Source organism: Acinonyx jubatus, chromosome E4 (genome assembly GCF_027475565.1).
Source record: "Acinonyx jubatus isolate Ajub_Pintada_27869175 chromosome E4, VMU_Ajub_asm_v1.0, whole genome shotgun sequence".
Classification (NCBI taxonomy): Eukaryota; Metazoa; Chordata; class Mammalia; order Carnivora; family Felidae; genus Acinonyx; species Acinonyx jubatus.
Window position 1 is genome coordinate 20082581 of NC_069395.1, and position 72089 is coordinate 20154669.

General features: G+C 34.5%; 1 long non-coding RNA gene across 1 annotated transcript; it reads left to right on the top strand.

The window, feature by feature from the left end:
* Positions 1-27304: 27304 nt before the first annotated feature.
* LOC128313069 (uncharacterized) lies at positions 27305-52886 on the top strand. Its single transcript, XR_008293233.1, has 3 exons — positions 27305-27501; positions 30502-30620; positions 51849-52886. It is a non-coding gene; the product is annotated as an uncharacterized LOC128313069 (long non-coding RNA).
* The last annotated feature ends 19203 nt before the right edge of the window (positions 52887-72089 follow it).

Sequence of the window (72089 nt, forward strand, 5' to 3'; positions counted from 1 at the left end):
ATGGGGAGGGGTCAGTAGGATAGATGGGTAGTGTTACATAATGGCACCTGGAAGCCAAATGTCTCTAAAAGTTATTCTATAATACCTGGGATACGACTATGTCTACAAAGCAGATCAGATTCAGAGTTTATTGAAAAATGGTCTCAAGCCACTACCTCAGTTACTGGGAATGTGGTACATGAGGAAAGAAAGAGTATGATTTTAGCCAAAGTATGTTACAACAAACATTAATCTTTCCACCACAGCTATTTGGTATAACAAAGGATTTACAGGTCTATTGATAGAATTAAAAGAAAACCAGGCTCATATAAATGATTATCTTCAAGAGGAGAAAACTCGGGATTTCGGTTTAAGCCCCAAATTGTTCGAATACATATGGAAAATGTGCTAAAAAGGAAGTAAATTTGACTTTAGAAAAATGATTGATTTAAATGCCTTCAGCACCATACATAGAGAAGTTCAAATGACTCTGGATCAAGGAGATATCTAGAGTAATTGAGCTGGTAAACATTAAAATACCTATACCTGACTGAACAGTGGTTATGAGTCTGATATTAAGTAGAAAATATAAGTAAATAATAAACTTAATCCTGAGGATATTTTTCACACAAAAGACGACAGGCGAAGAAATAGCCAAAGAATACTGGGTTAAGGAAAGGAAATGGAAAATTACATGAATTTATATTTTCAGTAGTCAATAAAACTTAGTTTTTAAGAATTCCATTCTATTATCAATTTACTTTTTGACAATGAACAGGTGCCTGTATTTATATAATCTATTTTGTACCAAATATCACATTGAACTACTTAAATTTCACGGTATATGATCTTACAAAACATGCAAAACTGACATATTTAGGTGGCAGATATCTTTAGCTCCTTTTCAAGATTTTTATAACATGAACCTGACTTTAAAAAATACCCCTATTTTTAGTCTACTCATGATGTTTAAAGCACTCAATCTCTTTTATGTTGAACTTGACCATTTCTGATGAAAATATGTCTTGCCAACAAAGCTAGTTCTCTACCAGTGTTAACCCATCAAAAATAACAAGAGCAAATTTAATTAGAAAGGCAAAATAAGTTAATTAAAATTACAAAGTAAATTTAGCAACGTAGCTCTTCAAATATCTGCTGCATTGGTGATTAAGCAATTATAAGCTAGGAATCTGTTTACAGTAATTTAATGGAATAGCGCTCCTTCCAGAACATGAAGGATTTTAATTTTTTAAATGCTGAATGCACATAATGCTCAATGGCAAGTGGATCTGATTTCTTAGGTATTTATATGAAGACAAACTAAAATATTTAAGTTCGTTTTATTGAGTATATTTTCCAAATGGAAATTACAGTTTGTTTATTTTAAAACATAAATACAAATTTCCACAGTCATTAGGAACACTTAATGTGGGCATTTTTCTTTGAAAATTTCAAATATGTTCTACTGCAAAAAGGTTTTGTCTATGGTTACTCACTTCCTTAAAAATTACACTTTGGGGCCTGGGTGGCTCAGTCAGTTAAGCGTCTGACTTTGGCTCAGGTCATGCTCTCACATCTCTGCACTCTCAGCGTGGAGCCTGCTTTGAACCCTCTGTCTCCCTCTTGCTGTCCCTCCCTCCCTCGCCTCCATATTCTCTCTCTCTCTCTCTCTCTCTCTCTCTCTCTCTCTCAAAAATAAACATTTAAAAATGGAAGGGGCGTCTGGGTGGCTCAGGCGGTTAAGCATCTGACTTCGGCTCAGGTCATGATCTCACAGCTCGTGAGTTCGAGCCCCACATCGGGCTCCGTGCTAGCAGCTTGGAGCCTGGAGCCTGCTTTGGATTCTCTGTCTCCCTCTCTCTGCCCCTCCCCCACTCACACTGTCTCTCTCTCTCTCTCTCTCTCTCTCAAAAAATAATAAATATATAAAATAAAAATAAAAATTAGAACTTCTGAGGGATTACTGTATTGGCTTGAAGTGGAACATACTTAGAGCCCATCAATTGTTAATTCTATGGTTTAGGACAAATTACTTGAATTTTCTGAGCATGAATTTGCTCAGTTAAAATAGGTAAAAAGTCAATAAGTAGGACATGTATGTTTAATTGTTGTTCTTAAGGATTAGATATAATGAGTATCAAATGCATAAAACATAATAGGAACTCAATCCTCTCCTTTTAATTATTTTTAATGTTTATTTATTTTTAGAGAGAGACAGAGCGTAAGCAGGGGAGGGGCAGAGAGAGAGGTAGACACAGAATCCAAAGCAGGTTCCAGGCTCTGAGCTGTCAGTACAGAGCCCGACATGGGGTTCAAACCCAGGAACCAGGAGATCATGACCTGAGCTGAAGTCAGACACTTAACCAACGAGCCACCCAGGTGCCCCAGAACTTAATCATTTCTATCTTTCAGATTTGGTTTAATGGGCTATACAAAATTAAATGAATTTAGATATATGTGATTTTTTTAAAACTTAACTAGCTCTCTTTTTATTAGAACCAGAGATTATAGCTGCCCAAATTATAAGTGAGAATAGTATGGTGTTTTAGAAAAAAGTTAAAATGTTAAAAGAACCAAGTAAAGCTCCCATATGGCCAAACTGACAAGCTAACTAACTCCCTTTTATGTATTTTAAAGTAACTTTTTTAATATCTCAGAGATTATGACCAAATTAATGGAAGACATTTGATAAAGTAAAGCAAAATCAAGGTTGGAGATCCTGAACTGAGATGAATAATTATTTGGATATATATTTAGTCCACATAATACGCTGCAAGCCAAACATCTACTTCTTCTTAGGGACAACATTTTGGGGGGATGCAGCAGTTTGTTTCCATTGGATGGTGTGAGTGAGGCCCAAAGGTGAGCTAAATGTCAATATCTAACCAGAACTGGACAGAATAAACAGATCTTTGTGCCTCAACTAAACATAGTGACTACTGGCTCAAATAAGAAAATTAAAAAAAAATAGTATTCTGAATCTAACAACTCAATACTCTAAATGCTTAATAATAATAATAATAATAATAATAATTAAAAAACGCATCAGATTAAGAATCTGGACAATGACTTGAATGAGAAAACACAATCGAAAAGATGCCAATACTTAGATAATTCACATGGAATTATCTGATAAAATTTAAAGCAATTAAGATATGATAAAGAATCAAAGGGGACTTTTAGAACTAAAGTAAAAATTAAAAAAAAAAAACTCATTGGATATTTGGAGATGACTGAGAAGAGAATTACTCAATTTCAAGACAAATTGACAGATATTACCCAATCTGAACAGAATAGAAAATTGAGTAACAATAAATTCAGTCATCTGTCACAACAAAAATGTAACTTTATGTATTCTAAGAGTCTCAGTAGGGGTGAAAAGTGCAAGAGTTAAAATATACAGATATATATTTGAAGAAATACTGGCTAAAAAATGTTTTGATATTTCACTGTACTTCAGTCAGATCTCACCACCAAGGTAAAAAAAAAAATACACAGAAATTCATATTTTTGAAAATTCCTTTGAGTCTATAATTACTGAAAAGTTGATGTTTTAAACTCACAATTACAATGCTACAGTACACATGAATAGGCATGTGATTTTCTGAAAGAATGAACTCCCATGTAAATAGCACTACACTTTTGTGTGTATTTAACATTTATAAATTTGTTAAACATGACAAGCAAAAAGGAGAAAATTTTTAATACTAGGGTTCCCAAGATAATGGCCTATGTTAAAAAATGTCAATAGTAGTTTGTTAAAATGTTTTTGTTGCCTCCCCAGAGAATTAGAAGTGTCCAAACCCCAGTCGAATAAATTTCTTCTACGAGTTCCTAATAACTTCCACTGGAAATAGTTTTTCCAAAAATAGTTTTGTAAATGCTGCCTTAATAAATGAAAGTTACTTTTAAATGAATATGAACAGAACTAAATCTGAAATGAAAAAATGGGTGGAGCTTACAAATAGAGAAGCAAAAATAACTAACACTCTTATTGGTGGCTAAAGGATTCTATTAGGATGATTAACTATATTGAAATATTTTCATACACCAAAATAAATTCTGAAAAAATTAACATTTAAAACATAGTATAACCAAATATCATACTTCATTTGCATAACTTTAATGTTGTTAAGTACAAAACAAAAAGCTATCATAGAAATACAAAATATGATTTTATTTCAATGAGCAATAATTATGTCCCACAAGAAAAAAATATTTCATTTGGGTGATAATGGAAATACTGAAGGAAGTTAGCTCTAACCTAGGTGTGACTGCAAGAGGCAGGATCAGCTCAATCAAAAATGACAGGTGTTTACAAAACACTACCTGGGTGTCTCAACTTCAACACAGAAGAAACCAACCTCATTTGAAAGGTATGGACTTCTAAAAGCAATTAAGGAGTCTAATGTAGTGGCACAAGATTCATCTGGCTTTTATGCCTTCCTCAAGGAACGTTCAGGTCATCTCTATTGAGACAGTAATCCCATCTCTTTAGATGATGCTTCTTAGTTTGAGATGTTTAGAAATATAATGATGAAAACGTTTGGACTCAAAAATAATAATGCAGTGATTTAAAGTAAACTTCTTTGCTTGTTTCCTGTTCTGTTTTTTCCCCATTTTAAATGTTTTTAACTGATAAAATATTTTTTTATGAAAAGAGTATATGAAAATGATATTGAAAATAAAAAATGAAGTTCATTCAATTTCATTATTTAAAGTTAGATGGAGACTGAAAACCTTTACTCCCAAATAGAAGTTAAGGTAAGGGGGGGAAAAAAACTTTAATAGTCAAAAAGTCACTATGTATTGAAAATGTAATTTAGGAGGAAAATAAAGATTCTAAATGCATTCACCTAATATTAACTTCTCTCTATATAAATATGCAAATATACAGAATTATAGGTAGAGATAGAAGCAGTGTTAAAATAAAAATTAAAAAACAAACAGAAGTTTATGATAAGATAAACATGATCTGGAGGCTTTAGGGAACACTTCACCCTGTAATGAAAGGTCACTCACTGTGAATGGATGATGGTAATGGCTGCACAATATATATATATATATCATTGAACTGTATATTTAAAAATGGTTATGTGTGTTTCACAATAAAATTTAAAACAACTGCTGCAAAACAAAAAGATCATTTGTTTCAATATTTGACATTTTTCACAAACAGAAACCCGAGATAATTTTAGCATGTATGAGATATTTGATAAAAATTCCCATGTATCAAGAATTGTAGTCAAGAAAGAGGAAAAAGGGAACAGATAGCAACCCATTGTATGAAGCTAAAATACTCTTATCTCTAAAACCAGACAATAATCATTCAAGGGGTGGGGGTAGGGTGGGGAGGCTGATCTCACATATCAAAGTAGATACAAAATTTCTTAAGATTTAGTAAGGTGAGTCCTTCTATACATTTAGTTTCTTTGAAGAATTCATGAATAATATTAGAAAATCTAAATTTACCACAAAACAGCTTAATGAAAAAAATCTTATGATCTCATTGCATGAATATGGATTATAAAAATACTTCAGTAACAGAGGAGACTGTACAGTTTACATGGAAAAGTATGTTGTCAAAAATGTATTTAAAAAATTATTGTAGATGGGAGACACTGGAAGCATTCCCTTTACAATCAAGATGAAGTACAGAATGTCTACTGCTATCAATTTATGGGGAAACTTGCCAGAGAAATAAAAAACTTCTCTCCTAAAAATGTAACAGAACACTTGTCAATGTAAAGGTAGAAACAAATTTTTCACATGAGTACTTTAAATATAGTATTACCACTAGGAGGTCAAGTGACATAAGTAAAAAATAGAGTAATTTTATCAAGGTTGTTTTGTATGATTAATACTTTATTAACTTGTATACACTTGTGATAGTAATTCAGAAAGTTTAAGATGCATTAATAGCTAAAATAATGTACGAAAAGAAATCTAAGGCAGAATAAATTAATTTTATGTTTAGTTGAAGAATTACAATCAAGACATATACAGACTCATGGGTAAAACTTGAAGTTAAAATTTTCATATCTCCCCAAAATATTTGAAATATAATTCCAATGTGTGAACGTGTTCATAGATGTGTATCAGTTGACAACCTAGTCCTAATGTTACTTGTACGTGAACGGACCAGAAATAAGAGCCAAGGCAATTCTGAATTACCCTACCAGGAATGAAGGCTAAAGCCCTAGTATTTAAAACAGTGAAGAAGTTGGTATAGGCATAAACAGACCAATGAATTAGAATAAGGAGCCAAGAAGATGTTCAGAACATACTTTGAATCTTGAGTTTCTTTTTAGATATTTGGGTAAAAACAAAAATGACACTCTAACAATTAGCTTAATGGTTTACATGGTTTGTCACATGAAAGAAATCAAATTGGATCCCTTTGTCATACAGTATTTGAGAATTTACTCCAGGATAAGCATGAAGACTTCAAACTTTGGTTAAAAATAAGAAATTTTGGGGGCACCTGGATGACTCGGTCAGTTAAACATCCAATTCTTGATTTCAGCTCAGTTCATGATCTCATGGTTTGTGGGACTGAGCCCTTCATCAGGCTTTGCAATGACAGGGGGGAGCCTGCTTGGGATTCTCTCTCTCCCTCTCTCTGTCCTTTGCACACACTCTCTCTCTAAAAACAAACATTAAAAAAAAAAACAAACAAGAAATTTTGTTCAAAAGCCATAAGGAATGAAAAGAACAAAAAACCAGCCACAAATTGAAATATATGCATAATATATGTAGATGTATACATGTATATTCATAGCTTACTTTGTTTATTAAGCAAACTAAAAAAAAAAAATCAAACCCATAGGGAAAAATTATGAATGAACAATAGATTAGCCATTTGATAGAACAAGCTAAATAGTTAAGCATATGAAAAATTTTTAAATATATTGATTAGTCAAATGCAAATTGTAGTAGCATTTTACAGCCCCCAGATTGGCATAATTTAAAGGCTAACAATACACCCATACATCACTGGTATGGTGGGTAAATTTGAATAGCTACTTTAGTAAACAGTTTAATATACCCTGTGGCACAACAATTCTACTTTCAGATATATTCTACAGAAACTCCTGAATATGTGCACAAAGAGACACATTAAGAATAATCACAGCAGCATTATTTACGTTAAAAAAAAAACCTAGAAACATGTAAAAATCCTTAAAAAAACATTAACACTAGAATTGTCAAAATTATGATGCATCAGATTAGATGAAATAACATAATAAAAAATACTTCTTACAAATCCATTTGGGTAACTCTTACATAGAACATGGGGGATAGGAGGAATTTAGAGTAATATTTATGTAAATGGAAACAGTATATCAAAAAATGTACAACTAAACAATAGTATATATGTGCAAAAATAAGAAAAATGAATAAAATGTTAATTCAGGAAAATGTTAATTTCTAGGTGGAGAGGGCTAATGAGGATTTCAAATGGAATATTGGTAATGTACTATTCCTTAGTCAGGTGATGGGTAAACAGTGTTGTTTTCTCTCAAACTGTTTATAAATATTTGCATGTGATACTGTATCACTCTACTATTGCTGTCAGAGCAAATTACTACAAACTTAATGGCTTACAGCAAAGCAAATTTATCTTACAGTTCAGGAGGTCTAAATCCCAAAATCAGTATTACTGGGCTAAAAAAAAAAAAAAATCCAGGTGTCAGCAGGGCTGCTTTCCTTTTTAGAAGCTCTAGGGAGAATCCATTTCCTTGACTTTTTCATCTTTAAGTGGCCCATATTCCTTGACTTGTATACTCTTCAACTTCAAAGCCAACATTGGAGTATCTTTTCTGACCTCTACTTCTACCTGTAGGGGCCAAGGACAGGCTGCCCTAAAACGCTGCCCTTTGGCACATTTTTTTTTTTAAATAAGAACTTCAAATAATCAACTTCAATAGTTGACGAAAGGACACGCAGCCCCTCCTCCCCCCTCCCCCCCCCCCGAAAGCAGGAAGCAAATATCTCATATGAAAAATACCCTCCCCTTCTAACTAGTAGAAAGAATCCTTATTCCCAGAGATAAAGACTTTAAAGCTGAGAAAGATGTAGAAACTGTTACTTTTTCTAATCTACTACCTCAGTCTAAATTCTGCTTAGAATTCCCTGCTAACTAAGGCTCTCAAACACCTGTTTTCCTTATCCCGTCAATTCCTCCCTGCATTTGTCTTTGTCTGTAACATTTAAAAATTTAAACATTTAAAAACTGCTTCCCTTGGTCTTTTCTTTAGGCCTCAATTCCATTATTGGGATCCATGCACATGTAATAAAATGTCAAGATTTTCGCCTGTTCATCTGGCTCATGTAAATTCAAGTCTTAGTCCAGTAAGAAGACCTTAAAGGGTAAAAGAATCTTTCTTTTCCTATAAATCCTTGCATCTTGTCTCTGCTTCCATCAGCATATTGCTTTCCCTGTGACCCTCCTGACTACCTCTTATAAGAGCCTGTTGTGATTATATTAGACCTGCCAGAATAATCCGCAGGACATTCTTCCACCCACTACCACCCTACCCCACCAAGAACCCTAATAAAATCACCACAAGTTCCCTTTACAATATGAAGTAATGTTCATATGTTCCAGGGGTGAGGATGCAGACATCTTTGACAGGGGATTACTATAGACACATGAGTTAAAACAAATAGTAAACACGGTTTTACAATGTATAGTTTAATATATAAAAAGTAAAGTAGCGTACTTTCTCATATACTAAGAATGAAAGTCTGGAATTGCATATGCTTTCCGGAGTTTTTTTGCAATATACTTTTAACACTAACCATATCCTTTGGTCCAGTAATTCCCCTTCTAAGAAATAGAATATATATTTCAGGAAACTGCAGTGATTTCAAGTAAACTTTGCTTATCTGTTTTTTCCCATTTTAAATGTGTTGTAATTAATAAATTTTTTTTTATGAAAAGTATATATGAGGATGGAGCAGCAAGATGAAAGGACAGGAGGGGCAGGAGGTCACGGAAATTCAAACCTTCAGTTTGAACAATGAGGAAAATAGAAAACTAAATTGGAACAAAATATAAAGACAAATGAACCCTATTTCACTTTGGACCCAGAAAGGAAAACTAAAAATCCCCTTTCCTAAGAACACACATCTTAAGCCAACAAAGCGTCAAGGGTAACACTGGGCAGACAAATCAAAAGGCTACAGGATTCAAAGATTTGCAGATGTGAAGTTTGAAGATAGCTGTGGGACCTTTTAGGTGGTGGTTGGCCATTCTTTGTAAGGTTTCTGGTTGATGTGTGGGACTGAATACCAACAGTTTAGCTTGAAGATTTTAGTTTATTAAATATAATGGGTTAAAGTATTTTGGGTTCTTAACTAACTCGGTTAGAGAGATTTTTCTTAACACTAAAAGATGGACTGTCCTGTAGAAGCACCTTTGCCTCTAAAGAACGAGTTTGACCGAGGTAGAGATATTTAAAAAAAAATAGATATTTAGGATTAATAGGGTTAAAGAGAAACAATTTTTCAGATTTTGATCAGTTTATTGACAGGTATGGAAAAAATTTTTTTGGCTCTAGCAGACTTGAGTTAACCTACAAGGAGTCTGAGCCTAACAAAATCCATTGCAGATGGATGAGGAATTCTGTTGATCCATATAAATTACCAACTATTTAAGAAAATGCATTAATTACCCTTACTTCTGCTTTCTTTTACTCCTGTGGCATAATGTTTTTAATGTTAGCTAAAAAAAAAGATTCCAGCTGAAGTGTAATTTTTCAATCTCTGGAGTGGTTGAAATACTGAAAACTACTGTTAGTGATAAAACACCCACCTTTGGCCAGCTGCATATTTGCACACTGCCTGGAGGATTAAGAGTTTGAAGCTGAAGAAACAGCTTTTTTAGGTCTGATTGATTGTATCTCAGTCTATTTTAAATGGCAGTTTATACGATTTAAAGGAAAAAATACAGAATGACACACTCAACTAAGGTCATCGCACTGAAAGAAATTTACATCATTTATTTAGGAAACACTAACTACTGACTAGCTAAGTTCATTATATTGCCCCACAGATTTGATATTATCAATACAGACTGAATCAAGCTAACCCAAAACATTATATTATCTTAAATGCTTCATGATTCAGTTTACAGAAAATATACACCTTGTTAAGCCAATATCCAGTGAGTGCTACATGCAGACCATTTCAATAGCCACATGTAGTGACATGCTTATAAGTACATTTATGCATTCGTTCTTCCAGTATTAGAAAGTACAAACATAAATGTTAACTAGACAGTAGCTCTCCATCTTTTACACTTTGCTTCACCCAAATATTCTATCAAATAACCAAATTTCCAAATAAAATAAATATTTTGAATGATATTTTTTATCAGTCTGCAATATCTAACAGCAGTTTGAGAATCTAACTTCATGCTTTAATTGGCAAAGATCCTTTTTTTTGCAAAATGGAAATAATCAGTTGTAAAAATATAATTTATTCTTGATCTTGTTAGCAAAATGTAGCATGCATTTAATCTTTATTTTTGAGAGAGAGAGAGAAAAATGTGAGTGGGGGAGGGGCAGAGAGAAGAAGACAGATGATCCAACCAGGCTCTACACTCTTGGCACAGAGCGCAACATGGGGCTTGAATTCACAAACTGTGAGATCATGTCATTTGCATTATAGTTATTTCTATAGCTGTTTCCTTAGGATGCTTTCATAAAAACACATAATCCCAAACCACATATATCAACTTAAGTAATTTTAAGGTAAGTGTGTGTGTGTGTGTGTGAGTGTGTGTTGTGTGCATGTAGCGGGGAGGACTTATATTGGTTTGATACACACAAATCAGTAGGTTGCTTTTAAAGGTGAAATTTTACAGGCACCTGGATGGCTCAGTTGGTTAAGCATCTGACTTTGGTATCAGCTCGGGTCATGATACCAGTTTATGAGATCAAGCTCTGTGTCAGGCTCTGTGCTCACCGTGCAGTGTCTGCTTAGGATTCTGTCTCTCCCTCTCTCTCTCTCTGTCCTTGCCTTACTCTCGCTTTAAAAAAATAAATAAAACTTCTTTAAAAACAGGTGAAATTTTAGAGGCTTCATTACAATAAAAGAAGCAAATACCATTGTAAAGTAGTTATACCCACGAATAAATGAGAACCATGAAATTCATATTAAATATGTCCTAGATTTTATGATGTTTCCATGAGCTGAGTCTTCTATTTCGTAGTGTGCTAGGAAACACTTAAACTGGCACTCTGTCAGTGAGTGTAAGAACAAATCTTGATCCGTACTGTTTTCCAATTTCTATAGTGTAAATACCTCTACTTTGGTCAATTTTAAGCTACCAATCAATTTTAAATGGTCCTAAACAAACTTGAAATTTGAATAGGCTCTCCTGAGCCAGTATGAGGCAACTCCAATACACCAACAAAAGACCACAAGTGTCTTTCTACTTACAGATTCCCTTCTCTCCTGGGTCCCACTCCAGGTGGTCTTTAATCCTTTTTATTTCCCTGTCTCCATCTTCATTGGCTCCTTCCCTTCAGTATAAACTCACTAATAGCTACTAAAACCTCTCACTCATTGCTAGTCTTGGCTCATTCCAATTAAAATAGTTCTAATATTGACATTTCCAATATCCATTCTCATACTAATTCCAAAATTCCATGAAAGGTTGGTTGTAATAATGTTATTTACACTGCTTTCAGGACATTAATATGCTATTGTTAAACCTGACAGTTACTTTTCAGAGTCTATCCTAACTTATTTTATGAGGCTGGTCTGATCCTGATACTAAAACCAAGGGCAATGCACAAAACAAACACTATACAATGGTGATTTGACATCTGAAAAGTCAAAATAGACCGCAATTCTAACATACTACAGAAGAGCATTTGAGAAAATCCAACACTCAGTTATAATAACTCTCAGTAAGTTAGAGGATAATCACCTCAACTTGATCAAGAGCATCTACTAAAAACCCCTAAAACATAGCACTCAATAGTGAAAGATGGAAAGCTTCCCCTCTAAAATTGGAAACAAGGCAAAAATGTGCCCTGATCGCTCTTCTTCCCCACAGCACTGGAAAGTCTAGGTACAACAGGAATACAACAGAGTGCTCAGGAAGAAACTCTTTGCAGGTGTCCATAATTATCAATATAGACCATTCCAAGTAATTGACAAAAACAAAAAACCTCCTAGAATGAATTTATCAAAGTTGCAAAATAGAATACAAGCACACACACATACACACAACTGCATTTTTATATGCTGACATAAAACAATGAGAAAAACAGAGTCTTTATGTTTGACATAAATACTGACATACTTACAAGTTGAATTTCTTATCTGCATTTCAAAATAATTTGGTGAGGAAGGGATTGGAATATATACAGTTAAGCCCCCAGACCCCATGGTCAAAAATGCACATATAATTTGACTTCCCAAAATCTTTACGAATAACCTGTTGACCTGTTGCCTTACCGATAACAGAAACAATTAACATCTTGTATGTGCATTATATAGCATGTTCTTACAATAAAGTTAAAGAAAATATTAAGAAAATCATAAGAGAAAACACATTTACAGTACCGTAAAAATTCACACTTATAAGTGGACCCATGCAATTCAAACCCATATTGTTCAAGGGTAAACTGTATAAAGCAAGATTGGTCATGGGTTCGTGATAGTTGAAGCTGAAAATTGTTTATAGTTTTTAGTACTAACCTTGTTCGGAGCATCGTTCTCACACAACAGCAGCAGCACAAAGAAACTTATAAGAAGAGCAACACTGGCCCCAACCCAGATACTTTGAATCAAGACTGCACGTGAGGCCCATTAGTCTGTGAACTTAACAAGCCCTTCAGGTGATTGTGATCCACGTTAATGTTTCCATTAAGGAGCTGGAATCCGTATAAAGAAACAAAATCCTAACAGAGACAGCACTATGCAAGGTTTACATTTGAAAATCCATCAAAGTAGTCCCCAACTCCAGCAGACTAAAAAAAATATTTGAGAAAATCCAACACCCACTCATGAGAAAAATGTTCAGAAAGTTTAGAAATAGAGAGGAATTGTTTCAACTTGATAAAGAACATCTACCCAAAACAAACAAAAAACAGCCCAAAAGCTTACATATCACTTAATGGTGAAAGATGAAGAGCATTCCAAGATTGGAAACAAGGCAAGATGTGTCCTCACCACTCATTGACCACAGCGCTGAAATGCTAGCTACAAGAACAGGCAAAAAAAAAAAAAAAAGAAAAAAGACAGAAGAGGCATACTGAGTGCACAGGAAGATAAAAACTCCTTTTGTGGGTATCAATGATTATCTACACAAAACATCCCAAGTAACTGGCAAAAGAAAAAAAATGCCTCCTAGAATAAGTGAGCTTAGCAAATTGACAGAATACAACATGAACACACACAAAACAATTGCACTTCAACATACTGATATAGAAAAATGAAGAAAATAGGGTCCTTCCATTTTAGAGATAAATATTGTTATATTTTGAAATAAAGTACGGTTTCTGATATTCCTTTCAAAATAATTTGGTGAGCAGGATGGGAGAGAGACATATAAAGCAACACTGGTAGTGGATTAATAACAGTTGAAGCTGAGAAATGTAAATAGTTTTTTATACTAACTTCGCTTGTTCGTGGCTTTCACAGTGTGGTCCTTGCACCAACAGCAGCACCTGAGAGGAGAGCAAAAGCTCAGCCTCAACCCATATCCCTTGTCTCAAGACTACACGTGGGCCCATTAGTAAGTGACTCAACAAGCCCTTCAGACAGTTCTGATCCACACTGTTTCCTACCCATTGCAGGACAACTGCACTCACCTGAAAATTGGTTGTTTGTGTTTGCACACACATTACTTTTGTAAGTATTTTAAATTCAATACAAGACAATGGGGGGAAGTGAAAGAATACTAGATGTTTCACTACCAAATCAGAATAAAATGAGAGGACATGTAATCCTATTCTTATACAAACAATTCCGGAGGTTAGAAGAAGGAGATCTGTTCCCTAACTAGTTTATGAAGACAGAAAACAACCCAGGAATTGAACAAAAAGAAAAAGTATGAGAAAAGGAAATACCAAAGCCAATCTCACTCGTGAATACAAGATACAATAATTTTAAGCAGGAGTTAAGGAAACAGCCAGCAGTATATACAAAATGACAACAAACACCGTACCTAAATTGCATTTACTCTAGAAGAGCAAAATTGGTTTAACACTAGCAAAACTAAAGGAGGAGCACAAGGGCAATTTGTGTATTCCTAACATGTTCTGTGTTTTGCTCCAGATGGTGGCTACAGGAGTTTGCCTGATTTTTAAAAATGTATTAAGATGTATGCTTATGATCATTTTGCTTTTCTAATTGTAAAATAAACTTAAAGGCTTTGAAAAAAACCTTTAACGGCATTTATTCTCAAAAAATACTGTTCATTATCATGATTGATTAAAAAATAGGACACATAAGAAATTCCATTACTGAAATATAATAACACTTGAGGAAAATATAATAATAAATCTGTAACCTCTCTTCCAGATAACCTTGAGATACTTCCATCTATTGAAAGTTGACTTTAAAAAGAACTTCAATGTTTCTAATACTACAATAAGCAAATGTTTAAGAGTCAACAGAAGAGTAGATCTCCACATGTGCCTGGCAAAATCTTAAAAGCTTGTATAAAGGTCTTAACTGGTTTTAGTAATGTACACCATCCAGTAGGTCTCAATAGAACCTTACTCTCTTAAGGATTTGCCCTTGGAATGTCTCCTAGTGAGGGAAAGGTGAGTGGAATATAAATTCCAAGGACAGGGATAAGGATGAGGAGCCTCTGATTGTCCAACTCATGGTCAATCTGCCTTCATGTCTCCTCAATGACCTCCTCCAACAAACATAATAAAATTTCATTCTACTTTTCAATATACCTTTGGTCCTTAAGTTAAGCATGACACAATGTCAATTAAAAATTGGTTTATCTAGACTGCTATATGCATACGATATTATATACAAACCTAATGGTAATCACAAATCAAAAACTGGCAAGCAAATAGATATGCTAAAAATAAAGAGAAAAGAATCCATGTATATCACTAAATAAAGCCAGCAAATCATGAGAGAAGATAGCAAGAGAGGAAAGGAACAGACAAGAACTACAAGAACAACCATAAACCAAGTAACAAAATGGCAGTAAGTACATACCTATCAGTACTTACAGTAAAACCTTGGTTTGCAAGCATAATTCATTCCAGAAACATGATTGTAATCCAAAGCACTTATATATCAAAGTCAATTTCCCCATAAAAAGTAATGGAAACTCAGATGATTCGTTCCACAATGCCAAAATATTCATATAAAATTATTACAATACTGTAATATAATACAATAAAGAAAATACAAAATATAAAGAAAAATAAACAAATTAACCTGCACTTACCTTTGAAAACCTTTGTGGCTGGTATGAGGGAGACAAAAGGGGGGAGGGTTATTTTGTAGGATGAATTTCACTATCACTAACAGAATCACTGCTATCTATTGGCCAATGGAATCTTTTTCTTTTCATGCAACTTTAATAAGGAATCTATCCAATGACCTAGAATGAAGCAAAGCATTCCTAAGCTTACTCTTGTATGGAAAAGCAAAGGACTGTCCATAGGTGTTCTGAAGTGACAAAAAATACACTAGTGCAAGTTTTGGACGCGTTCCAATGTTCTGAAAAATCACTGATTTCCTCGTAACACCACAGCCTGAAACTGAGCATCCGAGCGTGGGAGATGATCACCCACAATCCCACAACAAGCAAGAGAGAGACAGAGACAGAGACAGAGAGAGAGAGAGAGGAAACACTGGCTCAGTTGTGATCATGGGACGTTTGGGGTTACGTACTACTCATAATGCAAGATATCACTCATTTATCAAGTTAAAATTTATTAGAAATGTTTGCCTCTCTTACAGAACACTCGCAGAACAAGTTACTTGCAATCCAAGGTTTTAATGTATTTTGAATGTAAGTGGACTTAAAGGCTCAATCAAAAGACATAGGGTGATGGAATGGATAAAAAAGCAAAACCCATCTATATTGTATCTACAAGAGGTTCATTTCAGACCGAAAGGTGCAGATTGAAAGCCAGGAGATGGAAGAGCATTTATTATGCAAATAGAGTGAAAATAAATACTTTTCTTTTCAATACAATTGTATAATCTTGGAGCGTACCCTTTATGACTACATAATGTTCTTCTGTGTCTCTTACAGTTTTTGTTTTAATTTTTTTAAGTTTATTTATTTTTAGAGAGACAGAGAGAGTGTGAGCAGGGGAGGGGTAGAGAAAGAGGGAGAATCTCAAGCAGGCTCCGCGCTGTCAGCGCAGAGCCCATGCGGGGCTCAAACTCAAGAAACTGTGAGATCCTGACCTGAGCCAAAATCAAGACACTTAACCAACTGAGTCACCAAGGTGCCCATGTTTTAATTTATTTTATCTGATGTAAGTATTTCTACCAGGACCAGATGGATCTAACAGATATATTCAGAACATTCCATCCTAAAACAGCAGAATATACATTCTTTTCAAGTGCACACAGATCATTCTTCAGAATAGATCACATATTAGGCCATAAAACAAGTCTCAACAAATTCAAAAAGACAGGTCATTCCATGCATCTTTTCCAACCACAACGCTATGAAACTAGAAATTAACCATAAGAAAAATTCTGTAAAGAACACAAATACCTGGAGGTTAAATATCATTCTACTAAACAATGAATGGGTCAATCAAGAAATCAAAGAGGAAATCAAAATACATATGGAGACAAATGAAAATGAAAACACCATGGTCCAAAATCTTTGGGATACAGCAAAAGCTGTTCTAAGAGGGAAGTGTATAAAAATACAAGCCTACCTCAAGAAGCAAGAAAATCTCAAACAAACAACCTAACCTTACACCTAAGGGAGCTAGAAAGAAATAAACAAAACCCAAAAGACAGTAGAAGGAAGGAAATAGTAAAGATTTCAGCAGAAAGAAATGATTTAGAAACTAAACAAACAAACAAACAAACAAAAACAGTAGAACAGATCAATGAAACCAGGAACTAGTTATTTGAAAAGATAGCAAAATCAATAAACCTTTAGCCAGACTTGTCCAAAAAAATAAAAAGAAAGAGAACTCAAACAATATCAGAAATGAAAAAGGAGAAATAACAACAGATAACACAGAAATACAAAGGATTATAAGAGAATATTATGAAAAACCATATGCCAACAAATTAGACAACTTAGAAGAAATAGATAGATTCCTGGAAGCATATAAACTACCAAAACTGAATTGGGAAGAAATAAAAAATTTTAACAGACTGATTACCAGCAAAGAAATTGAATCAGTAATCAAAAAACCCCCAACAAACAAAATAGAACCAAATAGCTTCACAGTGAATTTTACCAAACATTTAAAGGAAGTTAATACCTTTTCTTCTCAAACTATTCCATAAAGTAGAAAAGGAAGGAAAACTCCAAATTCATTTTATGAAACCAGCATTTCCCTGATACCAAAACTAGATAAAGACACCACAAAAAAAAAAAAAAAAGGAAAAAAAGAGAGAGTTACAGGCCAGTATCTCTGATGAACATAGATGCAAAAATTCTCAACAAAATATTAGCAAACTAAATCCAGCAATGCATTAAAAAAAATCATTCACCACGATCAAGTGGGATTTATTCCCGGATGCAAGTGTGGTTCAATATTCACAAATCAGTCAACATGATATGTCACATCAACAAGAAAAATGATAAAAACCATATGATCATTTCAATAGGTGAAGACAAAGCATTTGACAAAGCACATCACTTCAATATAAAAACCACAACAAAGTAGGTTTAGAGGGAACATACATCAACATAAAAAAGGCCAAATATGAAAAACCCACAGCAAACATCCTACTCAGTGGTGAAACACTGAGAGCTTCTTCCCTAAGATCAGGAAGAAGACAAGGATATCCACTCTTAACCGCTTTTACTCAACATAGTATTGGAAGTCATAGCCACAGTAATCAGACAACAAAAAGAAATAAAGGGCATCCAAATCAGTAAGAAAAAAGTAAAACTCACTATTTGCAGAAGACATAATACTATATATAGAAAACCCTAAAGACTCCACCAAAAAACTACTAGAACTGATAAATGAATTCTATAAGGTTGCAGGACGCAAAATCAATACACAGACCTCTATTGCATTTCTATACACAAATAATGAAGTAGCAGAAACAGAAATTAAGAAAACAATCCCATCTACAATTGTACCACAGATAATAAAATATCAAGACATAAACTTAGCGAAAGAGGTGAAAGACCTGTACTCTGAAAACTATAAAATATAGATAAAACAAACTGGAAACTACACAAATGGAAAGATATTCCATGCTCATAGATTGAAAGAAAAAAATTTTTTAAGAACAAACATTGTTAAATGTCCATATTACCCAAAGCAATCTACACATTTAATGCAATCCAAAAGCATTTGCCACAGAACTAGAACAAATAATGTTAAAATTATTTGGAACTGCAAAAGACCCCAATACCCAAAGCAATCTTGAAAAAGAAGAACAAAACTGGAAGTATCACAATCCCATAATCAAGATACTATAAAGTTGTAGTAATCAAAACAGTATTGGAATGGCACAAAAACAGATATGTAGATCAATGAAACAGAGTAGGGAGGCCAGAAATAAACCCAGGATTATATGCTCAACTAATATCTGTAAACAAGGAGGGAAAAATATACTATAGGAAAAAGTCTCTTCAACAAACGGTGTTGGGAAAAGTGGACATCTACATGCCGAAGAATGCAACTGGACCACTTTCTCATACCATACACAAAAATAAATTCAAAATGGATCAAGGACCTAAATGCGAGCCCCGAAACCATAAAAATCCTTGAAGAGATCACAGGTAGCAATTTCTTGGACATCAGCTGTACAAATGTTTTTCTCAATATGTCTCCTGAAAACAAAGGCAAAAAGAAACTATTGGGACTACTTCATCAAAATAAAAAGCTTCTGCACAGCAAAAGAAACAACCAACAAAACTAAAAACATAACCTACAGAATGTGAGAAGATATTTGCAAATGACATATCCAAAAAAGAGTTAATATCCAAAATACAGAAAGAACTTATAAAACTTAACATCAAAAACCAAATAACCCATTATTTGGATTATTTAAAAATAATATTTTTAAAAATATTTTTAAATATTTAAATAAATATTTAAAAACAAGCAGAAGACATGAACAGTTATTTCTCCAAAGAATTCATACAGATGACCAACAGACACATGAAAAGATTCTCAACATCACTCATCATCAGGGAAATGCAAATCAAAACCACAATGAAATATCAGCTTGCACCTGTCAGAATGACTAAACTCAAAATCACAAAAATCAAGTGTTGGTGAGGATGTGGAGAAAAAGGAATCCTTGTTTACTATTGGTGGAAATGCAAACTAGTGCAGCTGCTCTGGAAAACAGTATGGAGGTTCATCAAAAAATTAAAAATAGAAGTACCATGGCATCCAATAATTCCACTACTGGGTACCCAAATAATAAGAAAACACTAATGAGAAAAGATATACTCACCCATATGTTTATAGCAGCACTATTTATAATAGCCAAATTATGGAAGCAGCCCAAGTGCCCATTGATAGAACAAAAAGAAGTAGTGGTGTGTGTGTGTGTGTGTGTGTGTGTGTGTGTGTGTGTGTGTATGTATATTATATATTATATTATATACATACACACACACACATATATGATAGTCATATATATATAGTAATATACATATTACTGAATATACTGAATATCATTCAGCCATTAAAAAGAATGAAACCTTGCCATTTACAACAAAATGGATGGAACTAGAGAGTATAATGCTAAGTGAAATAAGTCAGTCAGAGAAAGACAAATACTGTATGGTTTCCCTTATATGTGGAATTTAAGAAACAAAACAAAGAAAGAAAGAGGCGAAACCACAAAAGAGACTTTTACTACAGAGAACAGATGGTTAAAAGAGGGGAGGTGGGTGGCAGGATGTGTGAAATAGGTGAAGGGGAAGAAGAGTACATTATCATGATGAGCACTCACTAATGTATAGAATTGTTGATCACTATAATGTATACCCTGAAATTAATATAACACTGTATGTTAACTATATTGGAATTAATATTTTTAAACATTAAATTAAAAAATTCATTTATCAATTAATTAGAATTTTTTTGTTCAACATTTAATTATCACATCATTGTTATTAAATGAAAAATTTGAAGTTAATTTTTATATGATTAATTTATATATTTATACAATTGAGTACATATAATTTAATCAAATAGTAACCTAAAATAAAAATATTTTTGTATTCAAAATAGTATGTTTATATCTAAGAATAAATTATTTTTAATATCTTTAGAGGATTGGTGGATTACAAATCACTACAGAAGATGTTGAAATGCCAAAAGAAATTGGAAAATCCTGATATGGTCTACAGAAATATCAGCACCTCACAAATAGGAATCTTTGATATTTTTCAGGAAAATAGAATATTTATAATTGCTTATGTCTTTCATAAGAAGCCTTTTTATGTGAATATATTACAAACATTTCTTTGCTTACACTAGTTTTTAAAAGAAGAAAATAAATTAATCCCGAAAGATACTCAATGTATATTTGACTTTTAGCATAATTTCATCAGCATATTACCCTTTTGATTCTATTTTGATAAGAAGTTTGTGTGATGAAACAATTTCAAAATTATATTGATAAAAATAACCATAATAGTGACTAGGAATAGTATAACACACCCCTTAGTAAATTGATTCATAATTTTTCCTTAACTAAATAAAATACAGCTATGTGCATTGTCTTTACAAGGGAAAATAAGTACATCATCCAAAACTCCTTAATTTCAGCCTCTCACTAATTACACATCTGCTACTTCTGCCCTTACATGTCTCATTATCCCAGTTTTCATTAGGTGACCTCTTGACACCAGTGACAATCCCACAAAACATAATGGTGGATGTTTATTAATTGGTCATGTACAAATAATCATTCGCTTAATTATAAAACTCAATGTGTGTATGTATGAATATGTGTTCATGTTTCTCCTATTGGATTCTTATTTATATTCTCACAAAAATGCAAAAATGATATGCAGGTGTGTGTTTTTAATAGGTTTATTGCAATTGTTACAATGAAAATTCCATTTTTTTGTTTGCTTCCTCTTTTCCTTTTCATCTTTGTGTGAGAGAAGTAATCTGTCTGAAAGTTGGGTGACACATACATATTGGTGAATGTGCTTCCCAATATGAAGAAAACTTCCATTTCTATTGTCATGCCAAGAAAAAATACTTCAATTTTTCTTTATGCATATATCAAATAAATGGACTACATGATCATATTTCAGACCCCCCACTTTCTATACTCCTGACACCTACACCCACTGGTCATTCAAGCATCATCAACAAAACAAGCATCCTAGAATATGCTTATATCTCTAAAAGGTGAACACAACCTGGTTGCCTTTGGGAACAGAGGCTGGAAAACTACGGGTTTTCCTTTTTTTTTATCCTTAATACTTTGTGAATGTTTTCAGATATACACTTTTTTTTTCCCCAAAACTTAACATTTGTATTTTCAAATGGAATTTTTTCACACCATTTTAATCAGAAAAACAGTTTAAATTAGAGTAAAAGTGATTATTTAGATAATTTTAATAAAAACTTCCTAAGTAATGGAAATTTACATGCATTAAAAAATCAAAGTTTTAACTTGATTTAGGGAAATCATAAAAAAAAATTATCCCTTGTGTAGGAGAGCACACCATTGCTGTATTCTTTGCACTAGATAAACATACATTTCTAATGTTCCTAATTCAACTATTTATATGGCTACAAACATGCAGAGAAAAATGTTTTTAAAAAGACTATTTTGTTTTTTATTGGTTAAAAAATAGATTCACAGTGGCTTTTAAAAGCTTCTATTATTACTGTATCATGTTATCCTCTAAAGTTGAGCTATCAGTCCTCATTCTAAATTGTTGGTAACAAAGAAAGACTTTATGCAACTCCCATTTAAGGCAACACAAATAACTGAATGTACCCACAATGCAACTTCCAAACAGAAAATTTAGAGCCCTTTCTATAGACAAACCACAAGATTCCTGAAGAAAATTTACAGCAATATTTCTTCTACTTTATTTTTCAAGTTAATTTTATTAAATTTTATACTTTCAAGTTAATAGCCTATTCATTTATATGATTATTTATTCATTTATTAGAAGAATATAAATTGAGTACCAGTGATGTGCCAGAAATACTGCATGGTGCTGCATATGTAGACAAATGAAGCTGGACGTCTGCCATCATAAAACTTGAAATTGTCACACAAAACTATATTGTATAAATAAACATTATAAAAAGTGAAAAGCTATCGAAGAAGCAAACATGACTGCTAAGATAGAGGTGACAGGAGAGACTTTATTTGAGTGGTCTGGGAAGATGTCATTAAGAAAGTGATATTTATGCTAATTTGATGGATAAGAAACCAGTCCTGAGAAGAGCATGGAGCAAAAGATTACAGGTAGAGGAACAATCACGTGCAGTATGTTAGTATCTTGGACTATTGTAGAAATGTTAAGAAGCTGATAGTGAGTGAAGGGACACATGGTATAATATTAAATTAAAGAAGTAATCAAGGCCGGCCATGCAGGGCTGAAGTCAGGAATTTGGCATGGATTTAAAGTATGATGAGAAGGTTTATAATGAATGGTTTTCAGCAGTGGAGAAATATGATCTCTGTGTGTGTGTGTGTGTGTGTGTGTGTGTGTAAGGTGATAGACTTGAAATACAGTTATGAGACAGAATCCATAAAATTCTTAGAATAAAGAAGGAGTTATCAAAGACCACAAATTTTCTACCTTTCTATATGAACTAAAAGAAATTCTTTTGGATTGCACTTATCCTTATCGGTCACCCCTGAACCTTCCATAAAATAATGTTATATTTTAAGAAATGGTTTTATGTCATGTAATCTTAAATATGTATCATGTATCAGTGTAAGTCTACTTTTGTTATTATACAGTTTCACTGATATAACTGTTATTAAACAGTTATGATGTTTAAAAATCTTTATAGAATTAACTTTCAGAAGAAATGCCACTATTACTAATGTTAAAAATATTCTAATCAGCAGGCTGCCTTCTATTCCATCGTTTTCTATTAGACATCATCTTAAATAGTAATTCTTTTCAGACTCTAAAATTCAAACCATGGATAAAGTTTTAATAGTAATTGAGTCAATGTAGCCATTTTAATTGATTACCATATATTGCACATGTATATATAATTAAAATATAATTATATACTAACTCTACATTTATGATTTTATTTTGTACCAATACAACACAGTAATTATTCACTTATCGATCATTATATATTAATAAATAAAAGGAATGGCTTTGGTCAAGAATTGGTTAGTAATCGATTTTTCATCTGATATTGATTTAATATATGGTCAAATGCCAGTGATGATTCCAATTTCTCATGCAGTTATTTTTTTAATGTTTATTTCTTTACTTGGGGGGGCCAGAGAGAGAGGGAGAGAGAGAATCCCAAGGAGACTCCATGCCCAGTGTGGAGCCAAACGCAGGGCTCAATCTCACAATTGTGAGATCATGACCTGAGCAGAAATCAAGAGTCAGACTCTTAACCAACTGAGCCAACCAGGTGCCCCTCATGCCGTTCTGCTTAATGGAAAATACAATTTTGGTATACCATAAAGGACCTATTAATACTTACAAAGTACTATTATCTATAACTATTATAACTATTTAATATTAAAATAAAAACTCATAAAAAATAATTTAATACATCCAAATAAAACTGAGTGCTGTTTTGAGAAACATGAAAAATGCAGTGTTCCTTCTAGTAAAGGCAGCACTACACTCTGGTGTCACCCTTGATGACATTCAAATAGGTCACTGACTTCAAAAATAAGAAGGACATAATTGTGACTTGTAGTTTAAGGGTCAGTGATAGAACACTTATCCAAATATTGGATACTAGTTTAAATATAAATGTAGACCTAGTTAGCCTAGGAAAGAAGAAATAAGCATGTTTAGTTCAAGCAAGTAAACTCATCTCAGCCCTGTTTTTCTTGAGGCTTTGATTAATAAATGATATCTTCAAGCATATAACAAAACCTAATGTGAATTTAGTGCAATCATAAATGGCAACAGGAAGGTAAGGAAGAGATTTTGAAAATACTCATCCATCTATCCTGAAACAATTAATCTTCAGAGGAAGTTATTAACATCAATCTCTTTAGCCGAATTCACCTGAGAATTAGATGCTAGTAAAACACATTCATTATCTAACATTTGAGTTTTTCATCTCCAGACTAAAAAATAAGCTAACAACACAAAAGCAATTAAAATATAGTTCTTGTTTAACAATTTCCTCTGTTAATTACCTTTACAAAGAATCAGTCTTTCAAACTGACATGCATCGTGTATAAATTAATCTTACAGGAACAGGAAAGTATACAAGCCTAGCAAGAGTTATTTTATTTTATTTTTCTCAAAAAGCACATCAATCATAAATGAGAGCATTAGCCTCAAGACTAACATTTTTCTTGGGTCCTATTTAGAAGCCAGGAGACATGGATTTATTTTGTTTAAATATTAATTTTGTCATATTTTATAGACTTTTAGACAAATCCTCCTTCCAGACATAATTACCTCAATAAAATTAATATTTCAAAAAGCAAATGGGATATAAAATCTATTTGAATGTATGTTTACTGTTATTTTTATTTTATCTATTAAAATATATATATCCTAATTGCCATCTGCAAATGCATGAATTGATCTAAACACAAGACTCTACAGGGGAGACCTAACATTTTAGTTTTTAAAATTAATCAACTGTTATATTAGGTAAGATACAGTAACAAACAAGCTGCTATAACAGATTCTAATTATAAATCGCCCATGCATAACACAAGTATGTTTTTCCCACTCATAACATGTGCGTTCCTGATAAGTAGCATCACTTCCCCCAACTAGTGTTTCAGGAACCACAACCCCTCATCACTGTCATTCCAGGATGGATTTTTGAGTGCTGAGAAGCTGAACCAGAGTTTGGATTCAGTTCTTTGTCTAGTAACAATACAGAAGGGTAAAAAAATGGACAGCACAGAAAGAAATATTAAAAAATACAATGGCTGAGAATTTTCCAAAATGGATGAAAAGCACCAATCTGTTTGGGCAGATGGAAAGGCTGAAATCCAATATGGTGAGACATCTAGAGTCAGGACGACTCTTGAGATTTGTACTGAATGAAGGAAGTGACACTGGGCCTTTGTCCTTCAGAACTCATCATTCATTACTTAGCGCGCACCCTTGGGGAAGAGGTATGATCTTGGGTGAGGCATCTTCTTGTAGCCAAAAGCAATACCACAGAGAGATTTAAGCCATCTATAGCCCACCCTGTTGGTAGCTGTAGAAATGAGGGACATAGAATAGTATCCACCATAATTACATGCACTGGAATGTAAATACTCATGGGATATAGGTGGAAGTCCTGAGATAACTGCTCAATAGCTGGAATTCCTTTGCCACACATTAACTCAGGCTAGTAACTGCTATGCTGCCCAAAGTTCCAACAGGTTTTCAAAAAAAAAAGGAAGAAAAGAAAAGAAAAGAAAAGAAAAGAAAAGAAAAGAAAAGAAAAGAAAAGAAAAGAAAAGAAAAGAAAGACAGGGGGAGGGGCACCCTGTGGCTCAGTCCGTTGAGCATCCAATTTCAGTAATGATCTCGTGGTTCATGAGTCCAAGCCCCACCTCAGGCTCACTGTTTTCAGCACAAGCCTGCTTGGGATTCTCCCTCTCCCTCTCTCTCTGCCCCTCTCCTGCTTGTGCTCTCAAAAATAAAATAAACAAAAAAAAAAAAAAACACTTGTTTTAATTTTCAAACATTACTAGCTGGGAACATACAAAAAGTTACTTCTCAGCCTCAGTGTATTGAATTGTAAAACATTAAAATATATGGTTATAACAATGTATGTAAAAAGTTCACTCGTGTCCCTCCTTTTCCACCTTCCCCACTTGAGTGGGCTTGATTCTTGTTGCCCACTGAGCATTTGTTGGCCTGACCATTAAAGGACTTACACTGTGAAGATCAGTGCTGTAAGGCCACCAGCAAAACGTGGCATCCATTTTCTAGTTACGGAATGGTGAAGAAAACAAACAGTCAGTTGAGGGACAGTATTTCTCCCAATCATCTCCCACCGATATTTTATGTATAGAATTGTTGATTTACCTTCCACATCAAAACTAAGGGAACTGTTCCGGCTATCTCTTGCTAGGTCACAAACCATCTCTAACTCTGTAGCTGAAAATAATAATTTTTTGTTTATCATGATTTTATATTTGGCTCCCCTCCCTGCTCCCGTTTGTTTTTTCTGGGCTCAATCACGAGCTGCATTCAGCTAAACGTTCTCCCAGGCTGGAGGTTCCCAGCGGCTTTCATTGCGTGTCTAGCAGAGTAGCTTGATTCTTCCACGTGGCCTCTTCTCCTCCAATAAATAGACTGGCTCAGCTGCCTTACCCAGTGGGCCCAAATCAGAAGCTACAAGATCTCTTGAGACCTAGCCTAGCCCTGCGACTGGACTTGAGCAAGACAAAGCAGCAGAAGTGACAATGTACGGATTAGGGTGCGAGAGCAAGCGCGGCAAAAGGGCGAGAGGGGAAAGCAATTTTGTACGCTGTATTACCTCTTTAGTCATTGTTCTCTTTAAAATCTTTCCACTTACAGGGGTCGCCTGCGTGGCTCATTGAGCTCCAACTTTGGTTCAGGTCATGCTCTCATGATTGGTGGGTTGGAGCCCCACATGGGGCTCTATGCTGACAGCCCCTACCCAGATGCAGATTCTCTGTTTGCCTCTCTCTTTGCCTCTCCCCCACTTGCATTTTTTTCTCTCTCAAAAATAAACAAACATTAAAATAAATAAATAAGTAAACAAAGAAAATCTTTCCATTTCCAGGGTATGCACTAACTTCAGGAAATTTATTTCCCCTACCATTTGGAAACCCTTCCTTCCTACCTCCCTGCCTCCCTTCCTTCCTCTTTGTCTTACACTTACTGAAATACAGGCTGGAAGGACTCATCACTTCAGCTGGCGGAGCGCAGGTCCCTCCGCAGCGAGTAAACACGCGGCTGCACTAACCCCGGCAGCCTCCGCGGACTGCGCACCAGCGCAAAGCATTGTGGGAGGGGCCGAGTGAGCTGCGCGCTGAGCTCCCGCTCTGCTGCGTGGTCCGGGCACAGAATGCCTTCTACTCCCGTGACTTTAGTACCCTTAGAATGAGTTCGTGGCTTTAGCAATTCCTGTGTTTCTAGCTCTCTGGAAGGCATATTCCAGGACAGGAAGACACGTAATTGAGTTTCTATTCGGAAATGAGGGGCTCCTCTCTGAGCAGGTGCGTTGTTGGGGTCAGGTATGGAATGAATGTGGTGGTCTCAAAAACCGTTCTTCGTTGGTTTCCAAAGTCCCCAGAATTGCAGTGAGATTTGGCGAGCAAGAGCCTGCCCGGGTTAACCAAGCCTGAACCGGAATAACTAGTGAAGATGATTGCGTTTAAATGCTGCCCGCACACCATCCTTCGAGCCTGGGCTTTAACGAGACCCCAATCTCAAAGGTTGAGGGAAAGGCTGGCAAATGGCAGAAAATCTATTAGTTCTTCCTTAGGAAGCCAGGTGGCTGCAGGTTCGTATGCAGCTGTCATCAGTCTGTCATCCTGCTTCAAACTCCAGGGATACATAGGCAGTAGGTAACCGTACTGTATTGATCTCAGAGGACTATGAAACATGGCATTTTGGTGAGACTTCTCAGACCCGTGGAAGGGATTTGTTAGCTCTAGCATACAAGCCAGTTATCTACCTATCTTCTATTTTAATTTTTTGTATGGCATTAGAAAATGGCAAAAAAATACCCTTCTTATTGTTGTTTTTCCACATACTTCCTGTGTGTTGGGTTGGTAAAATAGAGCTTCCAAAATGGCAGCTGTAGAATGGCATGTGGCTCATAGATTTGTTTTATCTGGCTTGCAGAAGATTTAGCATTCCTGCTGGTGGTGATGGGGTGGGAGGTTAGTTCCCAGTTACTAAGTGGGAGATTTCACATAAAAATGATTTTTAACTTTTTCTGAAAAGTCAGTTTCCTTTTGGTGAGTCAGCTACAATGGGCAATGGCTGCCTTTCTTAGATGAAGCATTTGCTCACCAGTTCGTGGATACTTCTCTGCCTCGGATTTTAGGCTGCACTTGAGCTCACCTCTAGAGAGTTCAGGGGAGGAGCAAACAACTGCCGGGCCAGACACACGTGGGTAGCACTCAGAATGAGCATCTGTATCTGGCAGTAGTTACCCCAATAGTTATGTAAGGTCAGCATTCAGCTTCCCTACTCCTTCACTTGCAACAAAGTCTGCAGGTTAAGAAAGCACAGAACTCTTCCCCAAGAAGATAACAGGGGGCTGCTGTACAAGATCTATTACAGGGGGACACATAGGCCAGTCTCACTGAGGGATCTACTGAGATAGCAGGGGTTGCAAGGAAGACTGAAAAGTGTGGGAGCTGGGGAGGAAGGTATATCCAGGGCTTCAAACTCAAATGTCTTCTAGGACAGTGAATAAAACTAGACAAATGCATTAATATTTTTCACAGATCTGAGTCCTTAGAACACAATTTTGTGTGACTAGAACAGTGTACAGGAATATAGTTTCTAAGCACTATAATAAGGAAAGAAGGAAATGGAGAAAGGTAAATAAAAATCCATACTGTATTTTCTCAGCAATTACTTTCTCTTTTAAAATTGTTCATATTCTGAGATTCTGAACTTTTAAATCTTGGCATTTCCAAAGACTATGAGTTTTGGATCAAAGTGTACCTGGATCTGAATTTCATTACTGCCACTGAGAGTTACAGTTTTGCTATTTAAATTATTTTAGGCTGACTTTTTCTTTCTAGTTATAACATGAGGTATATCAATTGAACAATAAATGTTAAAAGCTAAGCACTCAATATAGATAATATATAGTTCCTGTTCTGAAAGGGCCACTCGTGTAGAGTAGGTTAACAGACAAATCCATAGATAAATATAATATATCTCACTATTATGTGGATAAAAATGTGTACCTAGTACAGTAGGGCCACAAAATAGTAAGCAGTCACTTCCACCTAGGAATACTGATGGATTAAAAAAGGCTTGACAGATGTGGTTCTTGAATTAAATACTGCACTATAGTATATACTCCTCTGGTGGTGGGAGGAGAGAGGCACTGTTGGTTGAAAAAGAACCTAGCAAGCACAGAGATATAAAACATTCTTGCACATTTAGGAGATGCCTGTTGTTTAGCAAAAGTTGAGCTTAGAGTGGACAGGGGTGGGGGGTGGTGGTGTGGAATGTGGGAACAGATTGAGTGAAGAGAAGGGTTATATCGTAAAGGATATTTTGAGTGTCATTAAAATGATTCAAATTTATTCTCTAGATTAAGGACATTATTAAAAGTATTTGTCAAGGTAGTAAAATGATCAGATTTAAGTTTTTAAAAAATTATTCTGGAGCAATGTGGGGAGTAGATTATAGAAGTGATCGATTAAATGGGAGGCCAGTTATTAGACTAGTCAGGAGAGCATGTGGAAAATGCTTAGAGCTTGAATTGAGACAGTGGTAGGGAAAATGATACCACAGATGAAAAAGCAGTAAAATATCATTAATCATCTAATTGTGGTATCAATTAACAAATAAATTTAATATCCAAATATTAAGTATTTTTTTAATGTTATTCATTTTTGAGAAAGAGGGAGACCGCATGAGCCGGCTAGGGGCAGAGAGAAAGGGAGACTCGATCTGAAGCAGGTTCCAGGCTCTAAGCTGTCAGCACAGAGCCCGATGCAAGGCTTGCACTCACAAGCCGTGAGATCATGACCTGAGGCTGTCAGATGCTTAACCAACTGAGCCACCCAGGTGCCCCATCCAAATTTAAGTATTAACATATGACACTAAAGCACTGTTCCAAATAAATAGGTCCTCTTAGTGAATTAGTGTTCCTGAAGTATCTAGAGTTTGTTTTATATTTTCCCCTATTCAACAATGAAACATCTAGTATGTTCCCATGAAAAGTGCATTCCAAGACTGGTCTCTAATTTTATACAGTTTTATAAGCTTCATGGAGTAAAGCATCAAATGACAGCAAGAAAAATCACTCTATACAATTCAAAACCTACAGTGATAATTGCTAACAAAAATTCACAGCTTTCTCATCCTTTTGGAGACATACGTAAAGCCCAGCAGTGTGTATTACCGGTGAATGATAGCACTCCTACTTATTTTTACTGTCTAAATATAAATGAATTATATTATTTGAAAGACCACATCACATGACTAACTAATGCACATCTTTTCTACTGTCTTTTTGGAAGCTATTTTTCTACAGCAGGGAATGAAAACTTGATCTGGCTCAAGCTCCAGATTATGTCCAAATGACTTGGTAGAGAAGAAAAATTCTTCAGTCTTCTATCTTTCAACAAATTCTGCTCAAGTAAGTACTATATATTTACATGTAATTAGATACACATACACACACACACACACACACACACACACACACAATCTGTGAATACTTTAAATATTTTAGTTTACCTAGAAATAAGACACATAAAAAACTGATTCAAAGTTTATATAGCAATTCCAGAAATATAACAAAGAAGTTTCTAAATAAATGTCACAGATTTCATAAACAGAAACATCGTGATGAATTAGAATGATTATGGATACTTTTAAGAGAAGGTAACATATAAATTGATCTCTGAAAGCTACAGAGGAATTGATTAGAGAAGAAAAGGGAAAAGGAATTCTCAGCTTCCGCAAAAGTACTTAGCTCTGAGAAACAGGGCACATTCTGGAGATAATTAAAAAGCTCATTATGTACATGTTCCTTCACTTATTTACAGTAATATCAAAGCTGAAATAATTCTAATACAGAGTGGTGAAAATAATAAAATAGGACATAATTAAGTTCAACAAGAAGAGAACAGATGATGGATGTAACACAGACAGCTAGAAAGTAAGAAAAGAAGTGAAGGTGTCTTGGCTTAAATATAATTACCTTGTTTGGTTCAGTAAGTTTGGTGGTCATCAGACTATATTTTATGTAGGGATTCTTTATAATTTCATAAATCTCTTGTAATGGAAGAACCGAACCAAATTTGACATCTAAATTATGGTATTTCTGTTTATGTAACATGTCTAAAACATTCCAGTATTATGGTTATACTAGTGCCATAAATTATCCTCTGTTCACTAAAAATAATATATGTGTTATTCATCAGCTTGCAGAGCACTTTCAAGGATATTAATTCAAGTGATTCTCACAGTAACCCTCAGAAGGAAGTATGGTTGTTGCCACTATCATTATCATTATCATCATCATCACTATTTTACCATTGAGTAAATAGCTGCTCAGAAGAGTATAATAAATTTTTCAATTCATAGAGCCAGAAATCCAGCCTAAGTTTTCATATAACGAATTTTTTGTTTTATATAATGTCACACATCTTGACAATTTACTAAAATTTAATATAAAAACATTAGTGGAATACAAATGAATATACTGGCTATTTGAGGGATAATTGTTTTTTCCGTGTAATCATAATCAAGACTTGTGGTTAGTTGTAGATGGTAGGAAGGGCAGAAATTTATTACACAGAAAACCAAGTCATTGTTAAAAATGAACACATTCAGATTTTCTGAATGCGGTAAACTTTTAAAATTTCTCAGCATTACAGACATATGTATTAATAATTCAGAACCTGAAAACTAGTATTTATTGACCTCTATTTTGTTATTCACTTTTTATAGTAATCTTATCTTAGTAGTCATGTTATAATTTGCACTCAATAAGTGGTAACTATGGCATTTTATTTAACTGCATATCTCCAAGGTTAGCACAGTGATAATCATGTTGCAAGTGTCCAATTTGATTGATAAAACTTACATATTTGATAACATTTGATTTAAAAAATTAAAGATGATGAAATTAAGAGTCAGAAATTTTAGAATATTTGCGCAAGATCTCACAGTCGGGCTTTAAAATAACTGCAGCCTTGGAAGAGACTCAAAGCCAGAGATCACATTTAATTGTGATGCCCAGATTCCTGACCCACAGTAATGGTGAGAAGATAAATGTGTTTTTAGTGACTAAGTTTTGTAGTAGTTTGTTACAAAGCAATATATGACTGATACATTTGACATAATGTAAGATTCAATCAATTTCAAATAATTGAAACCATGAAGAATATGTTCTAAGGTCAAAATGGAAACACAGCAGAAATCAATAACAGAAAGATAGCTAGAAAGATAGGTAAAGTTTGGAAAATAACCAAACACTTCTAAATAATCCTTGGGTAAGAGTAGAAATAGCAATAAAAGTTAGAAACATGTTAAAAACATTAAAGGCTTGCATGGTATCAACACACCAAATTTTAATGCAAAGCTTTCCATATATAAATGACTGAACTGTACTGGTATCTGATAACACTAACACTTTACAATTTTGTGAAAAATCATATTTAAATTATCAGAAGTAGGACCTGGTCCCAGTATTGAAGTAACACTTCAATACACACCCAGCCCAACCTCTTTTTCCCTCTTTGCAAAGCAACGTATTTTTGATACAACCTGCATTTCATTGTTGTTTAGTGAATAATACTTCTATGTTGCCATTTATGACAAGAAAAGAAGGTACATATAACTAATAAGATTGGAAGACAGGTCATAACTAGAGGTACACCAAGACATGAAGACTATTATTAGGATCCTATACAAATACAGCACGGATTAAAAATGTTCCCACGAAGAAAATATCATGCACAAATGGCTTTCAGTCTATGACTACAGAACTTTCACAGAAATGATTGTCTCAGTATTGAATAAACTCTTCCAATCAATAGGAAAAATTGAATATTCCCTGACTCATTCTGTGCTTCATTCAAGAGCAAAACTAGTTAAAGACACAATAAGAATCAAAATTAAAGCCACTAAACTTATTAATATAGATACAAACATCTTTTGATAATTTGCAAACTAGTAAACTAAATAATGTACATAGGTGTATTTGTGTATAAGCCAATATTGGGTTAATATATATATTTCCAACATCCTCACTGAGAAATAGTATTTTACATCAAAGTACAAACTGAAAATATATATTTATAAATATCCACATTTGGCAATGTGCATACTAAACATCTATAGTTAAGTTATATACACATGTGTTTATATTTGGCGAAGTGATTGAAACTATTAGAAAAAAAAAGCACCGAGATTTAAACTGTGCTATAGTATTGATGGTTTAAATAAATTTGAATTTATTGTTTATAAATACATCTGTATGTGCTTAAAAGGAATACATTTTATAATTAAAAGATATATTGAGACTAAAAATTGAAATATAGTGTCAAAATCATAATCTATTAACTAGCTATAAAAAGTAAATATTACTAACAATGGAAACTACCAATGACTTAAGAAATACAAGATATATTTTGCCTCATCTCTAGACTTTGTCTCATTTTCCATTAAGAACACCTTTTGATAAGAATTATGGAAGCAATTTTTCAATACCAATAAAATGTTGGGGCGCCTGGGTGGCTTGGTCGGTTAAGCGTCCGACTTCGGCTCAGGTCATGATCTCACAGTCCGTGAGTTTGGGCCCCACGTCAGGCTCTGTGCTGACAGCTCAGAGCCTGAAGCCTGTTTCAGATTCTGTGTCTCCCTCTCTCTCTGCCCCTCCCCTGTTCATGCTCTGTCTCTCTCTGTCTCAAAAATGAATAAACGTTAAAAAAAATTAAAAAAAAAATGTAATGTATGAAAACATGTTAAAGTCCTTACATAAAATCTTAATAATTACAACTCCTGAAATAATACCCCTATATTTCCCCCCAGAAAAACCCAAAAACACATTATTATAGGACATCTTCAAATAAGGGAAAAATCATAATTAGTAAATAAATAAAGTTGAAATTTTAATCAATTGAAAAAGTATGTATATGATTATTAATATACTAAAATTATAGGCAATAGAAGTTCCATGATAGGCACTAGAGGAACAATGCGAATTCAGTGTCTGTTATTAAGCTCTTCATATTTTTATGGTGGTACCAACGAGAGAAGGCAACACAGCTCCTTCACCGCCACCACCCACCATCTCCCAAAAAGGAAAGGAGGTTTGTTATGGGCTTGGTAAATTTAAGGACTCTAACTGGACCTTATTGTTAAGAGCCTTGGGGTTTTAAAAAACCTATACAAGGCAAAACTCTTTGCTCCTGGCTTCCTTCTGTTGGTTTTCCCTTTGATGTGATCTTCTCAGACTCTTTTCCTCCTAATCAGAATCAAAAGATGCAGAGGCCAAGATGTGGGTGAGAATTTAGAGAGAAAACATGAAAAATACTGCTTGATCTATTTTAGTTGTAGGCCTTAAGCTCACTTCTAACCCTGAGCTCAACTGAAAATGGTTCTGGGGTCTATGGAGCCAAAACAGTTACTAGTAATAATACATCCCTTTGTATAGCCTTGGTCTCTGTGCACATATATATCCCTTTAGAGAATGTCCCGGGTCACAGGCAGACAGCCATTTAAGGAGAAGATTCAAATATTTAGGGTCTTAGGTCCCAGAAATATCTCACTCAATCTTTTCAAATGCTATATAGCAAAAGACAAGTGTGTATAAATACAAAGTGTCTTTGAGGATAAGGTACAATATATTAACAGGAGAGATTATAAAGTTAAAAGAAGCATGAAAGAGTCAATGATCTGTACAATCCATCAGAAGCATTGAGTGTGGTGAAGTGATAGCATATCTAACAAAATTCACCTATTGGTAATCCATTTGTTTCCAAAGCCAAGTGAAATATGACTTCATGGGATAATGCGAGGAAAGAAAAAGCAATATGAAAGCAGTAGAATTTGTGTGTGTGTAACTTTATGATACATTGGTATGTGAGTTTGTCTCTTACTGTATTGTCCACAATAAGAGCTAATCTACTAATCTACTTGTTTCCAAAACTGTAAATGACTTTATCTCCCATACCTGAACTCCCTGCAGGAGCTATAGGAAGCAGATGTTTGCACTGCCACCCCTCCATTACCTTGAGAGTCTATTCCAACTTGATGTTCATTCCCGACTGTTTAGTGCCTCTCCCGTGAAAGTCACCAACGATATTCATATTGCCAAATCTGATAATCGTTTCCATTTTTCTCAGTTCTTCAACAGAATTTGGCACAGTTGCTCACTTCTTAAAAATATATATCCCACTCTCCCTTCTGTTTCTCTGTAGCACATTGGCAGCTCCCTTTGAGAATCTGGTTCTAGATTCACCACTTCCCGGTAAACTCTAAGTTTCAATGTATCCCAAGCTTCTAGGATCTCTTTTTCTTTGTATCTGTAGTCACTTTTTGTTACTTTCACCCTCGTTTCAAGGCCTCAGACACCACCTATATGCTGACATTTCCCAAATTAATATTTTCCCCTAACCACTTTCTCATCCTGCATATTCAGATAGCCAATTTTGTGCTTGATAATGCTCATTGGATACGTACATCGAATCCTCATATAGCATGTCAAAGCTGATCTCATTTCTATGATATCCCCTCCCAAGAAAAAATACATTATTTATCCAGTGGTCCCCATTTTGATAAATAGTCCCACTATTCATACAGTTAGTCAGACCTAGAACTTTGATTTTTCTTGGCTGTTCTTATTACCCAAAACCTATATATATCTCCGCATAAAAGCTTATTGACTCCAATTTCAAAATACCTGAAACAATAATTTCATACAAAGCACACTGGTGTTCTCCACTCAAGCCTTTTTTTTCTTGCTCTTTGATGACTTCAAAAGCCTCTAGAATGGTTTCCCTGCTTCTGTTCTTTCCATTCTATAAACTTTCTCTACATGTTAGCTACAGAGCTACTAAAAGCTATTGAAAAAATGAATCTAGACATAGAATTTCTTTTACAAAAATTAAATAAAAATGTAGCACTATGATGTAAAATGTAAAACTAATGTAATGTAATGTAAAAAAAATGTAAAATGTAACACTATAAACTTCTTAGAAGACAACACAGGAGGAAATCTACATGACCTCAGGTTTGGCAATACCTTTTTAGTGCCAAAAGTAAAATCCATGAAAGAAAATTTGATAGTTTGACCACATTAAAATTAAAAAGACACTCCTAAGAGATTAAAAGACAAGCCACAGACTAGGAGTCTGGAAGATTTACAAACAACATACCTGATGATTAAAAAAAAAAAAAAAAAACTTGTATCCAGAATATACAAAGAACTCTTAAAAATCAATAATAAGTAAACAACAGACAAAAAATCTGAACAGATACCTTAACAAAGAAGATACATAGATGGCAAATAAGCATATGACAAAGTGATTACATGTGTAATCAAGGGATTGAAAATGAAAATAAGATACCACTATACAACTATTAGGCTAAATCCGAAATACCAACAACACTAACTGCTGATAAGGAAATGAAGCAATGGGGATTTTCATTCATCTCTGGTGGGAATGCAAAATGGTACAGCCACTTTGAAACACTGACAATTTCTTGCAAAATAACGTAATCCTTATCGTATGATCTACCAATTGCATTCTTTGATATTTACTCAAATGAGTTGAAAACTTATGTCCACGTGAAAATACACACACAGATGTTTATAACATCTTTATTCATAATTTCCAAGTCTTGGAAGCAGCCAGAATGTCATTTAGTAGATGAATGCATAAACTGTATTGCATCCTACAATGGAATATTTTTCAGTAATAAAAAGAAATGAGCTATCAAGCAACAGAAACACATGGAGGAACCTTAAATGCATATCACTAAATGAAATCAACCAATCTGAAAAGGCTACATACTTTATAATTCCAACTAAACATCATTCTGAAAGAGGCAAATCTGTGGAGACAGTAAAACTATGGTTGCCAGAGATTCAGGGGAGGGATGTGTAAGTAAAACAGGAGATTTTAGGGCAATGAAACTATTCCATATGATACAATAATGGTGGGTACAGTTGCCAAAGCCTATAGAATGTATAACACAAAGAATGAACCCTAATATAAGCACTGGACTTAATGTATCAAGTCCAGTGACTTATTGATAAGTTGACTTATCAATTATCAATTATAACCAATGTACCACACTAGTTCAAGATATTAATAGAGAAAACTGTGTAAGGATGGAAGGAGGGTGCATATAGGAACTGTATACATTCCACTCTATTTTTATGGAAAGTTCAAATGCTCTGTAAGATAAAAGTTTATTTTTTTAAACGCTGTTGAAATTATATAGTCTAATATACTAGTATGTTTTCAGATTTAAAATTACTCTTAAAGACTAAGACTTAAAGTCTTAATCTCTAAAATAACTCTTGCCAGAATTCAGAAGAGTTTGCATGATCCATCTCTTGGCTGTCTTTCAGATACCACTTTCTATCTCTCTTCTACCCATCCTGGCTTTAATGCACCTTGAGCATTACTGGTCTTTATGCCCTTCCTACGCAAGTCAAGCATGCTTATCCTCAGCGAAGTTGCCTCCACTACTCTTTACATGGAATCCTATTCTTCCTTTCTGCTTCATGTTTCTTTTTAATACTCCTATGTACAATATTATGTTTCATATTAATTTGTGTATTTATTGCCTATGTGGCAAGGAAATATGAAAGATTCATGAAATAAAAGAGTGTTTTGTTCGCTGCTGTATCTCCACTTTGTAGAATAGTGCCTGTTATAGAACAGGTGTTCCCTAAATAGTTGTAGAATTAGTGATTGAAAGACTTGCAAGGAACCATTTTTAAATATTTTGAAAACTTCTATAAATACACAAAAGTTAAAAGTACAACAAATCCCCATTTACCCATGACCAGACTTGAAGAATTGTCAACATTTTGAAGAGAGTCATTAAATATGGCACATCTATTATTTTAATGACAGTTCATTTTATCAACTTCTTTTAATGTGAGCAAATGGTCTGTAAAACAGACAAAAAAATTATCATGTGGCAAAAAGGCCCACACTGCATTAATATAACAAATCTATAAACAAAATAACTCATCATTATAAAACACCATATGTGAGTATATTAAAGCATTCTTACATACTCCCATAACAACGATAAAATAGCAGATTAAACACACAGTTGAAAATATTTCTCCTGACTTGCTGCTCTTCATTTTACACATTTATTTATTCTGCTTCCTTCAGGGCAGTACTTTTATCATCATCCTTTTCAATTTCTCATATCTCTGTGATGTCCTGTTCAAAGACCTCCTGGAACATGCATCTTTGGGACTATGTCTGCCTAGACTATTTGACCTTTAGTATCCAGCTTTTTTAGTTTATCTTATCAGCTACACTTGTGCCTCACTGAAACCCTTTCATAATTGGTGTAGAGACTATCAATTTCTATACTCATGCCATCTCATGTTTTAAAGAATTCTCTTAGCTTCAGAATATAATGCACTGGAAGAATATGCACAGTGTATTCTCTATCTACCTGTGTGGTCATGGAAGTGTTTCAAGAATTAATTTACCCACCTAGTGCCTTGCATTTGTGTACAAAAATTATGTTGAAATAATGACCATGTATTTTATTCAGACATCCCTACCTACTTTTTCTGAATGATGTTAGACTCAGAGGCATACCTTATAGTCTTTCACTTCGGTCAACAAATATTTATTGAATTTCTATTTATGCCAAGCATTGTTTTAAGCAACAGGGAGTAGTACACAGGGTAAATGGGGCTCTTGCTTCAAACCATCTTACATTTTAGCAGGCTACGACCTAATTTAACCGAAGTTAAGTAATTAGCCTCAACACTCTGTCATGTTATCTAAAACACTGGCCATGTATTTCTTACAGTATTTTGTCTGTCCATTCTAGGTGATAGGAATGGAGTGCAGAGTAAGAGAAACTTACTCTTTCCTCTTCACATGTCAGACTGCTATTACTTACTACAGGCCATAAGGAGTATTGTTAGAAAATCCATACCGACCCATTTTCTTTAGTACAAAACAATAAATTAGACTGGAATTCAGGAACTTAGATTTGAGTTAAACAACTGAGCACCATAGAATTTCTAGCTGTTGCAATAAGGCAACAACAAGAAACAAAAGATGTGTAGAGTAGAAAATAAAAAGGATTTTTTTAATTGCATGAAAAGACTATGCTAATAGAGCATCCTAAGGAACCCGTGAAAAATTGCCAGAACTAAAATTTGAATTTAAAGAGATCATAAATTATAATGTATACAAAAAGTAAGCATATTTCTTTATATATGTCATTAAATATTGAAAATTAAAACCTAAAATGCCTACGACATGGAATAATTACAAATAGCTTTAACCAGCTGTAATAAGACTTATAAAAATTACAAAGTATTGCTAGAAGAAAGAAATTTTAAAGCCCTTATTAAATGGAGAAATACACCATGTTCATGAACTGGAAAGCTAAATATAGTAAAATCTTGGTTTTATGAGCATAATTCATTCCAGAAACCTGCTTATAATCGAAAGCACTTGTATATCAAAGTGAATTTCCCCATAAGAAATAGTGGAAACTCCTATGATCCACTCCACAATCCAAAAATATTCATATAAAGTGATTACAATACTATAATTAATACAAAATAATAAAGAAAATACAAAATATTACAAAAAAATAAATTAACCTGCACTTACCTTTGAAAACCTTTATGGCTGATGTGAGAGAGACAAGAGAGAGGATGGTTATTGTGTAGGATGACTTTCATTATCACTGACAGATATTGACTATAGTACAGTATTAATAAACTCTTGTCATATACTGTATTTAATGTAATTGGCCATAAGCAGCAGAGGAAAGGGTCTATGTCTGCAGGCAGCCTGACCTAGAATGAAGCAGAACATTCCTAAGCCTATTCTTGCATGCAAAAGCAAAGGACTGTCCATAGGTGTTTTGAAGTGACAAAAGATACACCAGTGCCAGTTGTGGGCACCTTCCAACATTGTGAAAAATCACTGATTTCCGCCGAACACTGCAGCCTGAGGTCGAGCATCCAAGCCTGAGAGACAATCACCCACAAGCCCGCAGCAAGAGAGAGAGAAAAACTATTGGCTCAGTTGTGACCATCTGACATTCAGCGTATACTACTCACATTGCAAGACATTGCTTGTTTAACAAGTTAACATTTATTAGAAATGCTTGCTTGTCTTGCGGAACACTCACAGAACAAGTCACTTGCAATCCAAGGTTTTACTGTATTGTTAAGATGTCAGGTTTCCCAAGGCTGACCAATAAATTCAATGCCATGTGAAGCATAATTCCAACAGGGATTTTTTGAGGGAAGGTATTTGAGAGAAGGACAATCACAATGGGATTCTAAAATGTATATGGAAATACAAAGAACAAAAATAGCCAAAGCAATTCTTAGAAGAAGAACAAATTTGGAAAACCTTTACCTGCTTTCAACTCATTATAAAAGTACTATATTCAAGACTGTGGTATTGGTGTGAAGACAGACACGTATCTGTGGAACAAAGTAGAGCAACCAAAAGTATGTCCGCTTATGGTCAGCTGTTTTCTGCCAGAAGTGCCAAGGTAGTTCCATGGCTAAAGGATGGTCTTTTATATTTTTTAAATGTTGCTAGAACAACTGCATATCCATATGCAAAAAAATAAACCTCAATCCTTACCTTGAACTATACACAGATATTATCCCCAAATAGATTATAAACCTAAATGTAAAAGCTAAAACTCTTAAAATTTCTAGAACAGTGATTCTTAGCAGGGCCAATTTTGCTTTTCAGTGGATATTTGACAATGTCTAGAGAAAATACCAACTTAGAATATCTGGGCCAAAGTGTCAATGATACTGAAGCTGAGAAACCCTGTTCTGTAAAGAAAAATAATAGGAGAAAATATTTGTGATCTTAGACATAGGAAATGATTTCTTATAAGACAGAACATGAATCATTACACAAAAAATGATGAATTTGACTTCATCAAAATCAAAACTTTTGGTCCTTTAAAGACACTGTTAAAGAAAATGAAAATATAAGCCAAAGAAGTATCACAGAAACATTCCCTCTAGTATATCTGTCAAAGGACATATGTCTTTGATATGCAAATAATGTCAAAGACAAATCAATAGACAAAAGATTTGAACAGATATTTCAAAATATAAAATAAGGGGGTGCCCGGGTGGCTCAGTCATTTAAGCATCCAACTCTTGATTTTGGCTCAGGTCATGATGTCACGGTTTGTGAGTTTGAGCCCCGCATTGGGATTTTCTCCCTCTCCCTCCCTTTCTGCCCCTCCCCTTCTCATTGTCTCTTTCTCTCTCTTTCAAAAATAAATAAACTTAAAAAAAATAAAATATGAATGGTCAGCAACCATATTAAAAGATGGTCAATAGTATTAGCCATTAAAGAAATGTAAATTAAAAACAATACAGTATCATTAAAGATCACAATATCAGAAATAAAAAATGACTAACCATATGAACTGTTAGTAAAGATATACAGCAACTAGAGTACTCATATTTTGCTAGTGGGTTGCAAAATATTGCAACCACTTTGTGAAATAGTGTGTTAGTTTCTTATATAGTTAAACATATTCTTATCATGGGACCCCTAGATATTATGTAAGAAAAATGAGAACATATACTCACACAAAGACTATACAAAAATATGCAAAGCAGCTTTATTCAAAGTAACTAAAAACCAGAAACAACCCAACTGTCTATCAATGAGAGAATGAATAAGTAATTCTGGTTTGACTTATACAATGGATACTACCCAGCAATAAAGGAACAAATTACTGATCCATACATTAACGTGGGTGAATCTTGAAAACTTTGTGTTAAGTAAATATGCCGATCTCAAAAGAATGCATAGTATATGAATATATCTACATATATCTACATATATCTAAAACATAAAGTTTTAGAAAAAAAACACTCATTTTTAATGAAAGATGGTAGGTCAGAATTGAACTCAGGCTAGGTTTTTAAGGAGGTTTGCTGTGTATAAGAGAGAACTTTTTGGGGTGATAGACATGTGTTCACAGTAGAAACAGGCATCAAAGTTCTCAAAAGTGTTCATGGTTATGTTTTAAATAGGTATTTTATTGTTTCTAAATGATACTTCAGTAAAATTTATTCTAAAATTCCTAAGCACTATAGATCAATCTTAGTTTATGTTGTTAAACACATGTTAATTTACATACGTTTATATTTGTGTGTCTGCAATGGCAATCTCATATATTCTTACAGGTTCAGTTTTCTCCAATATGATTATGACTTCAAAATCTTTACATGAGATGCAATCTCTTTGAACCGTAGTCCCACTATTCTAATTAAACAGTCTAATTAAAAATGTCTTTTTAAAAATCTTTCGTATGATTATGATTTGTACAACATGATTCTTCCCTACCCATAGCTAAGGTGACCTAAATTCTGACAATGAGCCCTCTGTTTAATTGTAGAAACAAGATCCTAGTCTTAGTCTAGCTGATCTAGCTATCATTGGATTTCCTGTTCCATTTGCTTTATGAAACCTAGTAGGTCATACATATCCCTCTCCCCCTTCTTTATTTACATCTCCACAGTGGCTTCTGTTACTTTTAACCAGTTTTAATCACTCCAGATAAGGTCCATGGTAATAATCAGATTACTTAAAGAATGATATGCAGCAAAGTTTCAGGGAGGTTGTGTTATGGCTTGTATGAATGAAAATCGGCACACTCAGAAGGAATGTCATATTTATATATCTAGAATGCTGTTGATGATATGAGGAAATTTTTCCCCAGCATTAAATTAGTTTTTTGTATGAGAAGATTGCCAAAATTATTTTGCGTAAGGGTATAAGTTAGTATATTTTTAATCAGTATGACATATGCACATTTAATACATTTAACTTTTGGTCTATGCATTTGTCTTTTTTTTTAATATTTTTTTAACGTTTATTTATTTTTGAGACAGAGAGAGACAGAGCATGAACGGGGGAGGGGAAGAGAGAGAGGGAGACACAGAATCGGAAGGAGGCTCCAGGCTCGGAGCCGTCAGCCTAGAGCCTGACGCGGGGCTCGAACTCACGGACTGCGAGATCGTGACCTGAGCTGAAGTCGGACGCTTAACCGACTGAGCCACCCAGGCGCCCCTGCATTTGTCTTTTTTAATATATTTTTAGGTGAGTTTGTTCTCTTGACTTAGTGGCTTCTGGATAAAATAATAAACCTCTGTGTACTAGTAAGTTTGGGAATCCGATCCTTGATAATGTTCACAGTAAAAATACTTTGTGAGACCTTACCTTGGTTGTTTACTGCCATTCATCTCCAAAAATACTTGTTTTGTTCAAACTTCAGTAGAAAGACCTTGGTAAGGTCCCTGTAGTTTTGTGACAGGTATTTGGAGTATATCGGCCTCTGCTTTTAATTGTTTTCTGTATCATGTGCACTAATGTAAAATACGTGCATTATAGGAGTAGTTTTAGGATCTGTGGCAGAAATAATTTGAGCTTGATGCAAATTCCCACATCAGGGATATTAGCAAGTGAGAAATATAAAGCATCAGAATAATTTTATAAAATTGTTAATCCTTTAATTTAAATCACACCTTATTCCCAAAATAGATTAAGAGTTTAAAAACACAAAATTATGTGTAGCAAAATAGCATAAATTAGAAGTAGGTGAGAAAGGGGGGGAAAGTATGAATATAAAGCAGAGCCAAATAAAGGACAGATATAAATATGCATATCACAAAGTGTAAACTTGCTATTGGGGGAATCTACAAATTTGACTCTGATTTCCAACTCATCTAAAAAGGAAATCTTCATCAGATGCATGATTCACAGTGGCTTTGTAATAAATAGCAAACTATGTTTTCAAAGGAAGACAATTATCTCCAAACTCCAAAGCTAGAAAGCATCTTATTAAAAGAACACTTAAACAGAGAACGCTGAACTGAGTGTAATGGACAGCATCTTTACAGTAGGCCTCCTAATGCCCATTAGAAGGTTCTTTCCTAAGGTATTCCTCAATGTCTTTACACTGAAGAGCAATGTACTAACAGAAAGCATATACTAGGGACCTAAGTGGAGTACATATTCCTCAATCCATATTCTATAGAAACTCTGAGAGACAATAACTAAAAAGATATTAGATAGTGTTGACTTTGAAGATGTGCCCCTGATCAGTAAGAACTCAGCATTTATGTACTCTAGATGCTCATGGAAGCTTATGACTCTTGTTTAACTGAGTATTCATGTGGTGTGCACACTGCTTTTTCCTTGGAAATATTGTGGGGCAATGAGCAGCAGGACTTGCTTAAAGTAGGTACTTCAAAACAAAGTAAAGAATTTAATATTGACTGGTGCCATGGCTGTGACTTATGAAGAGCTAGAAATCACCTAGTTTAGAAAATAACACGGTGTCTCCAATAGAGGTGAAAGAAGAAATAGGGGATGGAATCCTGTGAAGGATCTGACCCTTAGGAAAGCATATGCCTTCCAACACAAGCCACTTAACTTAGGGACTACAGAGGGTAAACCCTTTCAAACCTAATGTAGAGACCAAACATAATCTTGTAGATTCACTTTTAAGGAATTGTAGGGGATTACTGATAACAATATGGCTGTATAACTTGACTTACCTCATATCATAAATTTGTAATCTTACAAGGACTGAGTCTTATGTATTTATAATTTTATGACTGTGGAGTTCTAAAAGTAATTTTGCTAGGATGGAATTAAGTATTATTTCTACTTAGAGAAAAAACTTTGGTTATGTCATCATATTCATAAAAACTTTATTGTTAATCTATAAATTTGTTTTACTAGTTTTTTAGATATCATTGGCTGAACGTTGATTTTAATTGAATTCAAAATCTATACATAATTTCCCTAGATAACTCATTTATATTGCTCTCTTATTTTTCTATTTTGTTAGTTATAAAATATAAATTGATACTCTTTTCTAGTAATACATCTAATCACAGCAGCACCAACGAAAGCAACCTATTAAATATCATCAATCCTTATTATTAGAAATCATAAATACCATTAGATATATGATACTGCTTCCATAGGAAGCCAATTCTAATATTTTCTCAACTATAAAACTACTTGGGTTCATAAAATTGAGTCATATATATCATAATACATAGTATTACATATAGTTATATGTTTATATGTATAGCAGTTCATTTAAAAATCACCTTAACTATAAACAACAATAATATTTGTTTATTTAGGTATTACCTTCCACTCTTAATATTAGTCATTTCACCAAAAAAATAGGAGAAAATAAATATTAAATGATAAAGTTTCTAAGAATAAAATATCATTTTTCTAGACTTCAGTGCAAGTAGTAGCTTAGATGTAAATTAAATATATAGACCAAGTGATTTAGTTAAGAGTTGGCTAGATTCTGTGGTTTTAAATTTCTATTCCATTATTTCTCTATTAAATATTCTGTTGGAATTTATTTGTCCATTTGCTCACTGATTCATTCATTGTCAGCCAATCAGTTGTCTTCTCAAATAATATTTATTGAGGATTTTCTTCCCCCCCCTTCCCCACAAACTGTGTTGGGAACTTAACTGATGACCTGTTAAAAGTGTCAAATAAGTAGGGATGCCTCAGTGACTCAGTCAGATCAGCATCTGACTTCAGCTCAAGTCATGATCTCATAGTTCGTGGGTTCAAGCCCTGTGTCTGATTCTGTGCTGAGAGCCCAGAGCCTGGAGCCTGCTTCAGATACTGTGTCTCCCTCTCTCTCTGCCCCTCTCCCACTGATTCTCATTCTCTCTCTCTCTCTCTCTCTCTCTCTCTCTTAGAAAAGAATAAACATTAAGAAAAAAAAAGAAGTGTCAAATAAATAAATAGGCAACCACAAGCTTCATCAAGCACAAGATTGTTGGGAGCAGTTAGGAGAGATACCTGATTTACTATGATCAATGCCCATGATAATGATACTTTAACCCTGACATGAAAAATAAAAACTGCATATGATAGGTAAGGAGTATCTTGGTACCAGGGAATGGAATGGAGGTAGGCAGGGAGAAGTTGGGTGCTTAGCACATTGTGGGCAAAGAAATGCATGGCAATTTTGAAACATGGGATGTTAAGTATGGCTGGATTAGTGATGAATTTAAGGAAGGGTAATGAGTAATGAGGGATATGAAAAAGTAAATAAAGGATAGATCAGTTAGCAAACCTTTATGTACAGGTACATCTTAAAATAATTTTGGAAAGTTATGCACATCTCACACAGTTTTAGATAGACATTTTAAACTTTTTTAATGTTTATTTTGAGAGAGAGAGAGAGAAAGAGAGAGAGAGAGAGAGAGAAAGTGTGCATATGTGAGCAGGGGAGGGGCAGAGAAAGAGGAAGAGAGAGAATCCCAAGCAAGCTCTACACTGTCAGCACAGAACCTGACTTGGGGCTCAGTCTCACAAACCGTAAGATCATGACCTGAGCTTAAATCAAGAGTCCCATGCTTAACCGACTGAGCCACCAAGGCATCCCAGACATTTTAAACTTTTAATCAAATTGAAAAAGATACAAAGCAAAAATTTTCCCAGTATGTGTAAATATTATATTTTGAAATGAAATGGTTACATCACCTTAGTACTCAATGAAATCTAAATATTAGGGTGACTTTTCCATCAGCATCTACTTAGAAAATACATGGACAGGATCTTATGAGAAACTACACATCATTATATTTTCCCCCTTAATTTTTTTTAATTTTTTAATTTTACTTTGTTCACAGACTTTCTGTCTAACATAATGGTTTTATGTCTCAAAACTTTCTATTGGTCATATATCACATTTTTCTGAAATAAATTTGAAATCAAAAGTTATTTTAAAATTGTTCCTGTGATTATAAGACTTATATGAAATATAATTTTGGATTTATGTTTTAAATTATGATATAACATGAAGGTATTAAATATTTTATTTATTTTTTTAAATTTATTTATTTTGAGAGAGCAGGAGAGCAAGAGTGGGGGAGGGGCAGAGAGAGGAGGGAAGAGAGAGAATCCCAAGTGGGCTCTGCGCCATCAGCACAGAGCCCGATGTAGGGCTCAAACCCGCAAACAATGAGATTATGACCTGAGCCAAAACCAAGAGTCAGATGCTTAGCTGACTGTGGCACCCAGGCACCCCACATTTTATTTATTTTTTAAAAGTAAGTAAAATTTTATTAAAAATTATTTTCAAGTGATGAAGTTAAAATTTTTCCAATTCATTTTCTATAAATAAATTTTGTTGGATGCCAGAATGAGATATAACTTAGCATCAATTGTATCAATTAATAAAATTACCCACAGGGGCATTTTATATATCCCAATTTACTCAAAAAATATGAAAGAATAAATATTTTGTTAAATTTTATTATCTTTATCAACACAGTAGTTATTAATAAAATGCTTTAATTTTATCAAGTACCTTAAATATAATTTTGCCAACACCTGCATATTCATAGCTCTTGCAACTTCCATGTAATGTCTCATATATAAGTTAATTAGCAAAAGTAGTTCTCGTATAAGGTAAATCAAACTTCTGTCAGAAAAAGCCTAACCTCATTTTTCAATTCGAGTATATGTTACATGTTTAAGGAATATTGTAAAACCCAGTGAGAAATAAATTAGGGAACACCTTTTAAAGGTCTGTTGCAAAAATCAGTCAAGATTAAACCAATATAAAGAGTATTCATTTGTTTTTATAAGAAGTCATAATAATATTTATTCTAATAAGCTATTTCTTATTGCTAACTTCAATAAAGCAATGCAACATATAGCTAAAACCATAAGTTGTTTATAAAATGAGAGGTTTGACCAAAGGTATAATATCATTTTAGTAAAGTGTGAATATATTGAATTCTATATATTATTTTTTAAGAATAAGTAAGAATCATATATAATAAACTTCATAATTAATTTAATTAATGCCACTGTGCATCATGACTAAACTCTCCCTATATACTATTTTAATGGGGCAGAAATGTAATATACTTTTTTTAATTTTTTATTTATTTTTTACTTTTTTAATGTTTTTATTTATTTTTGAGAGAGAGAGACAGAGACAGAGCACAAGTGGGGGCAGGAGGCAGAGACAGAGAGAGACCACATAATCCTAAGCAGGCTCCAGGCTCTGAGCTGTCAGCATAGAGCCCGATATGGGGCTCGAACTCACAAGTTGTGAGATCATGACCTGAGCTGAAGTCAGACGCTTAATGACTGAACCACCCAGCTGTTCAGGCAGAAAGGTAATATTCTTAAAAATAATCTGTCCAACATCTAATATATAATTTTATTTGTTATAACGGGCACAAGAAATATTAATCACTTAAGGCTAATATTAATCATCTGTTAAGGCTAGTAAACTGACAACTAATACTAGAATAGGATTTCATACTATGGTTGATAACATAGGCTTTTAGCTGACTGTATCTGTGAAGGTTCCTATGGAAACCAGAGGCTCTAGAAGTAATATGAGAATGAGACAATTAGTATAGGAATTAAACCTTACGTGAACGTGGGAGGGTGTTAGCAAAGTGAAGCTGTGGAAGAAAAATCAAAACAGCAAGACCAGAGAAACCGTCATTAACCAGTCTTCTTGAAACACCGAAGTAAGTGGACAGGTCTAAGCATTCTAAGACAAGATTTTCTTAGAAAAAATGTAAGAACTTGAGATTTCTGACCACATAAGTGAGATTGAAAGGGGCAACCCATGGAGAGGTCCATGGAAACTGCCCCCTCAGGAAGCTGTGGCCTCCTTGCAGTAGCTGCTTATGGGCTGCTAGGTCCAAATAGCTTGGGATAGACCAGGCTGCTGGAATTCAGTAAAGCCAGCCGTAGAGATGCAGAGCAGAGCAGAGTGAGGACAAGTTGGGGTTCCAGGCATCTTTCTGTCACCTTGTCAGACTAACAGCTTCCCAAGAGCAATAGTGTCTGCTTTACTTCAGCCTTCAAAATTGTGCACAGATTTCTGCTTTTAAGAGACCACTCTTACCTTGGAACATGCCAGGAAGTAATTTCTTAGAAACCTAGTTCTAAGACTTACCCAGGTAGGCATCACGTGATTTAGCACATGGACAATTGTAAAATATGCCCTGAGTTGACAAGAAACTATGTAACATTTTAATCTGTGGATCTTTCCCTACATAACTTTCTGGTAGTCCCTGAAAACCTTTCAGCTACTTTGAAGTATATCAATATCAATAGCATGGGCCTCTTAATCACTTAAAAATACTTTCCTTTTCCAACTAATGCACATTTTAGGAACATGAATACATCCAAAATAAACTGCATACTTACAATAGGTGGGAGAAAAGGCCATTTTTTTCATTATTTTTTGAAGCAGTTATTCCTTTTGATTCACCTCATCATACTCTCCCATAAAATCTTTGCCTTGTTTGACACTCAGTGGATGAAAGATGTAGGATTCTTAAAAGAAAATTACCATAATTCTCCCTGCCCACACATTCTACCATTACATGTGGAGTCAGAGAATCCACACAATTGCCAGAGCAACTCATTTTTAAAGTCATGCTTCATGTGTAATAACAATATGTTCAAAATAAAAAGAGTCAGTAAGACTTCTGATGCAATAAATCTTCCATTTTTAGTTACCCTAAAGCACTTTACATAACTAAGGAATGTACCATAATAAAATTTTGGATGAGTGAATTATGTGCATTTTTTCCCTCTGAAGTAAGGAATGAGAAATTGTGACATGGAAGGTGAAGAAGGAAACTACGTAAAGTTAGGAAGGAATGCATATGGAATTTGAGGGTCAGGAAATTGATTTTTTTAACTGTTAATGCTAAACATACCTCTTGAAAATCTCTTAAGTACTCACAAAGGAACTTCATTCTACTACTGAAATCATTAAACCATTAGAGGTCTTTTGAAAATTTTTGGATTATATCTTGAGACAACGGGGATATGTGGACCCATTAATCAAGGGATTGCCAGTATCACCCCAGAGTGGGAGAATGAAGTGGAGTGTGCAAATGCATAAGAATGGGGATGATTTAGTGACACATTTATGCAGTCCAAATGAGAAATAATGGTGAGTAAATTTGAGAAATCATAAAGGGGAAAGAATGGATTGAATAGAATACATGTTAGAAACAAGAAAGTTAGGATAAGATTTAGTAGTTGATTTGAAGTGTAAATGAAATATCATAGATAATTCTAATTTTCTGTCTTAGGCCACTGGATAAATAATGCCAACTACCATTCAGTCATACTGAAACACAGAAAAATGAGTGAGATAGCACTAAGATAGAGATTAGTGAGCTATGTGGAGGGCATACATTGGTCTCTGCCACCCAGCTGCATGATGTTTGCAAGATCTCAAGAGAATATGTCCCAGGCACAACAATGTAAACATGTTGAGTAAAATGATTGCCAAAGAAATATTGAAGGACAAGCATCATCAGAAATCCCAAAGGAACCTGTTCTTAAGTAGAGATTTTTTATTATCCTTCTTCTAGACTTTTGTGTTCAATAAATCTGCCATGGACACCAGGAAGCTCACCAGGTATTTTCTAAACAGAACTTGGTTTGGAAACTATGGTTTTAGAAACCAACCATCTTGGTTTGTATGAGATACATGTATAAACCAATTGTAAGAGTTTCCTGCCAATGCAGTTAATGCTTTCTTTTGCAACCTTTGTTTATTAAATGGGAATTCAGGATGATCAACCTCATAGAAAGCCTCTTAATGAAAATCAACTTGGTCTATGCACAGAAATTATTAGAGAAATAAAAGACTGCTCCCATCATCACCCATAGCCACTGAAGGATTATACTTTACCTCAGGTGTCAGTTATTTTCCTGGACAGTGTAGAAAGCAATCAACTTGGTCACTTTTGTTTTGTTTTACTAGATAAAAGCAGATTAATTAATTGGAACTAAAAGTATTATAAATAGTAATTCAATATATCTGGTGAAAACAAGGCCAAAGTTTTTTCTAGTTCAGTGTGTAGTTCTCTCTTTAGATGAATCATATTGGAATCCAAATCCTAATGAGGTCAGGTCAAGTTTTGTCTCTTTTTTTGGAAATTATTTCATTAAAAAAGTTGCTGAGATTCTACTTATTTTGTCATATCTGCTCTAGTATTTTAGATTTTATACCTCAATGCAAAGTTTTGTTATAAACTATTTATGTAATTTGACACTAATGTTCAAGATGGTGCTGCTATGATTTCCTGTGAGAGATTGAGCCAGATACCATTGTCTCTTCTCTTAATGTGAGTAGAGACACCAATGAATTTCATTATTGGTAGGACGTTAGATCATTTAGAAACTAGAATGAAAACTAGTGGAAAATTGCAAAAGTTAATATATTGGACCTCCTTATGCTTAGACTAAGCTATGTCCCAATTATTTCTAGTCCTTCCACAAAGAAAGCTTTGCAGGCAGGTCAAGCAGGTGAACATATGGATCTGTTGCTGAAAGGCAAGGTTTAATATTTAGCTATAAACATGATTTCACAAAATGTGAAATCCTGGGATTTCAAGGGGCAGTGCAACAGAATGAATGTGTTCCCCAAATTTGTATGTTGAAATTCTAACCCCAGGGTGATGATATGATGATGTTGAGTCTTTGGGAGATTATTAGGTCCTGAGATAGAGCTTCAGGAATGGGATTAGGACCTTTATAAGAAGCCCAAATGATCCCTTGCACTTGTTCCATATTAGGACACAGTGAAAAATGGCCATCTAGGAAATGAGTTCTCGGCCAACACACCAAATCTACCAGCACCATGCTCTTGGACTTCACAGCCTCCTGAACTACAAGCCATCCAGTTAATGATACTTCTGTTATAGCAAAGTCAGTTGGGATTTTTCTTACGGACTGGAGTAATGGTGAGACACCACCACTCTTACACATGAGGAGACTCAAGAGAACAAGATCTAGCATAAGAGTGGAGACTGCAGGTTTACAGAAAAGGCATAGAAAACCTTAGGACACCAGTAGATAGAGACATCAATATTTTTAAATTTTTTTATTGTTTTATTATTTATTTTTGAGAGAGAGAGACTAAATGCGAGTGGCGGAGGGGCAGAGAGAGAGAGACAGAGACAGAGACAGAATCTGAAATAGGCTCCAGGCTCCAAATTGTCAGCACAGAGCCCAATGAGGGGCTCAAACTCTGGAACAGCGAGATCATGGAACAGCAAGATCACGATCGGACGCCCAACCAACTGAGCCACCCAGGTGCCCCAAGACATCAATATTTTTAAATTTTATATTTCAAGTAGAAATAGAAGACTTTCTGAATAGCATTGAGGGCCTAAATATGATTCAATACCATGAAGCACCGGGACACTAACGATATGTATGGTTACATTCATCAGTATGGTAGTGCGGGAGAAAAGGAAGTACTGGGGTAATTCAGTGTTGTGGTACCCCACCTTTACTTGACCCAAACAAATCCTCATTAAACTCATCCAAATCCAATCATATTGCCTCATTCCTTTTGTTATAAATTGGCTTAGAGTTGCTCAAAGAGATGTGAAAGGCCTGAAGGGATGTGGAGCTTCTGGGAAAGTTTCATAATTCTTAAGAAGAGATAAACAGAGAAAGCTAATGCTTTTTTTCCTCCTCTGTTTTGCTTAATCTGCCAGTGACACTTAAAACCTCAGCCATTATTTTGTAACTAGAAGAATATGCTGAGGATGGCAAAGAAAGAGGATGATGGAGCCGTATCTTTGATGACATCATTACATCTCTGAATAAACCAGTCCTCCAACCACTCTGTTCACACAGCTAGTAATGTGAGATAACAGATTCTCATTTATTAAGTCATTTAGGCTTTTCATTTACTTACAGATGAAGGCATCCTAAAGAAAGTCGTCATTTTTCTAACAATTATTTTATCATGGTTTCTAAACATTGTGAGTGAAAACACTACTCTTAAACGAAGAGATTAAAACAATTATCTCTGTGTATGATTTAGCGCTCAACGTTTTAGAGAACTTTACTGTGAATTTATTAGTGATTCTTCCCAACTGTTATGTACAATACGGTCAGTGTTCTCATAATTTTAACTTCTAAGAAGTCAAGATAAAAAGGGTCAAGTGGTTTACCTGAAGTGGCCCAGCACACCTGTTGAGTAATTTCTAACTCCTAGGCAAGAACTCTTAGATCAGAACTGCCCTGCCTCTGCTGCCTGGTTTTCTCAGCGTTAATGGCTGACTGCCTGGCAGAGTCTTCTCTTACTACAGCTAGTAGTTTGGGTTAAAATCAAAAAGGTGCTGAAATAACTTCTATAATTTAGTTTTCTCTAGGTTGAACACCCTCAGGAATCACCCAGTGGCATAGTCTTAATGAGCTTAATGCCCCTGTTTAACATTTATATAGGATTCTGAGTACTGGAAAAAAACACTTCTGATGACATTTTGACGTGGGTTTAAGCAGTTATGTGAGGGATTATTTCTGCTCTGCCAAAATGACGAAGAATTCTGCTAATTGTAGAGGAATCTTAACATACTTTCAGCATTGTGCTCTCTTAATACTTTCAGTGCTTTCATTCAAAAAAATTCCAAAAACAGATTACTTAATATTGAATAAAAACACAGGTTAAACAATTCTATCCTTAGATTATCCCCGCATTAGGTTATTACTCCTTTTAGTTCTCTAATATTTGATATTTCTTTCATTCTATGACATTTTCAATTCTGTGCTACTCTAAATGAATTCAACTAATTCAAATATTAGGTTTAATTCTAAATTATGAAAACTCTATTAGAAGTCATGCTAGTTAATATTTATTTTCATTTGCAAGCATTTTAAAGGAAAAACAAATGGTAAACATTTTTATTTAAATAAGTGTTAGCAAAAAATTAAATTACTTTTCACTGACTAAGAAAATGGGATAGAGATGATTAATTCTGAGACGGATTGGGCTAACTATGTCAATATAGTGCTGCAGAAATATAATTGCATCAAAAATACCTAAAAGGATAAGTGTACAAGCCAACTTCTAGAGTCTAGACTTGTTATTAGGAGAAACAGTGAAAGTATTTATTATTAAGTTGAGTCCACATCTGTTTTTTAAAGCAAAATGGACCCAAATAACCCAGTAGAAGTTTGTTTTATCTTTTTTTCTGAAATAATTCAGGTAGTGGTGAGGGGATTCCACAAAATATATAGTGAGATACTTTGATTATTTCTCTTTGTCTACTGATAGGAAAAATATCTACAGCCAGTTTAAGTCACTGAATGCAGTATTTTGATTCATGCCTAAATCTCTTCTTCCTTCTGTGGTTTTACATGTGTTTTTAAATTTCATATAGGTTATTATATATACATTATACTTTTTACTACTTTTTTGTAAGCAACTTAATTTTTTTTTGAAACATGGAGATTTTAATCCATAAAGTATGGCTATAATTTAGTTTACAAATAATATTTTTCATAAGATGTATCATGACTTTTTGAAAATTATAATTTGAGGATATTATTATATGTTTTTCTATTCTTATAAGCTCAGATTATGGCCTAATGTTTTACGTGAAAATGGTGCTCAATAAATGCTTATCGAACAGATTCAAAAATAATAATTACAGGTCTTTTTAATAAAATAAAATGTGCACATCAGGACAATTAGCTTTTGAACAGGAACACATTAGACAGGAAATGTTTTTGAACTCAGACAAACCTTTATAGAATCTTAGGTCTGCCAGTTGTTATCTCTGTGACTTTAGGCAAATCACATTATCTCTATGAACTCTGTTCCCTCATAAAATGGGGATGCTTAACCTCCAGTGTTGTGAAAGTACTAATGGCAATATATGTAAAGTATCTAACAAATTTTTGGCACACAGTATACATTCATTAAATGGTAGCAATTATATTTACTGCTTATTATTTCTACTGTTTAATTTTCTACAAATATAGGATGTTATACTGATGAAGGAGCATAAGGCAAGCTTAGAGCAAAGCACAAGCTGGGAATACCCCCAGCCCAGGTGGGATACGTATGACATTCCTCAGGCCTTCCTGGCTGCCCAAGAACAAAGGAAAGGGGAAAACAAGTGGTTAACTGATAGGGGTGCCTGGGTAGCTCAGTGTTGATTAAGTGTCTTGATGAAGTTTTGGGGTGATGGGGGTTCATGGGGTCCAGAGCCAATGTCCAAGAAAGAATTCTTGAAGACCTCTTTTGTGCAAAAAGGTGATTTTATTAAAACACAAGGACAAGACCCATGGGCAAGAAGAGCCGCACTGCAAATGTGGGGGTGGGGGGGGTGGCGGTGACCCTTTTATGGAGTCTGGGGAGATAAAGTCAAGAGGGAGTTTCCAAAGAGACTTTCACATGCTAAAGACTTACTGGAGGCCTAGCTGATTGTCAAGCTAAGGTTGTTTTTCCCTTTAAAGCATTAACTCGAAGACCGAAGACCGTAGAGAGTTCCTGGACTTCAGGCTGTTGAAGGGATTGCCTTTTTCTGGTAAACTGGTAGAGACTCTTATCAGTATAACCATTTGTTTTTTGTCCTTTTTTGTTTGGGGGTAGCAGGGAGTGTCCAAGGAATATCACACATATCCCACAAACCCCCCACACCCCAAAACTTCATTGATAGGACAAGCAAATTTTCATACACCTTTCATACACCTTTCATACGCTCTACTTTTTTCTGCCAGTAATCAGTTCCCTGATAGCTTCTTATTAACAGTGTGACTACTCTAATATGAATGGGGATTCCCAGTCCCTATGACAGAAATTATCCTATGTTGTCCATATTTATTTTTCATCTCCCACCTGCTTCAAGGTGGGTCCAAACTCAAGAGATTATTCATTTCTAAGGCATCATAGGGAAATTGGAACATCTGATTCTTTATTTGTCCTTGCTGGTATCCAATGAAATATCTAGTTTGTTTTTTGTTTTTTTGTCTCATCTTTTGAAACTAAAAGCTAATTAGAAAATTCCCTTTTCATTGCTTTCTGTTGCTGTGACATAGTTTTCCTAGAGCAGTGACTACTAAAGAGCCTGGCTAGAATGAAAGTGTATATGTGCAGGGAAAAAAAATCTGAAAAAACAACAACAATTAACAGTTCAAATATATTAAACTCCCATATACAAAAATTCAAGGAATATTCAAACAGTAATGAAAAATCTGTTGTTATTAGCTGAAGGGGAATTTTAGAGGGAGAAGAGTATCCTGCTAGTAGAGAAACTAAAATCAGATTTAGATACATCAAAGTCAAGTCAGTAAAGAACTCAGTTTCTAGGAGTGGACTGTGTCATTGCTGCCTGCTAACCAAGGGCAAGAATCAGGTTACATATAATACTCTAACCAGGCAGCATCTGTTACAAGGTGACAGACAAGTTTTCTCTTTATTTCTGCAGCCATACTGGCTAAGGGAAAAAGAGAGAAGAAAAGCTCTTCCTAATGTTTTCTTGGGAAAAACATTGCCTGAAAGTTACATAATTTTTACTTGCTGGATTTCTCACCTATTATTTGTAGCTTGGTAAAGATACATTGGCTCATAAGTAAATATTATATAGTTTATTCTATCTGGGGCTTATATTATTCCTAAATGATACTTTTTTTCTTTATAAAACTCTAAGATAAGTTAACTGTAGAACTTCAGAAGACACTCAGAAGCAGAAGCTAATTGAATTTAAATAAATATTTTAATAAACCAACTATAGACAGTAAAAGTAAATGGAATGCTATTTATTTTTATACAGTTCTGACAAAAAAAGTGATAATTCATTACTGATTGTCCTACTGTAACATGAAACATGGATCATTGGCAAGCTTAGGTATCTAGAGGGAAAAAATGCAGAACCAGGAAGAGGTATGAAGAAGATGTCTCAGGATAGACATTTCCACACAAATCTTGTCTAAGCCACCCCCGGTAATCTGATGAGGACTATGTATTAGTCAGAGTTCTATCAGAGAAGCAAACATAGTACAAGTGATCTAGAATGCTGATACATTATAGGAGTGGGACCTCAAACCATTGTGAATGGGTAGATCAACCTATGTAGGTATTGTCTGTTGTTCTGTCCCTAGGTTGGCCAGATTAGTAGTTGGGAAATAAAGTTGGGAAAAACTGAGACCTACACAGATTGGAATCCATGAGAAGGTGACTACTGGAATCCATAAGGACAGAGTGGAATTTGTGTTCGTCTGTCACTAGCTACAATCATGATGCCATGATGGCTGTAGGAGAAGGAGGCACCCTTGGCCATATTGCTACACTAAACTTGGCCCAAAACTTGAAGAAACAGGATGGTCCTCTGGTGCTCCAGTCTATTGAAATGAGTTAGTAGGTCAGTAATGAGGTAAATAAGCTTCCACAGTACCTGGTGATCTGCACCAGTATTCAGAATTTAAGATCTGCCTTCCAGATCTTGCACAAAATATCCTGTGGCCAGGGAAGGGAATTCTGGAAAACATGGTTTCAATTTAGGTAAATAGACACAATACAAAGTTCTCACAAATAGTTAATACTAAACATTTAATTATGAGTGAGCATGACTTATACCTTGTTCTTAGTCATTTTTATTTATATTTGTAAACTACTTAATAAGTAGTTTACTGCTTATTTCATAATGAGAATAATACTCATGATGGATAATATGATAGCAAAATATATGCTTAGGACACCAGCAAAGTAGAGGGACCAAAATTAATTATTTTGAACAAAGTTTAAATTTCCAAAAGTGTGACAAGACATTATTTTTTGTTTTTCTATTGATATTTTATAGTTTGGTGTTTCTTTATGTTGGATTGTGTATTATTAGATGGGCAGTAGGTAAAGCTATAACCATAATCTTAGTTCTTAAGATATCCAAAGGGCTTAAACTAGCCCTGAATTCTACAGTTATCAAAGAATAACTGAATTGTTTACACAAAAATCTCAAAACAAAACAAAACTCTTTCAGGAGTTAAAAGTAAAATCTTATAGCCTAAGTCCAGTCAACTTTTAAAGTCACTTTCTTTGGTAGGAGGGCTTGTTCCTTTTAAGATAAAGCCTCAGTGGGGCCCATTTTCTAGGTGTGCTGAATTTTGTGTATGCAATAGAACAAGGGATTTGCTTTATGCTATCAGCCAGGAACTTTAAATATATCAAGACTAATGACCATATGGAACTACAGAAAAGGTGAAGCCTGTATATATCTCTCAATCGATTAATAAATAAAACCTAGTAGTAAGATGCCATCTCTCACAACTCTATTCAGGCACCAAAACTGATTTGTGAAAATTTAGACAGATTTTGAATCCCTTCTATATTTCCTCTCCTATTGTGTATTGTGTTTACTCACAGAAATATGTGTTAATTCTACATAAATAAACTGAAAGAGCTCCTGGATTAAGGTTGCAAGATAAGATACAGGACATCGAGTTCAATTTAATTTCAGATAAACAACACTTTTTTTTTTTAGTAAAAGGATTGCATGGGGCATATATATACATATATATATATATGTATCTGTATATATATATATTATATATATATTATATATATATTTTATCTATATATATATTTTATATATATTTTATATATCTATATATGCATCTGTTATCTGAAATTCAAATTTAACTAGTTGCCCCTTACTTATATTTGATTTATCTCGCAACTCTACCTTGAGCATATGGTAGAAAGTTAATATAAAAATGCTCACCTGGACTGTATGAATAATCACCACATGGAAATATTAGAACAGGGTATGAGAATGATGGAAAGAAATCTTCTTGAGATCATGTGCAAATTTTCATGATGTTCCCAGGAAAAATCCCCTCCCTACCTCCTTATCCCCATTTCTACTCCATCTCAGGAGCCATGTAATCTTCTAGCCATTTTAGCCTCAAGGGTCTGCCTGTGTCCCTAAGAATGAATTAAATTGGCTGTGTATCTCCCCCATTCTCCAAGTAACTGTTTATCATTGTTGTCATGTTTCCCTTTTCTCTCAATGCTTCTTCATAACAATCTCAGCTGCTAAAGTCAAAAAGGAACAAAAAAGATTCTGTTGTCATAAAAGTGCCTCTAGCATTTTTTTTATTATACACTGTGGTAATATAACTAGCTTAAAAAGTAATCTTCAAAACCATCAAGAGAGGAAGGAAGGGCTGTTGAAACCCAAAAAGACAAAAATAGAAAGAGTATTAAAACTGCAACTGATCCCATTCTGATGCATTCAACGGCTTCTTTCCTCTTTCAGAGTTGTGAGAGCTTAACATTTAAAGAAGTATTGGGAAAAGCAGTGGAAAAGAATTACAAATAAAGTCTAAATCTACAAAGGAGATGAATAAAAAGTCTAAATCTACAAAGCAGATATCAGTCAAATAAATGAATTACTTTTAAGCATTATACCTTCTCCATGCCCTATAAACAAATCATAAAATATATGAAACAAAAGTTATCTGTGTTACTGAAAAAGGCTTATTATCAATGGTTTTTTAGTGCTTTTTCCAACTAACTAATTTGTACTAGCACCAGTAGTTTTAATTATAGCAAGATGATACAAGGAGATTTTAGGATAAAGTAAGTATAATGTGGCTCTTAGGAGACAAGCATTTGTAATTAGCTTGGAATTAAATATGGATTCTGTCTCTTTCTAGCTAGAGGATCTCGGTCAGATAAGCTGCTTAACCTTCTGAAGCTGTCGTTTGGTTTCTCCATTTACAAATTGGTATTATTAATGGCACCTCTTTTATGGGGTTTTGTTACGATTAGGTGAGGTCATGTTTGTAAAGGTTTTAGAATAGAACCCACCAAATAATTTACTCTAACATAATTATTATTTATGATGCAGCTTTTTTTTCTAAAAGTTTTATTTCATAAATTGTCACATAGAAATGTGAGGTTTTGTCTTGAGTCAGGTAAGAAAAATTGAAGTAATATTGAACATATGGGAGCACAAAGAGGAAAGAGATGTGTTCATTCATTGATTTATTCAGCATATTTATACTGAGTATCTACCATGTACCAAGCACTGTGGGAAACTAACTTTGAAGGCTAAACAAAACATCCTCTGTCCTCTAATACCATATAATCTAATAAGAGAGATGGCTAGGGTACAAGACACTCTTTTACAGTGTGTTGAGTGCAGTGATGCAAATACTTACAGGGTAAAAGGCACTTACCAGCACCTAGGGCAGACAGAGAAGGAGGCATCCTTGAGTATACATGTCTTTGTTCAGTCTTGAAAAATGCACATGAATTATTCAGATAAAGAAAGGATAATTTAAGGGTGGATTTTACAACATAACTACAGCTTGAAGTTTCATTGTGGCATAGTATAGGATATACAAGAGCTACCGGGAACTACAATGTAAAGTTTAATACAGGACTGGCAGGATATTAATCTGTAGTGGAAGCCACAGCCAGAGAGTGGAAGGTCTTAGATAGCAAAGTTAGGTGTTCAGATTTTATCATGAAGGCACTAAAGGGCTACAGGAGGATTTTAATCAAGGGAGAGATCAGACTTTTCCTACTTAAAAGATCATTCTGGAGGCATAAAAAGATTTTACTGGAGGGAGGTGTGTACAAAAGCAAGAAGATCACATCTGTTGCAGTAATCAAGGTGAGACTCTGATTAAGAAAATGGAAATGGCAACGGAGACAGGGAGGAAGGAAATGTATCAAGAAACACTTAAGACTAGAATTAGAAGGGTTGAAGTGTGAGGGTTGGGGGGAAAGGATAATCGATGGGGATGCCCAAATATCTGCTTTACAACACAAGTTAGAGTATGGAGGGTGAGAGAAGGGCAGGGCATTGAGCTTCTGTAAGTCATTAAGTAATTGGCAGCATTGTAACTAACTGTGAGGCATTTAATTGGTATTAAAAAAAACCACTATTTTAACATGTTCTCACCTGTTGGGCTTTTAATTTTTCCAAAAATCTAAAAGTAGTATATTCTGGTTTTAAAATTCTTGGCAGATACATTACACATACTTAATTAGCTCTTCTTCAATTCTAAGGGTAGTTTCAAGTGGAAATATGCTCCTTCCTCTGGTAAATAGAAGAAAAGGAGAAGAAAGCAGTCAGGAGTAGGAGACTTTAGTTCACAATATTGCCTTCAGTGGACAGCAAGACATATGCCATAAATTCATCCATATATGGAGTTGCTTAAAAGAGAGAACACCTAGATATTTCTAAAGTATTTCACCTAAAAATGAAATGAAAGCAAGAATACTAGTAAAACTAGATTTAAACATGGAAATGGGGTCAAAACAAAGATGAAAAAAGCTGCATATAAAGAAAGAAACAATAAAAAACATAAAATATAAATAGAATATCTAATGAATCTCCAAAGAATTAAACTTCAGAGTCACTTTTTCTGGGAGGTCCAGCACGTAGCATACCATGTAAGTTTTATAATAACATCAACATTACTTATTAGAATAAGAAATTTTATGAGACATTGGTATAGTATATTGAAATCACAGATTAATGTGAAGTCCCAATTTTCAGTAGCTTATAACTTTGGCAGAACATTTAATTTCAAACGGAACTTGGCATGAGTTTACTCTCTGTCAGACTTCAGTCCTTGCCAAGTTTGACAAAAATCCAGTTCAGCTGTTTTAGGCTAATGTGAATGCCAAAGTAAAGACTTTTTTTTCATTTAGTTGAACATTTTTCATTATAAAAAGCAAAAATGAGTAAATGAGTGTTTATTGTCAGGCTCTTTAATTAATGTAAAACAATCCTCACACACAAAGCAGAAACACAAAGTGATTCAGTGAACGAAGTAATGGAGTGGGGACTCCGTAAGTAATTCCAGTTTTGCTACCAATTCAGTTTATAAATTTGGAAAAGTAACTTAGCCTCTTAGTGTCTCAGCTTATTCAACAGTAAAATTAGGAGATTAATAGAAACTTGCATAATCATAATACTGAAATGGCAATAAAGTAATTTCTAAATTTAAGCCTATAATAATTTCTCTTTTCAATATACTTGCATTATAATGCAAATCCTTGCATTCTTATGTAGATAGATAAATTTTGCCATGCAATCATGAACTATCTAAAGTTATATAAAAAGATCATCTATTAATATATAAACTATACCCTGGGAATTAGGATCTTTGAGAAGCTATGTTTATTCTTTTGACTCATTGGATATCATTTAGTCATTTAATTATTTGGTTCACCATTTTTAAAATTACTACTTCATTATATAAAACAACACCCTCATGGCTTAAAAAGGTTAGTAAGTCTACTCCAAAGTTTTGTTGTTTTTTTTTTTTCTATTAGAAGGTAGGCAAAAATCCAACTAGTTAAAAGGTCATTGCAAACACTATAGGCCCTTTCTATGTGTAATGAGTGAAATTACTATTTTTCTGGTCACATTAGAAATCAGTAAGCTCTTTTACATAGCACAGTCAATTGAATGGCAGTTTGAATTGCCCCTTGGGGCATCCTCAAAACACCAGAATAATCCAATAATTTTAATTCCATAGACATAGCAACAAATTGTATGCAAAAGATTTCCCATCTATGCAGGTCTAGACTTCATAGAAACACACCTAAGAAAAAAATTCAATGGCATTTAGTTATAAAGTTATCTACAAACCCCCAGGTATTTGTTACTATGTAAGAATAAACACAAAGAGTGATATTGCTAAGATGGCAACGTGCGAGACCTTAGCCTCCATCCCTGACAAAGATCAACAATTAGACAACTATCCCAAAACAAAAACAGATCTGGGAGAGCCCACTTAAGAAACTTCAATCATTCAGTGGAACAAAAACTTGAGAATAACTGCACAAAAGGAAAGGAGAACAGCTTCACTTTACCTACATCATCTCATCCCATAAGCTGGCATTTCTCAGTGCCAAGAAGAAACAACCCAGCTAGAAAGAGTTCTCCTCACAGGGAAAAGAAGAATGGGGTAAGTGAACAGCTTCCCTAGCCTTTTAGAGCACTGAAGGAGGGCCCTGCTTTGGTTTCATCCCACTCAGAGATTGCCAAAGCTGAGATGTATAGAGATGGTTATGGACAAGGAAGAGGCCAAATAAGTATTTTAAGATGCTCAGAGAGCTACAAAAGAATACCAAGAATTAATTGAATAATATCAAGAAAACAATACAAAAACAAAAGAGAAGTTCAACAAGATAGAAAACATATAGAGAACCAAACAGGAGCACCTGGGTGGCTCAGGAGATTAAGTGTCTGACTCTGGATTTCAGCTCAGGTCATGATCTCATGGCTTTGTTGGTTTGAGCCCCACATCAGGCTCTGCACTGGCAGCACAGAGCCTAGTTGGGATTGTCTCTCTCTCCCTCTCTCTGCCCCCCCCCATACTCATGCTGTCTCTGTCTCTCTCAAAATAAATACATAAACTTAAAATAAATAAATAAACAAACAAACAAACCAAATTTTGGAACTGAAGAAACCATGATAAATTTGAAGAGTTCAACAGAGAGCTTCAACATCAGACTAGACCAACAGGGAGAAAGAATCAGTAAACTTGAAGACAGATTACTGGAAAATATCCTGTTAGAGGAGAAAAAAGAAAAAAAAGTGAAAAGGAATGAAAAAGTTTACAGGTCTTATAGGATACAATTTAAACAAACAATCTTTATATCATTAGGCTGTGAGGAATAAATGAGGTAGAAAGTTTATTAATATAAATAATAGCTGAAGATTTCCCAACCTAGGAAGAGATGTGGACATCCAAGTTCATGAAGCTAATACGTCACCTCAAAATTCCAATCCAAATGAACTTCGCCAAAACACATTATATTAAAACTCTCAGAAATCAAAGATGACAAGAGAACTTTAAATGCAGCAAGAAAAAAAATAACTTTCTAATACAAGAGAATTCTCATAAAGCTATCTGTGAATTTCTCAGCAGAGATCTTGCAGGCCAGGAGAGAATAGAATGATACATTTGGAGTTCTGATAGAAAGAAACCCAACCAAGAATATTTTGTTGAGCAAAATTGTCCTTCAGAAATGAAAGTAAGATAAAGACTCTCCCAAAAGCTAATGGAGTTCATTACCATTAGACCTGCCCTATAAGAAAGGCTGGGAAGGGGTTCTTCAAGCTGAAATAAAAGGTTGCTAACTAGTAGCATGAAAACATATGAAAATAAATAAACACTGGTAGACGCAAGTATATAGTCAGATCACAATACTCGAATGCTTGTGATGTGTTAGCCACTTTAGCATAAAGGTTAAAGGAAGAGAGTATTTAAAATAACTATAGCAACAAGAAAATGTTAATGGATACACAATATAAAAAGATGCAGAACGTGATATCAAAAAAATGTGTGAGAAGAAAAAGTAGGCCCTGCATTGGGCTCCAGCTCAGAACCTGGAGCCTGCTTCAGATTCTGTGTCTCCTTCTCTCTCTGCCTCTCCCCACCTTGCTCTCTGTCTCTCTCTCAATAAATAAATAAATATTTTAAAAAAATTTTTTAACTTGCCACAGTCTGGCCAATGACCAAAAACTGCCCATGCAGGCGCAGAGTCCTCTGCAGAGGACTGGCCTGAAGGACAGAGCAGCCAAAATGCACACAGCAGAGTGCACACAACACACACTGTAGACATTCCCTGAAGCACCAGTCCTTGGTCACCATATGACCTCTTCTTCATAAAACCATTACTCTGAGGAGCAGGAAACATAATAGGCTTCTCTGACATGGAGAAGAAGACAGAGACCTAGACAAAATGCCAAGATGTTTAATTCATGCCAAATTAAACAAAAAGATAAGGTCATGGCCAGAGATTCTAAGGAAAACAAATATAGGTAATATACCTGAAGGATAATTTAAAACAACAATCATGTGGATATTCACTGGGCTTCAGAAAATAAAGGAAGGCTTCAGGAAGGCCCTTATCACAGAGAAAAAAAGAGTTAAAAAACAGAAATGAAAAATACATAACAGATTAGAGACAGACTGTGTGCAATGAACACAAAGATGGAAGGAGGAGAGGAATGAATAAGTGACATAGAAGATAAATTAATGGAAAATAATGAAGTTGAACAAAAGAGAGAAAGAAGAATTATGGAACATGAGAATAGATTTAGGGAACTCTGTGACTCCATCAAACATAATAATATTTGTATTATAGGAGTCCCGGAAGAGAGTCCCAGGAGAAGAACAGAGAGAAAAGGGGGCAGAAAATTCATTTGAGGAAATCATAGCTGAAAACTTCCCTAATCTGAGGAAAGAAACAGTCATCCAAATCCAGGAGTTACAGAGAACTCCCATAAAAATCTAGAGTAGGCCAATACCAAGACCTATTACAATTAAATTTGAAAACTATAGTGATAAAGAAAAAAATCCTAACAGCAGAAAGTCAAAAGAAGTCCCTAACTTACAAGGGAAGCCCCATAAGGTTAGCTGCATATCTCTCAACAGCAACTTGGCAAGCCAGAAGGGAGTGGCATGATATATTGAATGTGCTGAATGGGAAAAATCTGCAGCCAAGAATACTCTATCCAGCAAGGCTATCATTCAGAATAGAAGGAGAGATAAAGAGTTTCCCAGACAGACAAAAACTAAAGGAGTTTGTGACCACTATACCAGCCCTGTAAGAAATATTAAAGAGGACTCTATGAGTGGAAAGGAAATACCAAAATTGACAAAGACAAGAAAGGGAGAGAGAAAATCTCCAGAAATGACAAAAGAAGTAATAAAATGGCACTAAATTCATATCTATCAATAATTACTCTGAATGTAAGTGGCTAAATGCTCTAATAAAAAAATGTAGGCTGTCAAAATGGATTAAAAAAACAAGACCCATCTATATGCTGCTTATGAGAGACTCATTTTAGACCTAAAGACACCTGCAGATTGAAAAAGAGGGGCTGGAGAATGCTTATCATGTGAATAGATGTCGAGAGAAAACTGGAGTAGCAATACTTTTATCAGACAAACTAGATATTTTTATTTTACTTATTTTATTTTCAAATTTTTTATTTAAATTTTAGTTAACATACAGTGAAATATTGGTTCCAGAAGTAGAATTCACTGATTCCTCACTTACATACAATACCCATTGCTCATCATAACAAGTGCCCTCCTTAATCTTCTCACCCGTCTAGCTCATTGCATCCCCATATCTCTCCATCAACCCTCAGTTTGTTCTCTATCTCTAAGAATTTCTCATGGTTTGTTTCTCTGCCCCCCCCCCCTCACCTCACCATATATTGTTTCTTAAATTCCACATATGAGTGAAATCATGTGGTATCAGACAAGCTAGATTTTTTACCAAAGATTGTAATAAGAGATGAAGAAGGGCACTATACATAATAAAGGGGACTATCCAACAATATCTAACAATTGTAAATATTAATGTCCCCAATATGGAGACAACCACATATATGGAAAAGTTAACAACAGACATAAAGAAACTCATTGATAATAATACAGTAATAGCAGGGGACTTTGACACCCCACTTACATCAATCGGCACTTACATCAATCATTTAGGCAGAAAACAACAAGAAAACAATGGTTTTGAATGACACAATGGACTAGATGAACTTACCAGATACATTCAGAACATTTCTTCCTAAAAGAGTAGAGTACACATTTTTTTCAAGTGCACGTGAAACATTCTCCAGAATAGATCACATATGAGGTCACAAATCAGGCCTCAACAAGTACCAAGAGATTGAGATCATACCATGCATCTTTTCTGACCGCAAAAGTATGAAACTTGAAGTGAACCACAAGAAAAAAAATGGAAAGACCATAAATGCATGGAGGTTAAAGAATATCCTACTAAAGAATGAATGAGTCAAACAGGAAATTAAAGAAGAAATAAAAAAATACATGGAAACAAATGAAAATGAAAACCTGATGGTCCAAAACCTTTGGGATGCAGCAAAGGCAGTCCTAAGATAGAAGTATATAGCATTACAGGTGTACCTCAAGAAGCAAGAAAAATCTGAAGTAAACAAGCTAAACTTACACCTAAAAGAGCTGGAAAAAGAGCAACAAATGAAGCCTAAAGCCAGAAAAAAGGTAAATAATAAAGATTAGAGCAGAAATAAGTGACATATAAGCTAAAAACAAAACCAAAATAAAACAAAACAAAAAAAAACAATAGAACATATCAGTGAAACCAAGAGATGGTTCTTTGAAAAAAAATAATAAAATTGATGAAACCCTAGCCAGATTTGTCAAAAAGAAAAGAGAAAGGACCCAAATGAATAAAATCACAAATGAGAGAGGAGAAATAACAACCAACATAACAGAAATGCAAACAGTTCTAAGAGAACATTATGAAAAACTATATGCCAACAAATTGGACAACCTAGAAGAAATGGATAAATTCCTAGAAACATATAAACTACCAAAACTGAAAAAAGAAGAAATAGAAAACTTGAACAAATCAATAACCAAAGAAATTGGATCAGTAATCAAAAATTTCCCAACAAACAAAAGTCCAGGACCATATAGCTTACAGGTGAATTCTACCAAACATTTAAAGAAGGGTTAATAACTTACTCTTTTCAAACTGTCCCAATAAAGAGAAAAAGGAAAACTTCCAAATTCATTCTATAAGGCCAGCATTACCCTGATTCCAAAACCAGACAAGACTCCACTAAAAAAGAAAACTACTGGCCAGTATCCCTAATGAACATGGATGCAAAAATTCTCAACAAAATACTACCAAATCAAATAAAATAGTACATTAAAAGAATCATTCACCATGATCAAGTGGGATTTACTCCAGGGCTGCAAGGGTGATTCAATATTTGCAAATCAATCAACGTGATATACCACATTAATAAAAGAAAGAATAAAAACAACATGATCCTGTCAATAGATGCAGAAAAAGCATTTAACTAAGTACAGCATCCATTCTCAATAAAAACCCTCAAAAATGTAGAGATAGAGGGAACATACCTCAACATCATAAAAGCCATATACAAAAGACCCACAGCTAATAACATCCTGAATGGGGGAAAACTGAGAGCTTTTCCTCTATGGTCAGAAACAAGACAGGATTGTCCGTTCTCACCATTGTTATTTAACATAGTACTGGAAGTCGTGGCCTCAGCAATCAGAAAACAAAAAGAAATCAAAGGCATCCAAATTGGCAAAGAAGAAGTCAGACTTTCAGTATTCACAAATGACATGACGATACTCTGTGTAGAAAATCCAAAAAAACTCCACCAAAAAATTGCTAGACCCAATTTATGAATTCAGCAGAGTCATAGGATATAAAATCAATGTAGATAAATCTGTTGCATTTCTATAAATGAATAATGAAGCAGCAGAAAGAGAAATCAAGGAATCGATCCCACCAAAATCCATAAGATACCTAGGAACAAACCTAACCAGAGGCAAAAGATCTGTATTCTGAAAACTATAAAACACTGATGAAAGAAATTGAAGATAATGCAAAGAAATGGAAAAACATTCCATGCTCATGAATTAGAAGAAAAAATATTGTTAAAATGTCTATATTACCCAAAGCAATCTATACATTTAATGCATTCCCTGTTGAAATACCACCAGGATTTTTCACAGATCTAGAACAAACAGTCCTAAAAGTTGTATGAAACCACAAAAGACCCTGGAAAGCCAAATCAATCTTGAAAAAGACAAGCAAATCTGGAGACATCACAATTTCCAGGCTTCAAGTTGTATTACAAAGCTGTAGTGATGAAGACAGTATGGTAGTAGCACAAAAACAGACACATAGATCAATAGTACAGACTAGAAAATCTAGAAATGGACCCACAACTATATGGTCAACTAATCTTTGACAAAGCAGGAAAGAATATCCGATGGAGAAAACACAGTCTCTTCAACAAATGGTGTTGGGAAAATTGGACAACAACATGCAAAAGAATGAAACTGGACCACTTTCTTACACCATATACAGAAATAAATTCAAAATGGATGAAAGATCTAAATGTGAGACAGGAAACCATTAAAATCCTAGAGGAGAACACAGGCAGTAACGTCTGACACTGGACATAGCAACTTCTTACTAGGTATGTCCCCAAAGATAAGGGAAACAAAAGCAAAAATAAATTATTGGGACTTCATCAAAATAAAAAACTTCTGCACAGTGAGAGAAATAATCAACAAAACTAAAAGGCAATGTATGGAATGGGAGAAGATATTTACAAGTGACATATCTGATAAAGGGTTAGTATCCAATATATATAAAGAACCCATAAAACTCAGCACCCAAGAAATGAACAATTCAGTTAAAAATGGGCAGAAGACATGAAGACACAGTTTTCCAGAGAAGACACAGACATGGCGAACAGACACATATAAAGATGCTCAATATCACCCATCATCAGGTAAATACACATCAAAACACACTAAGATATCACCTCACCTCTAGTCAGAATGGCTAAAATTCTGAAACATAAGTGTTGGTGAGGATGTGGAGGAAGGGGAATCCTCTTACACTTTTGGTGGGAATGCAAACTGGTGTAGCTACTCTGCAAGACAATGTGGAAATTCCTCAAAAAGTTAAAAATCCAGCAAGTGCACTGCTAGATATTTGCCCAAAGGAGATAAAAAATACTTATCAAAGGCATACATGCATCCCCATATTCACAGAAGCATTACCAACAGTAGCCATATTATGGAAAGAGGCCAAATGATGGATGGATAAAGAAGAGGTGTTTTATATATATATACACACACACATATACACATATGTGTGTGTGTATATATATATACACACAATATATACAATACAAAAGAGGTGTGTGTGTGTGTGTATATATATATATATACACACACACACAATATATACAATAGATTACTCAGCCATTAAAAAGAATGCAATCCTGCCATTTGCAATGACATGGATGGAACTAGAAAGTATTATGCTAAGTGAAATAAGTCAGAGAAATACAAATACCATATGATTTCACTAATATGTGGAATTTAAAAAACAAAACAAACTTAAGGGGGGGCAAAACAAAAAACATACTCATAGAGAACAAACTGAGGGTTACCAGAGGGAAGGTGGATGAAGGGAATGAGTTAGATAGGTGATGATGATTAAGAAAGGCACTTGTGATGAGCACCAGGTGTTGTATGTAAGTGTTGAATCACTAAATTCTACAATGTTGTACAATGTTGTACAATGGCAAAATAATTTTAGAACTACAGGCAACAGATAAGTAGGAGACTAGGAGTTCCCCTAAAATAACAGGGGTGGGTGTTGGAGAATGACAGTGAGTAACTGGTATTTGTAGTCTATGTAAATACTTCAAGAAGATCACTTTCACTATTTTGTGTTCTAGATACTATATTTCCATATTAGATTTCATTTGAAGAAATATTTTGTTGGTTAACATTTCAAGACTACTTGAATTCAACATATCCAATATATGACTTAACTTGGCTGGTAATAGTAAACATACTTGAAGATCTGTATGTTTATATTATATAGTGACATCTTGATTATCACAGAAATGAGTTTGATAATGTAATATTGTTAGTAATCAATAGGCATAGATTTTGTTTAAAACTCTCTTTCTAACTTAGCTTGAGATGATAATTAATGATTATTTGAGGAAGATGGTATGGCATTGATGTATAGCTTCTCTCCAGCCAGGAGATAAACTCAACTTCAGCATTGATGTTTTCAGTTCAAAAACCAAATTCTTCTCAAGTCAGCTAACATACATTGATGTACTAAATATTCTACCCTATGCTGACCATATACCCCAATGCTACATTTCTTAAACACAGTATAATACATATACATGTATCTTTACATCCTGTCCTTATGTCCTTAACCTGTTATCTCAAAAGGTAGGTAGCAAGCCATCCCAATGTATCCATCATGTGCTATATACATAGTATGCTTTTTGTTACTGTCTTATTCCATTATTTAATCGCTTCACTTAGGTATAATTCCTATAACATACAGAGAACAAGTACCTATACATGACCCAACAATCAGTGTCCATATGCACAAAAGTGTCTGAACAGATACTAATATTATGTGTATTTCCTCTGAAAGTACTATTAAACACTACAAACATAAAAGTTTGTTAAGAGGAAACTGGGTGCCTCAGTTGGTTGAGCATCTGACTTCAGCTCAGGTCATGATATCACGGTTCATGAGTTTGAGCCTTTCAATGAGCTCACTGCTGTCAGTGCAGAGCACACTTTGGATTCTCTGTTCCCCTTTCTCTGCCCCACACCAGCTCATGCACTCTCTCCCTCAAAAAAACATTAAAAAAGGAAATTTAGGGGCGCTTGGGTGGCTCAGTCAGTTAAGCATCCAACACTTGGTTTCAGCTCAGGTCATGATCTCACGGTTTTGTGAGTTGAGGCCCCTTATCAGGCTCTGCCAGCACAGAGCCTGTTTGGGATTCTCTCTCTCCCTCTTTCTCCCTCTGCCCCTCCCACACTTGCACTGTCTCTGTCTCTCTCAAAATAAATAAATAAACTTAAAAGAAATGTATGTTAAAAAAGGTGTTTTGTTAAGCCTGGTGTTTTTTGCAATGACATGAACATAAAAGAGTGGAGTGTTTGTTTCTAGCACAATATTATCAGTATGGAAAATAAAGCTAACCCTAAATTTTTAACTAAGCCATTTGATTTTGTTTATAATGTTTAAGAAAATATGCTGTAAAAAGCATTGTGAATATCTTACTATTACAATAATATTTTTTAAATCTTCTTAAATAAATTTAGGATTCAGAAGATGTCACACTAGTACTTTTAGGTTTTCTCCCTGCAACAGATGACACAAGAAGCAAAAATTTTAAGACTAGTTGTGAAGTATAATCACATAAAAGATTAGCATTGTAGTTTACTTTTTCTCCATGGATGCTGACATTTTTCATAGTTTAACCTATTAGACTCTTTCCTTTTTTGGCTTGAAAAATGTATTCCGTGTTTTAAAGAAAAGTTCTATAATGATAATCTATTTGGAATCTTTTCTGGTTCCCCTCCTAGTAAAAACTGTAATCATCTAGAATAAGTCCATACTGATCACTCCCTTCTCTGACCATATACTTCAG